This window comes from Giraffa tippelskirchi, chromosome 13, assembly GCF_054371585.1.
Source record: "Giraffa tippelskirchi isolate mGirTip1 chromosome 13, T2T-mGirTip1v1.2.pri, whole genome shotgun sequence".
Lineage (NCBI taxonomy): Eukaryota > Metazoa > Chordata > Mammalia > Artiodactyla > Giraffidae > Giraffa > Giraffa tippelskirchi.
The window spans coordinates 113,496,983-113,569,071 of NC_137287.1; the positions used below are offsets into that span (position 1 = coordinate 113,496,983).

The following is a 72,089-nucleotide window of genomic DNA, read 5'->3' on the forward strand; positions in this document are numbered from 1 at the left end:
CAGAGATCTGTCTGAATGCAAAAGCCTATGTTCATGGAGCTATACCGCCTCATGTGTCAAAGGATATAAAGTGGATTTAGCCTTTCTTTGCTTTAAAAGTTTGATAACTTTGTATGGGACACAGTGAATAAAGCTGATTTTTATAGCAAAGACTTCCTTCTAAGATGAACTTTTAAAAGTCACAGTGGCCAGTAGACTCCAGAGCTGGAATCTGCTTCACTCTGTGGCTGGCAGCATGCTTACTTGGAATCCCCTATGTCATACAGGCTTAGAGATGCAGGGATCAGAGCCAAGTATCATGACCTCAGACAGGGATGCGGGGCCCACAATTTCTGCCACCCCTGTGACATCCCTCTCTAAACCCCTACTTCCTCACCTGCAAAATGGGGGTTTAATGCCATCCTGGCAGTCCATTCTGAGAATTAAATAGCATGATGAACACACAAAATCTTAGCACAGGGTCTGGTATATAAACGCTGTTCACTCATGTTTGTTTCTGAATCTGAATGGGTCCAACACACTCCATTTGGAGATGAAGACACAGAGACCCAGAGAGGGGCAGGGACTTGCCAAGATCACATAGCAAGTCTGGCTAGAAGTTCTGCTATCTCTAAGCCTAAGGCTTCCTCCCCTTCATCTTTTGTCCTCCATCCTGAATCTGGGGCAAGGTGGCTCTGTCTCCACTGGGCCATGCTATGGGCCATATGGATGCCTCTCTGGGAGGGTGGTACATGCACAGACCTCCTGCCGCTGACTTGCAGCTGAGGAAGACACGCTGGCACAGGGGAACAGAGGGCAGGAGACCTCTATTAGCAAGAATCTCTCTGTCTTCTTTCTTCTGGGTAGGGGTTCTGACTGCCTGCTGTCATGGACTAGCTTTACATGGCCCATTCAACCTGAGCTGAGGGTAGGTACCTGGATGAGGCAAGGGAGACAGGAGCAGGGTGTATCCCATTGGGTGGTAGGGGGAGAGAGTGGCAAGCTGGCATCTCCTGGAGGCCAGGGCCACTCAGCAGACACTAAACAGGCCACTTCACCCCCAAAACCCCCTACATCCCATGAGATACACAGCCCCTGGCTTACACATCACTTTCATCATTTTTCCAAACCAGCTTGTCCATGGGTCTAAGCCCAAGGGGAGTCCTAACCCTCAACCCCTGTTTCATGGGGCGCTGCTCAATTGGGGTTCATGATATCCACACCTTCCCGTTCCATCTGCACCGCCCTTTCCTCCACCCTCCCGGCTCAGACCTAATCTCATTCCTGATTAAACTTTCCCTTCCATTTATAATAGTGCACAGGGATGTGAGTTTTGGAGCCCGTATAAATATGTGCTTTAGAATTAAACTAGTTCAGCGATTCTTGACAACGATTTCTCAAAAATTAAGCCCAGACAATTTGTTTGACTGGAGCAGAGCATCTGAAACACTGCGTGATGGAAAGGCGGTGAACGTTGCCCGGAGCCCAGAGGCTCCGTGAGCATCCATCCAGTCCTCCTCGGCCGCGAAGCTCCGCGGGAACATGCTGCCCCCTGGCCGCGCTCGGGGTTAGTGCTGCCGGGAACTTGGGATTTCACACACCATCCAGGAAACAAAACGTCCCAGACTCTTGAGCACCTACTATGCCCCAGCCCCGCCCGGGCGCACGTCCCTTCACTCTGAGCCGACTCTGGAGCGCCAATAGGTGGAAGTAAATCTGTGAATAAGGAAAAGAGGTGGGATTGATTTTTTGTGTGTCTGGGAGAGCAGGCTCTGGCCACAAGAGATTAATGAGGAATGCAGTACTGAAGCATGGTACAGCACAGAGAAATCCGAAAGACATGACCCTAAGCGAAAGCAGCCAGACACAAAAGCTCATATAGGTGTGATCCCATTTATATGAAATGTCCAGAACAGGTAAATCCCTAGAGACAGAAAGCAGATTAGCGGTTGTCAGGGGCTGGGGGAAGGGGGAGAATAGGAAGTGACTAGTAATGGGGTTTCCCTTTGGGATAAGAAAATGTTTTGGAACCAAGTAGTGGTGATAGTTATACCACACTATGAGTGAACATAATGCCATGGAATTATACTCCTGAAAATGGTTTAAATGAAGGACTTTCCTGGCAGTCCAGCGGCTAAGACTCTGCACTTCCACTGCAGGGGGTGTGGGTTCCTTTCCTGGTGGGGAAACTAACAGCATGGGGAAACACATGGCACGGGGTGTGGCCAAAAACATTAAGATAAATAAATGGAGAAAGTAGCATAGACATGTATATCCTACCATGTGAAAAGTTGACAGCTGGTGACAAGTTGCTGTGTAATAACACAGGGAGCCCGACCAGTGATCTGTGATGACCTAGAGGGGTGGGATGGCAGGAGGGGAGGGAGGCTCAAGAGGGAAGTGATATCTGTATAACTATGGCTGATGTGCATTGTACCTCAGAAATCATCACCACACTGTAAAGCAATTTTCCTCCAATTAAAAAATAAAGTAAAAAAATATGGTTTAAATGATACACTTTGTGTTATGTGTATTTTACCACAATAAAGAAATAGATCACCATGTCTGTGTCTCCACTGTTGCCCTGCAAATAGATGCATCAGTACCATCTTTCTAGATCCCATATGTCTATGTTAATACACAATACTTGTCTCTTTCTGACTTACTTCACTGTGTATAATAGGCTCTAGGTTCGTCCACTGCATTAGGTCTGACTCAAATGCATTTTTTTTTTATAGCCGAGTAATAATCCATTTTATATATGCACCACAATTTCTGTATCCATTCATCTGCTGATGGACATCTAGGTTGCTTCCATGTCCTAGCTATTGACGCAGTGGGGGAAGGAAAGAGTGGAACAAATTGAAAGAACAGCATGGAAACATATACATCACCATAAGTAAAATAGTGAGAATTTGCTGTGTGACACAAGGAGCTCAACCCAGTGCTCTGTGACAACCTAGAGGGGAGAGATGGGGTGGGAGGTGGGAGGGGGCTCAGGAGGGAGGGGACATATGTATACCTGTGGCTGATTCATGTTGATGTGAGGCAGAGGCCAATACAATATTGTAAAGCAATTATCCTCCAATTAAAAAAGAAGAAATAGATCACAAAGGAACTTCAGCTCTCATATTGTGCCCTGAGTCCCCGCCCATGCCCCACCTTGAAGTTCTCCTGGACATTTCTGAGCAGCCCCAGAGGGTGTTTTTTGCTGCCCAGCGGTGTCTGCCAATTCTCTCTTCCAGCACCAGGCTGACTGCAATTGGGCCATCTGCACCTGACCAGCAGACCCTCAGCTCCACCTGCCTCTGTGGCGCCTCTGATGTCAGGAGGGAGCTGATGTCTGCACAGAGGGCATCAGCTCCTCTCCTTGTAGGAGATATCGGCACAAAATCTGCAGACTCCAGGCACCTTGGCCTGCAGGCTTTCCTGGTGGACCTTGTACAACGACCTTTCCAGAAAGCTTAGGAATGGCCCATGAGTGGGGCCGGGGTCCTGCTCAGTGACAGACACTGTGCTGCACTCAGAAGCTCCTCTCTGGCTTGGTCCCCCATCTCCAAGCCAGACTTGAGGATCTGGAACACATCTCCCCAGGGACTCCTAGAAGGCTTGTGAAGATAGGACCCTGGCAGCCTCCCCCACCCCATCTTCTGGAATCCTAGGAGCTGGCTCCATGTGTTCAGCTCAAGTCTATCATTTAATCCTCATGCCTATATGAAGCATGGGCTTCCCTGGTGGCTCAGAGAGTAAAGAATCCGCCTGCAACTTGGGAGCTCTGGGTTCGAGCCCTGGGTTGGGAAGATCCCCTGGAGAAGGAAATGGCTACCCACTCCAGTATTCTTGCCTGGAAAATTCCCATGGACAGAGGAGCCTGGCGGGCTACAGTCCATACAGCCTCAAAGAGTCGGACACGACTGAGCAACTAAGCACAGCACACAGCACATATGAAGCATAGATTACTCTTTCCATTTCACTGCTGGTGAAAGTGAAAATGAAGTCACTCAGCCATGTCCACTCTTTGCAACCCCATGGACTGTAGCTTGCCAGGCTCCTCCGTCCATGGGATTTTCCAGGCAAGAGTACTGGAGTGGGTTGCCATTTCCTTCTCCAGAGGATCTTCCCAACCCAGAGATCGAACCTGAGTCTCCCGCATTATAGGCAGACGCTTTATTGTCTGAGCCACTAGGGTGAAACTGAGGCTCAAAAAAAAAGAGCAGTGCTGACCTGTCCAACTTGTGCCTTGGGCCCTGGCTGCCTCTAGGGGCTGGGCTCCCATAACATGGCAGGGGTCAGAGTCGGAGAACCCTGAGAGAAACATCAAGGGCCTCTCCCAGAGCCTGAGAGCTCTGAGAGGAGGGCAGGCGGTGTGCAGATTCATCTTTAGAGCCCAAAGCCAAACGCAGAGCCTCTGAGATGCAGTGAGCATTGGCTCAAATTAACTAGGTCCTGGCCCTACTGAAGCTGAGATGACAGAACTGGCCTGGAAAATGACAACTGACCTGAATATGTGCTCAGAACTTGAGATAAATGCTGGAGGTTGGGCATCTTACCTGCTTCATTTCTCCTCTTTTATTAGGCTTTGATATTGTAACACACACACATTCTCTAAGCCTTCCAGGTGCTCATTAGAGAACACTTGTTCACCTCAACAGTCCCCTACATGCTCCCCACCCACCTCGACCTGGAACAAACTGTTCTAAAAGGGGCTAGAGAATTGCTCACAATCCTGGGATCCTGCCTCAAACTATTACAATTATTTTTCGCCCACACTCACTGAATGACAGAATCAGGTTTCAGGAAGGTCTTGCCAGGTAGGGGTGGTGGGCCAAGCCTAACAATGGAATTCAGAAAGGAAAACTACGAATCCCACACTCAGTTCAAACACTGTTCATGGATCAAAGGAAGAGGTGTGACATTAAAGTGGATTCACGGTGTGACTTGCACGTGTTTAATTTTATGCTGGGCCAGAAGAACACAAGTTTAGTGCGAGGACAAGGGAGTTGAGAGGGCCGGTCTCCCACAGATTGTGCACAGCCTGTGGAGGTCCTGTGAATAGCGTTCTCCAACCCCTTCTAAGAGAGGCAAACTGGAAGCTTTCTAGACGGATCAGTCCCTTACTCTCTGCTCAAACAACTCTGGATTTCCTTTCATTCACACTCAACTTCTGGCATCATGGCATTGTGAAATGAAAATATCTCCTGCCATATCAATAAACAAGAAATGTCACAGCCGTCAGCGATTTCTGGCCTTCAAATGTGAACAAGAGCTCCCAAAATTGGGATCAGTGTACGCTGCCACCTCCAATGGTGATTGCTGAGGAGCTGGGGGAATGCAAGAAGCAAGGTGAACAAGGAAACAGGTGGTGCATATGAAAGGAATGAATTCAGTGAGCCCAGAGGCTTGCATCTTCCCATGCATAGAATGCTAAATTCCTTAACTTGATACCTGATCCTTCAAGTTCAGACTGCCTGCTCCCTTTGTTGCAAACTTGTATATAGCCTGACTTCCCCTCCTGCCTCCTTGGAGCAGTTTTCTCAGAGCTACTGAGATGCTATTTCCCAAGCTCAGAGTCCTAAAAATTCCCACCGAATAGAATAACTCTCTACTTTCAGGTTGTGACTATATGTTTTAGTCAACAGCATCTTCAGACTCCCAAGAGAGAAACAATAGAAGGATCCTGGCCTAGGCCGCCTCCTTACCTGCCACACCTGTGTAACCAAGTTCCATCCACTCTACCTCCTGAGCACTTCTACTGCCCTTTTTCCCAGCCTAATTATATCTTACCTCAACATGTCCAGTAGCCTCCTACCTTCGCCCTGCCTCATCGTCCCTTCTTCATACTGTTCTTCACATCTTGTCCCATGGCCCTGAAAGTCACCTCTGGCCCTAACCCAGTGCAGGATATAGTCCAAACAACCCAGTGTAACCCTCTCCTGACAGCCCTCCCAACCTCCTGTCTCTCCCTCTCTGCCTCACTGTGTCCTAATCTCATGCTGGAGAATCCATCTTTCTTCTTCGGCTTTGAAGGTGCCATTCCCTTTGACAGAAACACCACTGATCTCCTGTTTCCCAGCTGTAGAACTCCAACTCACCCTTCTAGTCCAGAGCTCAGCCATCCCTTTCTCTGGGAAACACAAGCAGAGTGGTCCCTCTGTCTTCCAGGCTCTTGGAGCTCCTGTGTCACCCCTGTCACTCTACCCCAGACCTGTGATATGTCTGTCTCCTCCTCTGGACTGTGAGATCCTTTGGGACAGGCTCTTGGTCCTATCCATCTTATATTCCCCTGAGCCAGCACTGAGGCTCGTGCACTGTATTCATCAGTATGTCCTTAGAATGAAGAGATGCATGGATGGAAGCATAGTGGACACATGGATACATGGGAAGGTGCATGATGCATGAATAGATGATTAATTACTATGTCTGTAATCAGCTTCAGTGTGGCTTCAGACCACCTCTGTCCACCTTCTGCTTAATGAACACAAGCTCTAGAATGGACATGAGTTGAGGGTACGAATTTGCCATTCCCTTGGTTGGTCTCTGTCCCCTTGGGACTTTCCATGTGTAGGCATCTCTCTGCATGGATGAGGATTCTAGGGTTGGAAGAAGCATGTTTCTTCATCCAGTGCCCTTGTACCAGTAACCTCTTCCAGCCCTGGAGGAAGAGCATCTGGCTGGATTCACCCAGAGGTCTTACAATGGTCCACACTGAGAGACCTTCCTAAGAGGTTGTAGCAGGTTGGGTTCCCCAGGAAGCAGACTCTGAGACAGAGAGTAGCAAATGCCCTGGATTACTCCCCAGGAAGGCATCAGGACTGGACAGAGAAGCCGGATACAATAAAAGCCTCAACTGACTTCTAAGATGGTCCTTCAGAGAAGTCCTAAGTTATAGTTCCATTCACACTTGTCAATATAGGCTGCCCTGGGCAGAGAACATGACCTACAGGGAGGTGACTGTCTTCAGCCGATGCAGTTCTGCAGAGGACCAACAGCCCAGGTTGACAGCCTGCAGCACCCGCAGCAGCCAGGGCATGAGCCCTTCAGTTCTGAGTGAGGATCTTGACAGCGCAGAGCATCCCCAACCATCCACGTGGCTTTTTTCATGTTCTGAGAAGCCCTGTTAACATCACGTCTACTCACTTCTCAGGGTCCTCACCACGGTGTTAAATCTCCTGTCCCAGGGGAATGCTCCCAACTCAAAAACCTCAGTGGTACAGCTCTGCATTTCTCTTCCTTGACCCAGTGCTCTCAGAACTCAGTTCCACATGCGCTTACCGGGCTCCCTGGGGCACATGCGTACTAGGTGTTGCAGTGTCTTTGGGGGCATATAGATCTTCCTTGACTTTTGATGGGGTTATATCCAGAAAAACTCATCATAAGTTGAAAATGCATTTAATATACGTAACCTACCGAGCATTCTAGCTTAGCCTAGCCCTCTTTACACAGACTCAGAACACTTACATTAGCCTGTGTGCTCAATTGCTCAGTCGTATCCGACTCTTTGTGGCCCCGTAGACTGTAGTCTGCCAGGCTTCTCTTCCCAGGCAAGAATACCGGAATGGGTTGCCATTCCCTTTTCCAGGGCATCTTCCTGACTCAGGGGTCAAACCCATGTCTCTTGCATCTCCTGAACTGGCAGGCGGATTCTTTACCATTAGTTCCACCTGGGAAGCCCTACATTAGCCCTACATTAGTTGGGCAAAATCATCTAACACAAGGCTATTTTATGATAGAGTAATGCATTGAATATTGTACTGAAAGAGAAGATCGGAATGGTTGACAGGGAACTGTGACCACTGTGGCTGCCCAGCATCAGGAGAGGGGATCAGACATCATATCACTAGGGATGGGAAGGATCAAAATTCAGATTTTGAAGGACAGTTTCTACTGAATGTGTATCACTTTCACACCATTGTAAAGTCAAAAAAAAATAGTCTTATGGTAAGTCAGGGACTGTCTGCGTTCTGTTTCCTCCATCATCAGGCACAGCACATCCCCACTGGGTTAAGTTGAGACTTAACCCTATTTGTGGCCCCTGGCCATGAGGGGAGGCAGATTCTGAGAGGAGCACAAGAAGCTATGTAGGAAGGAGGGTTCTACTTCATCTTCAGACAGGATAGGGGAAGGGGGGCAATGCCAGTAGTCACTTTTGCAGACTTGGATAGTTTAAGGGAATTGGAGAATTCAAGATTTTAGGGTGCATCAACTCAAATGTTCCTGTCCCATGTATCACGGTACCAATATTTCCCAGTCAAGGACTCAGATGGGACCAAGATGGAAGTCTAGCTTCTGCTGCTCTCATGATGAGGGCCTGGGCGTGGGCCTTGGCTTTCTCTGCCAGCAGGTTTAGGAGATGAGAGTTCCTCTCCTTGTTATCAAGAAAGGCCTCTGGTTTTCATGTTTTGCTTTTATTTGCTTATTAATCACTCAAAGTTATTCCTTATCTGTTTCCAATGTGACCACTGAGCTTAGCAGCAGCTGTCTAATTCCCCTGATATGTTGGATGCCCTTTCCCCCCATTTCTCAAATTTCTGATACTTTGCATCACCTGGTGCTTTCCCTTCTTTAAAATACCATCCCAGCTCACCACTGGTGAAAGTTTTCACTCTGTCACTGCTACCTCACATCAGGGACTCTGAGCCTCACCTACTATGATCCTCACTGCCAACTGGACAGCAGGTGATTCAACTTCAAGATCGCATCTTTACACTTGCTTTCTCAGACCGCTCCTTATACTAAATGTCCCAGTTGAAGTGTCTCAAGGAGTGGACTCTGAGATGGAGATGAGGGCACAGGCTCTCATTTTCATGCTCTGCCTCCAGACCCTGGGTAGATTAGTCAAGATCATATTATTCATTTTCAGTTCAGTCGCTCAGTCGTGTCCGACTCTTTGCGAACCCATGAATCGCAGCACGTCAGGCCTCCCTGTCCATCACCAACTCCCTGAGTTTACCCAAACCCATGGCCATCGAGTCGGTGATGCCATCCAACCATCTCATCCTCTGTCGTCCCCTTCTCCTCCTGCCCCCAGTCCTTCCCAGCATTAGTGTCTTTTCCAATGAGTCAACTCTTCGCATGAGGTGGCCATAGTATTGGAGTTTCAGCTTCAACATCAGTCCTTCCAATGAGCAACCAGGACTGATCTCCTTTAGGATGGATTGGTTGAATCTTCTTGCAGCCCAAGGGACTCTCAAGAGTCTTCTCCAACACCACAGTGCAAAAGCATCAATTCTTCGGCGCTCAGCTTTGTTCACCATCCAACTCTCACATCCATACATGACTACTGGAAAAACCATAGCCTTGACTAGACGGACTTTTGTTGGCAAAGTAATGTCTCTGCTTTTAAATATGCTGTCTAGGTTAGCCATAACCTTCCTTCCAAGGAGTAAGCATCTTTTAATTTCATGGCTGCAATCACCATCAGCAGTGATTTTGGAGCCCAAAAAAATAAAGTCTGACACTGTTCCCACTGTTTCCCCATCTATTTCCCATGAAGTGATGGGACCAGATGCCATGATCTTAGTTTTCTGAACGTTGAGCTTCAAGCCAACTTTTTCACTCTCCTCTTTCACTTTCATCAAGAGGCTCTTTAGTTCTTCTTCGCTTTCTGCCATAAGGGTGGTGTCATCTGCGTATCTGAGGTTATTGATATTTCTCCTGGCAATCTTGAGTCCAGCTTGTGTTTCTTCCAGCCCAGTGTTTCTCATGATGTACTCTGCATATAAGTTAAATAAGCAGCTGACAATATACAGCCTTGATGTACTCCTTTTCCTATTTGGAACCAGTCTGTTGTTCCATGTCCAGTTCTAACTGTTGCTTCCTGACCTGCATACAGGTTTCTCAAGAGATAGGTCAGATGGTCTGGTATTCTCATCTCTTTAAGAATTTTCCACATATTATTAGCTACTGTCAAATATTTATACATGTAGCTCAAACCCACTAAAATTTTATTTTTCTTAATGCAAAGAGTACATCATGAGAAACCATGGGCTGGAAGAAGCACAAGCTGGAATCAAGATTGCCAGGAGAAATATCAATAACCTCAGATATGCAGATGACACCACGCTTATTTATGGTAGAAAGTGAAGAAGAACTAAAGAGCCCATTGACGAAAATGAAAGAGGAGAGTGAAAAAGTTGGCTTAAAACTCAACATTCAGAAAACTAAGATCATGGCATCTGGTCCCATCATTTCATGGGAAAAAGATGGGGAAACAGTGGCTGACTTTATTTTTCTGGGCTCCAAAATCACTGCTGATGGTGATTGCAGCCATGAAATTAAAAGATGCTTACTCCTTGGAAGGAAAGTTATGATCAACCTAGATAGCATATTAAAAAGCAGAGACATTACTTTGCCAACAAAGGTCTGTCTAGTCAAGGCTATGGTTTTCCCAGTGGTCATGCATGGATGTGAGAGTTGGACTATAAAGAAAGCTGAGTGCCAAAGAATTGATGCTTTTGAACTGTAGTGTTGGAGAAGACTCTTGAGAGTTCCTTGGACTGCAAGGAGATCCAACCAGTCCATCCTAAAGGAGATCAGTCCTGGGTGTTCGTTGGAAGGACTGATGTTGAAGCTGAAACTCCAATACTTTGGCCACCTGATGCGAAGAACTGACTCATCTGAAAAGACCCTGATGCTAGGAAAGATTGAGGGCAGCAGGAGAAGGGGACAACAGCAGATGAAATGATTGGATGGCATCATCGACTCAATGGACATGGGTTTGGATGGACTCCGGGAGTTGGTGATGGACAGGGAGGCCTGGCGTGCTGTGGTTCATGGGGTCACAAAGAGTCGGACACGACTGAGTGACTGAACTGAACTGAAAGATAAAAGAGGTATTTTGGATCAGTAGATGGCTTTCCTCCAAGTGGTGATTTAAGGATCCAGGCTTCTTTTCTCCTATGGATAGAAATCTGTATCATGTAGCTTCCAAAATCATCATGCTCCCCTGCAAGGCATAAATGGAAGGAGCATGGAGGACACAGATGGGAGGTTTTAATGGGCCTGGCCTGGAAGTGGTACCCATCACTCCATTCACATTCCATCAGCTAGAATAAGTTGTGTGGTCACACTGACTGCAAAAGAGCTTGGGAAAAATGATCTAGAGATGTGCCCAGAAAGAAAAGGGAACTGGCTGGGCCAACAGCCAGCCACTGTCTGTAAAATTCAAGAAGCTGAAACTTTCCATTCTGATATGTAACTAGAGTAACATTAGGAATCTCACTCTGGTCTGAACTCAGTCAAAGATGCTAAAGACATGTAAAGTGATATGAAATCATTCTAAAATTCTTGGTTTTAAATGCCAACTTCCCTCTTTTCAGTCTAGACCTTCTGGATCCCCTATCCTTCTCTAAGCTTCCCACTAAAGCCTCTCCTACTGCACCTATCACAAACCCAGGAGCATCACCTACAAATAGCACATGTAAGATTTAGCACAACAGCTCAGGAGGAAGACATGATGAAATTCTGACTCATGACCCAAGCAGCATGTTTTATCTCTAAGACAAAACCACAACAGCTTATTTCTTTACTTCTTCAGTCTCTTACAAGAGCTGTGACAGTTTCTTATAATTTTTTTTTAAGATGCAAACACTCCAAGGATCAGCAGTGGACAAGTTAATGAGAAATACAATTGTTGCTGTTAGAAGTAAAGAGCTGATCGTGGTGAAATGTGAAGAAATTATTGCATTTATCTGGGGCTTGTCAGTTTAAGTACAGGAAGTTAATGTTGGGGAAACACAAATGGTCTTTGAACCAAGAGCATAATGCAGCTGCTTCTTCCTGCTACTTTTTGTAACTGTTATTATATTAAATGCATAGGAGTTCAAATGCCCCTAAGATAACACATTGAGGATACCTTCTGGGAATAAGGCATACTACTTGCATTTTGAGATGTCAATTATGAGCCTACATATTTAAACCCTTTCCTCTGAGCTAACAATGAAAATGAACAAAGAAATCTAGAAATTTGAAAAGGGGAAGAATCCATCTCCATGTTAGAAAACAATGATGGTACTCTTAACAGTGGGCTTCCCAGGTGGCACTAGTGATAAAGAATCCAACTGCCAATGCAGGAGACGTAAGAGACACAGGTTTGATCCCTGGGTCAGGAAGATCCCCTGAAGGAGGAAATGGCAACCCACTCCAGTATTCTTGCCTGGAAAATCCTATGCTTAGAGGAGTCTGGCGGGCTACAGTCCATGGGGCTGCAGATTTGGGCACGACTGAGCAGAACACAGCAGAATAGGCAGCACCAGATCAAAGAAAATACTGGTCCACTCACAGTGCAAAATAAGGAAAGGAAAAAAATCCATCCAGAAAGTAGGCAGAGTAGGTCTCTGGTAGAACCAGCATCCCTTCTTTTACCCCGGACCAAAAAAATAAAGAAAATAACAAGAGTGTTGAGAGCTAAGATGTTAGGCAAGAGGCAAATTTTAATCCTATAAGGGGAGTGGGGACAGGAACAAGAGTACAAGAAGTGCAGAGCACAGGTGTTGTCAAAGTCCTGGCAGTGTCATTTCAGCATTTAATTTCTCTGCACGCCAGCCTGACTGACTTCCAACACCAGCACCAACAGTGTTCAGTCTGAGGACGCTCTGTGACCACCAGAACCAGCTCTGTCCACATAAGGTGAACCAGAAGGATCAAGTTCCTAGAAGCAGGGTGTACAAATCCCTCAGCTTCCTCACCTCATGGGCAGGATAACTCTGAGGCGCATGCTCTCTGCTGGTTCCCAGAGTTCCCTGGTGGGAATGCGCTGCAGGTGACTGGAGGTAACCAGCTTGGTTTTGTACTTTGTACCAGCTGCCTTTTCTTCCCTAACTCACTCCTTCACTCTCTACAACAGGTGTGTCCTGAAATTACCTTTCAAGTAAATTACTTGCCCTTAAATTTTTATCTCAGGATCTAGGGAAACCCACACAGGGCAGGAAGTTAACCCCAGACTTCCTGGTGTGTTTGGGGGGGGAATCAAATCTAGTGGGATTATTGCCTCAGTGGGGTCCTAGAGCCGTCAGCAGAGTCCATGTGGGATGAAGGCTGTTGTCTTAGCTAATGTCAAACTCATATGAACACAGGAAAGGATCCACTGCGGGGGCGGTACCCCTTTAAATGCCTCCACCACCCCATCATACACACACATATACACACAAGCCGGACTCTACTTCTCTCTCTCTTTGGGGAACATTTGAGCAGAGATGCTTACAATATCCGACAGAACCCATCTCAGTCTTTGACAAACGTGAATCTCTCAAAGAATAAGAAAATAAAGAAAAATCACCTACCATAAGAAAACAACAGCCCAATTCTGCAGATGTTTTTCCTACATCTACAGTTAAAACCTTTAGGAAATCTCTCCTCAATAAATGCAATAAGATCCAAAACACATGGCAGAATGTTAACACTAGGGGAATCTAGATGAAAGGGATGTGGAAACACTGTAATATCTTTGCACCTTTTCTATCAACCTAAAGTAAAACATAAAAAAAAAAGACAAGACTAAACAAAACAAACATGGCATCTATGAATGAAAAACTCGAAATCAGAAAATACTTTCAGTGGTAAAACAAACATGGTGATTAACATATCTAAATATAGTGGAGGCCAAACAATGGGTTTATATACTGCCAAAATCCAGATTAGTCATTTGGAAGATCAGCGTGAGTGAGTGACTGCCTCAAACTGAGAGGAAAGGGAGGAAAAGATGAATATGATGAGATAAGAGAGGAGAAATGGAGAATGAATCCTGAAGGCAGTAAGCTCCCATTTGGAATTCTAGAAGAAGCAAACAGGACAGATGGAGAAGCAATAATGAAGGAAATAACAGAAGGAAAATTCCCTCAAATGTAAGCAATGGACCAGCTCCCGAAGATGGCAAGTGAGTAAGTGCTGGCAGGAAAACCTGCAGTGAGTGGTGCCATGGACAAGCGCCCAAGCCCAGCCCCCAGACCACGCCTGAGGCCCTTGGCATTTGCCCAGGAGGACATGGCAGAGAAGAAATGCAAACAGCACTGACTTGTCTGCAGATGACACACAACAATCCAAGCTATGGAGAAGCCCAAGATTCTTGGCATTGTTCCTGGTGACCTGAGCGTCTGCATAATTCCAGGACATCTGAGGAGCACAGAGAGGAATCCTAGCGAGCAGGTCTGCATAGCTCCAGGAAATGAATGAAGCTAAGGCAGCCTTGGAGGGGATTTTTCTTAAGGGCAGGGATGGGGGTTAGAATTAGATCCAATGCTATGTTTTCTCATACCCTCCCAGTTTCCTTGCCTTCCAATGCCTGCCCCCTGCCCCTGCCATCCCATCACTCTCCTTATCCAGGCTGGAAAGCTTGAATGACTTCAGACTCATCCTGTTATCCCGTAAGTTTATTTGGTCTCCAGATGATGAATTTTTATGATTGGCATCTTCGTGTGTGTGTGTGTGTGTGTGTCCTTTCCTCTCTATCCTCACAGCCTCAACCCAAGCCCAAGCCCTTGGGTTTTAACAATATCCCACCCACATGGTCTTCATGCTTCCATACTAAGATACTCAATAGTTCAACACTTGGGCCAAACCAGTAGGGAGTGGTGGGTACTATAATAAACTGGAGAGTAAGTGCTCTGTCTAAAGGGAACAGTCACCACTCACCTCTAGCCCCTTGTTTCTCATGGGAACATGGATTCAGAGAGGCTAGATCTTCCAATTTTTAAAGAAAGATCAGAAATTCAGACCTTTTTGGTGCTAGGTCCTGGTTTTTAAAAGTTGGCGATTAATTTAATTTTAAACACTCAGGTTTTATAGTCCTGTTTGGTCTGTGATGTAGCTGTAACACTTAGTTCTCAAAAATATTCTTGAAAGTTAAATGTGGTACTGATGTTTACAGAAAAGCAGACCTTCAATCTGAAAATACTGCATTAAAGAATCTTGTCTAATCTTCATAAAACATAGTAGATAGTCATTTGTGCTTAGAGATGAGGAAACTGAGATCCAAGAGGAAAAGGTACTTGCCTAAAGTCACACAGCCAGTATCAGTGCTGTAATTGAGATCCAGTTCTCCCCAGCTACACTTTGCCACTCAGGAAAGTGGAGCTTCTGAGTTCTGGTCCCAACTCTGTCCCCATCAACCTGTGGATTCTTGGACATTCTCAGACATGTTCTTTCCTCATAAACCTACCCTGAGCCTTTTCCAAGCTCCCTGTTTGGTTTCCCTTCATCTTTCACCACTAGCACAACCTCTTCTCTTCCCCTGAACTCTGAAATGGGCTCCTATTTGGTCTCCCTGCCTCCAGCACCTCTGCTTTCATTAGTGTCTCTAGAATCCTGCCAAATATTATGCCCTAAAAGTCTTGTAAGACTTTCAAGAGAGGTAAAGGTCATACTCCAAGGCCTCATACTCAGGTTTCCTTCCTAAGCCATGACTGCCCCAAAGTTTCTGCAGCCAAGTTCTTCAAGTTCTCACTCATCCCTAAAAGCACTGTTTTCACACCTCTTCGCCTTTAACTGGGCTGTTCTCTCACCTACATACTTTTGCTTTGGAGAACTCCTACTCACCTTTAAAGACCTGGCTTACATGATCCACTGAGAACATCCCCAAGACTTTCGGTGTCGGCCGTAGTTTCCTGGTGGCCTCCTGGTCGTTTCAATGCTTCTAACAAAGCGGCATGCCTCCCCTTGTGTCATAGTCACTTATTCATCTGTCTGCATCCTCAACTACATGGCTCTCTGTCTTCTTCCATATGACTGTCCCATGTCTAAGAAAGTCCTGTCTTGCAACATGGATTTTAAAATATAACTTGTAAATGTACAGTTACAGCTTTACCCTTAGCAGGCACAGAGAAGAGAGGAATAGAATATATTTTACAAATTATTTAATTCAACAATCCTACAAGTCTGTAACTATCTCCCTTTTAACAAAGAAGAAACTGACCCTCAGAGAAGTAAATACGCCCAAGATGTTTTAGCCAGTAATTGGCAGAGCCAGAATTTAAATCCGTATCTGTGAGCTTCTAAAATTCTCACTGATATCATATTTCCCTTCCATGGCAGCCCTTTGAATATTTTCCGGGAGTCTTCTTTTCATCTGGCTCAGCAATCTCAGGTCTTTAAGCTGCTCCTGATATGTTACAGAGTCATGATTCATCATCACCTTGAAGATGGTGAAAAAGTTCACCATGGTTCATGCTGTTGATTTGATTCCCACACCTCACCTTCTCCTCTGTTTTGCCCAAGGCCCGGACAGTGTGGCTTCCTGGGGACAAATAAAGCTGGTTTCAATGGAGATTTGAAGAAGGAATGCAGATAGCTCCATTTACCCTTGTCTTCTTCACTAACAAGAAGCATTAAATACATATAAGATAAGATAAAGTTTACCAGTTTAGCCACTTTTAAATGTACAGTCCCAGCATTAAAAGCATTAACTTTGTTGTGCAACACCACCTCTATCCATTTCCAGAATTTTTTCATCTTTCCCAAAAGGAACTCTGTATGCATTAAAAACAAAATTCCAATCCCTCCCTCCTCCTTAGCCCCTGTCAACCACCATTTCACTTTCTGTCTATGAATTTGACTCCTCTAGGTACCTTGTGTAAACAGAATCATACAATATTTTATATGATTTTGTATCTGGCTTATTTCACATAGCATAAAAGTCTTCAAGGTTCATATATGTTATAGCATGTGTCAGAATTTCTTCCCTTTTTAAGGCTGAAAAATATTCCACTGTAATGTCACGTTTTGTTTATCTATTCATCCATAGATGGACACTTGGGTTGTTTCCACATCTTTTCTATTGGAATGGTGGTATGAACACTGTTGTACAAATATCTGTTCCTGTGCCTACTTTCAAAGATTTTGGATATAAATAATCCCAGAAGTAAAATTGCTGGATCATATGGTAAGTTTGTTTAATTGTTTGAGGAACTATCATACTGTTTTCCTAAATCAAACATTTTTAAACAGTGAATTCTATCATATGTGGATTATATCTCAATTTTTTTAACTTTAAGCAGTTTAGAGGAAGCAGTCTGAAATGTCCTATAAGACAACTAGTCTGGGCTCTTTAAATCCCATTCCTAGGCATATATCCAGAGAAAAACATAATTTGAAAAGATATATGCACTCCAATGTCCATTGCAGCACTATTTATAATAGCCAAGACATGGACGCAACCTAAATGCCCATCAACAGAGAAATGGATAAAGAAGATGTGGTACATATATACAATGGAGTATTACTCAGTCATAAAAAAGAATGAAATAATGCTATTTGCAGCAACATGGGTGGACCTAAATATTACCATACTAAGTGAAGTCAGAGAAAGACAAATATGATGTATCACTTATAAACAGAATCTTTGAAAAATGATACAAATGAACTTATTTACAAAATAGAAACAGATTCACAGACTGAAAATAAATTTATGTTTACCAAAGGGGAAATGTGGCCAAGGGCATAATTTAAGAGTTTGGGATTAACATACACACAATACTGTACATAAAACAATCAACAAAGACCTACTGAACAGCACAGGGAATGCTATTCAATATTCTGAATAACCTCTATGTGAAAAGAATAGATATATGTATATACATATATCAATCACTTTTCTGTAAACCTGAAAACAACACAGCATTGTAAATCAACTAGACTCCAATATAAAATAAAAATTAAATTTTAAAAAACTTTATAGTCATGAAAAATCAAAAAGTATAGGGAGAAGCTTGTAGATTAAAAAATAATAAAGTGAACCAACAACAACAAAAGTACATGAGAGAGAATGTCCTAGACACTGCAGGTTAGGTCACTGAATCCCCATCCCCACCCTTTCTTTCCTATCTTCGCATTGTAAAGGCTAGAAAGGATGGTGGGGGGAGGTATTCAATCTTATAGAACCTCTTGCAGCTCAGGGTGGACTTGTGACACACTCCTGGCCAGTAAAATGTGCTGGAAACCTACTGAGAATTTCTGGGAAGGCTTCCCCTTTCCTAGCTCCCCCTTCTTTCTGCCTACAAATGTAGAGATAAAACTGGAAATGGAGAAGCCATCTTGTAGCCGTGAGTGTAACGAGCTCAACAACAAAGCACCGCCACACCAGAGACGGAGGAGTGAGCCTGGCGGGGGCTCCCGCCGGTGTCTCTGACCCGCCACACCAAAGCCCCGGGTGTTCTATCTTGGCACTTCTTGTCACATGAGATTTTTTTTTTTTTAAAAAAAGAATTCTTTAAGCAAGTGATAGATTTTTCTGTTATTTGCAGCCAAAAGCATTCCCATGGATTATAGGAAGACTTCCAGAAAGATAGCAAATTGCTTAACTTCCCTATTCCTCAGTTTCTTCATCTGTAAAATAAGAGTAATCATGGGAATTTGATGAAGTAACATCATAGGGTTGATGTGAGGACTGAGGTAGTTACTACTTATAAGGCATTTAGACCAGAGCTTACATATAGGATCCCAATGCATGTTAGCTGTTATTATTTCTGCAACTATTACTATTACTGATGCTTGTAAGTAATAGTACTTACAAACTGATTTCAGAATGAAACAATATTCACAAAACTCCCTTCTCTGAATCCCATCAAATTGATCAAAAGGAACCCAGAGTAGAGACAGAGACTCCAGTGACAAACCTAGGCAACACCTATGAATCCATACTGCAGATGCTGGCTCATGAGATGTGGATCAAACCAAAGGGACACACTGAGAGGAAAAGTGTGGACTCTGAAATCAACTGAATTCAACTTCTGCATCTGCAACAGATTGAAATTTTAGGTAGGTCACAACCTCTATGAGCCTCCATTTCCTTGTCTGTAAAATAAGGATGATAATAATAGTCCCTAATTCAAAGAGTTGTTGTGAAGATCAAATGAATTATATAAAGTGTTTAACCCAGAGACTGGCTTATAGTAAGTGCACCATGTTATCCTCCACTGCTGATGTTCTTATTTTTGTTTCTATTATCTCCAGGATCTTGGGAGACGTTTGATAAATACTTGTTGGAATCATGGTGGGTGGACAGACAGATGGACGGATCAGTGGTTCAATAGATGGATGAACAAAGTCTCTTGGAGGTCCAGGAGTAGGTCTTTACAATTCCCTGTTGGTCTTGGATGAGTTAACAACCTCAGGACACACACAGCCCCATTCATTAAAGAATCTGCCCGGCTCCCTCCTCTGCTTCCACAGAGTAAAAAACAAACAAAAAAAACATGCTCTTAATTCACAGCCTCAGTGTACACAGTCCTACCGACCACTGAAAATCACCTCTTAACAAAACTCTAAAAGAAAAATACATCTTGCTGCTGCCACAGGAATTATAGGTTGTCAGCAGCCCAGCATTAATGCATATCCCTACACTTCATTTTTAATAGAAAGGTTGCTGGGCCCTTTGATCATGGGGACCATGCCATCTTTGAATCTCCATACTGTTGTCTTAAAGGGAAGGTGGTCACCTGTAAGGCCCTACCTCCAAACAAGCAGGCCAGCTTCAACCAGGCCATGCTATAAAACATAATTAGTTGTTACTTTCAAATGTGGGTGTGGAGAGTGAGGGGCAGCGAAACCCACACCAACCTCGGGCACAAAGATAAACCTCAGCTTGATTCATTGAAAGGTAATTACAAGGACTGTTAGAAGCTGGAGCTGGCTTTACTTTCTACTCGAGAAAGCTGTAGGAACCTGAGAATTCCACATATTCGAAAATAATCACTGAATTCCCACTGTGAACTTATGGGTCAATCACTCACTGCTCCCAAATAAGGATGTCTGAAAAGTACTTTGCTTCTTTCAGATGGAACCAAAAAATGAGATATTGCCTTTTGAATGATTTTTAAATGGGAGGGGGAAGAACACCTGTGTTTATGAAGAGTCAGCTATGCACTGCTCTAGACATTTTACGTATATGTCTTCAATTCAATCACACATCTGTGAGGCTGGCCATATAGTTTCCCCTTTTATGGATGGGAAGACTCAGGCTTAGGAATTGGATCATTTGCTTAGAGTACAAATGTGAGACTATTTATATGACTCCAAAACTTTGGCCACCTGATGTGAAGAACTGATTCATTGGAAAAGACCCTGATACTGGGAAAGATTGAAGGCAGGAGGAGAAGGAGATGACAGAGAATGGTTGGATGGCATCACTGACTTGATGGACATGAGTCTGAGCAAGCTCTGGGAGTTGGTGATGGACAGGGAAGCCTGGCATGCTGCAGTTCATGGGGTCACAAAGAGCTGGACACGACTGACCGACTGAAATGAACTGAACTGAACTGAAAGCTCATGTGAGTTCCCAGAAGCCCCCACTGGTCATCTTAGTAGTCAGTGTATCTTGTGGCTGATGCTGTTTCCTGCCTGCCACAGACCTGCCCAGTTGCCCACAATGATGTCAACACTCTGGCCCAGCCAAATAGATGCTTGTGCTGAGCTGGCCTGGGTCTGGTGCCCACACACCAAACAGAGTCCCAAGGGTGAGAAAGCTGCTCTAAACCAGCCATCTATATAGTGTCCATGACTGAGCCCTTGAACCCTGCTCCAGGGTTCCACCCTCGTTCCCTGTTGGGACTGACAGTGTAGCTGTGGGTGGACACCAGGACCTAATTCCTACCACCAGACGCCCGGGGCTGCCCCACCCTTCTCCAGATACCTGGCTCATGCCCACATCACCTTTCTTCTCTTTCCCCTGAAACGATATTTACTGAGTGTGTTGTATGAGCCAGGCTCAGTGCATGTTCTGAGGGTCCAGAGGTAAACAAGATAACCACAGCCCTCGTGGAGCTGATAGTCTGGCAAAAAAGACAGACACTAATCAATCAGAGATCAAACATGATTGATTTCCAGAATCACACATTCAACACACCCAGTGGTCCAGCAGGAGCACTGTTGACAGTATCCAGCACTGTGGATAATCTTACGGATTCTTGTCTCATGGATTATTTCAGTTTACCCTCCACAAGGGTCTATGAGTTGAGTATCAATTTTATCCCAGCTTACAGATGAAGAAACAGAGTCCCAGAGAGGCTGAGCAAGCCCAAGGGCTCGCAGTTGACAAGCGGAGGACTCACGGTTTGAACCCAAGCAGTGTGATTCTAGACCTCACCCTTAGGGCTGTTCAACAATGCATCCTCCTAGGACAGACTTGGATAGCCAATCACTTAAATTACTTTGAAAACAAATTTAAAAAAATGATTCAGAGAGAGGCCAGCGTACTCACACTGGCCAGACATCACCTTTTAAAACAGCTTGTTTCCACCACTCGACAGGTGTCCAGGTGACCCTGAGCACAAAGCAGGACTCATGTCTTTGCCAGGAGGGAGAGCTGTGGCTGAAGACAGAGGACAAGCCCTCCCAGCAGCCCTTGGCAGCCCTGATCCGTCTGGCCTGCTGGCGTCCCTAGCGAGAGGCCACAGCTGACTGCCCTCTCCTCCCAGGCCACAAGAAGGGCCAGCCACTGTGTACAGACAGCGAGCAGTTGATTTTGGATCTCTTCCTCTCTCCCCAGATTGCAGAAACCCATCAATTACGCACACACATGCAGCCCATTCGAAGGATGGCTATTACCTTCTGTGCTTATGGCAGAGTTGAGCATCTCCATCCAAACACAGATGGAAGACAAGGGCGTGGGGTTAATTGAGCAAGCGGCACCAGCTCCTATGCAAGGGTTGGCTTAAAATGGCTAGTTTCGCAGATGCACAGGCCCCTTGATCGCCAGTCTCCTGTGATTAAACCAGGTCACTAATGTGCTTTTGAACAACACACGTGAACTTACTTATTCAGGTTCATCTTGTCTCCCACAAAGTGGTCACCTTGGAATTCCCCACTCACCTTTCTCCATTCTGTAATCCTGTGTTGAATATCAACCAGAAACAAAGCATGGTGCTAGGGCTTGGGCTGGGATGTGGGTTACAGTTCAGTGCAATTTGTTTCATCTCAATCAACATTTTCTGAGCACCTACTGGGTATAAGGCCCCATGGTAGACAACTGGTAAAAAGATACGTCCTTTTGTTCAAAATGTGGCAAACAAAAGTATGTCCTTCAGGATGGCAGGGTGTGAGGGGCGCAGGAGGCTGGGGACGGGTAGAGCACAAGTCAGGGGACAACACAAGACAGAGGGTGCTACATACTGGGAGAAATGGTAGTGAGTGTTAAGCTCAGAAAGGCAAGACATGTCACAATGTTATTTTCTCTAAATCTATCCTAGGTCTCAGCTTTTCAAGCTGGCAGGAAGTTTATACTCAGTGTTTCTTGTCCCAATGGTCTTACAAAGAGCCCACTTTGCAGATATCCAGGGGTTGTAGGTCCACACTGGTAGCCTTTGTGAGGGTTGTTCCTTAGCCCTCAGGTTCCTTGGTGGCAGATGGCAATACTGCCTCCATGCCAAGTTGGGCTCAGGAAACTGCTCGACTGGGATCCCCAATACCAGGGACCCAGCCTCCTTCAAAGCCCTTCATAGTCATCCTCTCTGATTCCTACCATCTTCAGGAATTCCCTTCTCTCAACAGAACCCCAAACAACATGTGCTTCCTGATCTTTGGGAACGTGCTCTCCCTCCCCTATTCTGGTCACTTGGTTCCACTTTATCCCTCAAAGTCCTCTCTCTCTCCTCATTTTGATTTACCCTTCCTGCACCCAGGAAGCCCAGGTTCTCAGAACACCAAGAAAGAGACTCCTGTTTAGGCAGCTTCTCCTTTCCATCCTACAGTATAAGCCCCGCTCAGCAAGGGAAGACAAAACCCCTCTCCACTTAGCATAGGGAACATGGGAGCACACAAAAATTAATGCATTAAGTTATCTCATCTGTCAAAGGCAGACTCAGATGTAGAAGTACTTAGAAAATTTTACTTGCAGAGTGTAAAGGAGTCAGGCTTCAGAAGGACCAGCTCCCAAACACAAAACACAGCAGTTATTTCAGGGAAAACAAGTGCTAAGTCTCCAAACTTGCCGGGTTTACATTTATCTGCTCATGGAGTGAAAAAAAAACTTTCTCACACAATTTTCAAAATTGCAAAGGTATCTTCAGAGATAATCATAACAATAATCAATGATAAACTTGTCTTTGTTAGGGAGGTTCAGGATTAAGGAAAGTTATCCAAGGATTTATTATTTGGGGGACCCTGATGTTTGGGGTTTTGTCTCAGGGTTATGAACCTGTAGCTGTGCTGGTTCAGAGTCTATTTTTTCAGCAGATGTGGTATATGAAGTGATTGATCATATGGGAAGCCAGCAAAGTGGCCACTGGGGTTTCTACACACCACATGATCAATAAAGAAAATGCAACAGGAATCCAAACTGTTAATAGTTGATCAGAAGAAATTATGACTCAGTAAGAGACAAAGCATGGGCAGCCTGGCATGTGGATGGGGGAGGACACAGCTGTGTCCTAGGGTCACGTTTACCCAGGCAGGTGGCTCACCTTGGAGCAATGATGCCAGGTGAGGTGGATGAGCTGATTGAAGGTCAGGCCGAGGTCTATGGGTGGGTTTCTCTGGCACCTTGCCTGTCCAGACTGTGCCAAGAACAACAACTCTATGCCAGTGGCCTCAGAATTCTTGAAATATTCACAGGACACTGAAATCACTTAATCCAGCCTCTTCCAACTCAGATGGGGAAACTGAGGCCAGAGAGCTAGGGTGTGTCTCTATAATATCTTCAGTGATAGTATGTTCCGCCTTCAGGTCAGGGGATTGGGGGCAGGGAGTGGATTTTTGAAAAGAATAAAAAGATTCAGAATCAGGGATGGTTTGTCAGGCAAGGACTGACAGAGGCAATGCCACCTCCTATTAACATTTTTGTAAAAGTAATTTTAAAGGATAAAGACAAGAATAAGAACAAATTTCTTACTCCGTTAGCTGCCACTGAAGGCCATTCCCAGGAGAATCCAAACACTCTGAACAGATGATTGGAATATGGACACAGACTCTCAGTGAGGCCAATACCTCTCATAGCCGTTATACAGCAGAGGTCTTTCTTTGTTCTTATGTATTATCGCTCATTTTATTTAAATGTAATAATGCACATTCACTGTCAAATATCTAAACAATAAAGAAGGAAATAGAGTAAAAAGTGTGAATTCCCTTTAATAGCTACCTCTAATCTCACTCTCCTCCCCTAATCTTAACAATTTAGCAAATACCTTTCCAGATGTTTGTACTTATTCACGAATTTGTATGCATATAAACTCATTTAGAGACGAGTTTTCCTACTCAAAGGCATTACACAATATATCCTTTGGTTTTGTCCTTATTTGCACTGAGCTTGGTATCACAAAGATCTTCTCACATCATACAGCTTGACCTCCTTATTTTAAACAACTGCAAATTATATTGTGTGGATACTCCATAACTGATGTAAGTGTTCCTTATTAATGCACATTTAGAACATTTTCAAGTTTCTTATTAATGTAAATAATGCCACGAATATCTTTGTACATATATGTATATATTTTATAAAATAGATTCCGGGAAGTAAAATGCTGATTCGGTGAACTATGTATATTTTGTACTCTTGGCATCAGCTCAACATGGGAGATTCATTTTGTACCTCCCTCACTAAACAAGATATTAATGACTTTTAAATGTTTGTCCATTTGATTGTAGAAGATAGAAAGACATTTTAATTTGTACTTTCTTAATTACAAGGAAGGTTGAATAGCTTTTTACGTGGACCTGGGGTTGTGTCAGTTCACAGTCTCTGAGAAGCAGATGCCAAGATGGGATTAGACAAGCAAGACTCCTCCAGGAGAAATACCTCTGGAGGATAAAAGGCAGAAGGAGCAAGAGGCAGGAGAGCCTTTGGACCAAGCGCAGGTCTGACACTTTTGTGACAGAGGAGGGGAAGGAAGAATTAGGTAGGAGTATTCTCAGACACAGCACAGTTCTGGGAAAGCCGCCATCAGGCTACTGGGGAGTTTCTGAGGGTCCTGATTCAAAGACCCCAGTGTACGTGGTTGCTGGCTGCGAACAGCCTGGGGGAAGCTTGGCCTGGAGTGACCATGGAACAAAAGATACTTTAGATTGAGGCTCTCAATCACTTCTCCCCACAAGAGGTTCTTTTGAAAGGAGATCTGAGCAACATTGCTGTCATCTTTCCTCTCCTAGAAGGTACCTGGCCACACTCTTTGCCTATTTTTCTTTCTTTTTAATAATTTTATTTATTTTTGGCCATGCCAGGTCTTCGTTGCTGCATGGACTTTTCTCTAGTTGTGACAAGCAAGGGCTACTCTCTAGTTGCGGTGTGCACGCTTCTCACTGAGGTGGCCTCTCTTGAGGAGCACGGGCTCTCAGGTGCGGGCTTCAGTAGTTGTGGCTCCCAGGCTCTAGAGCACAGGCTCAATAGTTATGGTGCACGGGCCTGGTTGCTCCAAGGCATGTGAGAACTTCCCAGATCAGGGATCAAACCTGTGTCTCCTGCATTGGTAGGCGGATTCTTTACCACTGAGCCACCAGGGAAGCCCTGCCTGCTTTGCTATTTCATATTTGTCTTTTGTTATTGATCTCCAGAAACTCTTCTTATATCTAGTGTAGCAGCTCTTTGTTGCATATGCTGTCAGTATGTTCTATCAGTCTTTGCTTTCTTTTAACATTGGCTCTGTGTTTCACTGTATACGTTTAAACTTAATTTTTTTTCTACAGTAAATCTGTACATTTTTTTTCCTGTAAGTCTTCTGTGTCTTACTCAAGAATGTTATCTTCCTTATTAGAGAAATGCAAATCAAAACTACAATGAGGTACCACCTCACACTGGTCAGAATGGCCATCATTAAAAAGTCCACAAATAACAAATGCCAGAAAGCATGTGGGGAAATGGGAACCTTCCTACACAGTTGGTGGGAATGTGAGTCGGTGCAACCACTATGAAAAACAGTAAGGAGTTTCCTCAGAAAACTAAAAATAGAATTTTATGATCCAGCAATCCCACTCCTGGGCATGTACCCAGACAAAGCAATAATTCAAAACAATATTTGTACTTTTATGTTCATTGCAGCATTATTCATAGTAGCCAAGACATGGAAACAACCTAAATGTCCATCAACATATGAATGGATAAAGATGTGGTACATATATACAATGGAATACTGCTCACCCACAAAAAAGAAAATAATGCCATTTGCAGCAACATGGATGCAACTAGAGATCATTACACTATGTAACGTAAGTCAGAAAGAGAAAGACAAACATATGAATTTGTTATGTGTGAAGTTCTAAAATATGGCACAAATGAACCTATCTACAAAACAAAAATAGATGCACAGATGTAGAGATCAGACTTGTGTTTGACAAGGAGGGTGGGGGTAGAGAAGGGATGGATGGGAAGTCGGGGCTGGTAAATATAAACTATTATATGTAGAATGGATAAACAACATGGTCCTACTCTATAGCACAGGAAATTATATCAAATATCCTGGGATAAACCAGAATGGAAAAGAATATTAAAAAAGAATGTATATATGTGTGTAACTGAGTCACTTTGCTGTACAGCAGGAATTAACAGTGTAAATAAACTTGACTTCAATTTAAAAAAAAAAGAATGTTGTCTTCTTTTAATAGAAAGAAAAAAAGTGGGGGGAGGGTCCCATCACTTTATCTCATACCTTCCCTGGCTGCACAACACATTACGACATAAATTTAGTATAAATGATTATATTATGCACCAGCCAGGGCTGGATTGAGTTTGCCTCTCATCATTTCCAGCTTTTTGCCAGCTAATTATTACAAAATATGTTTCCTTTTGAAATTAGTGGCTGGGCTCTATTTGTTCATGATCTCTCCCCTCACTCCCAAATACACACAATATCATCAATTAATTTTATGCAACAGAAAAAAAATCTTTGCGATAGAAGACATAGGAAGCTTCAGCATTTGAGAGAAGGAGATGTTGTTTCTGTGGTCAAGGAGACTCCAGCTAACAGCAAGCTGTGGGTGGAAGGCAGAGAGGCCCATGTGGAGCCCCTGATCAGGGGACCCCACTTTCATGCTCAGAGAGCTGGAGAAACCATTCTGAGGATGGTGACCCTCCCCACACATACGTGGATCAGCTCTGCAGCTCCTTTCGGCTTTCTCCATAGTAGCTCTCATAAGACCTAATTGTCTCATTTATGGCCTGGGAACAGGAGTTTCTCAGCACTTTTAAGGCTCCCTATTAGGCAAATAGCTGTGGCTATCTGCTGACCACTAATCCATTTGGAGAGGGATTTGGGAAGAAGGGTCCACATTGAAGGGCATGCGCCAGCCATTGCTGAGTAAGACCTTCTACTGCCCCCAAATTCACCTTATTCTGGCTTATCCTCCAATGTCACTACTGTCAGCTCCTTCCAGGGGCTTGCAGGGGACAGCTCAGCCTGTCCCTGGATGCTCTCTGCCACACCCATCCACCCTTGGCTGCTCTTAAACACAAGACCACAGCAATTAGCCCCAGACAATTATCAGTGATCCAGGACTGTCTTGAGCTCACATTTTTATGTCACGATGAATTTGGATTCTGAGGTTGATCTCCTTGTTGTGAGGGTTTTATGAGGGAAAGATTAAATCGTCCTCTGAAGTGTGCTTCATTAGGTCCCAAATCCTTGAAGAGTCATTAAAGCACCTTCTCACTGAAATGCTCTCAATCTCAGCTTGACGGATATCATCAGGAATAATCTCTCCATTATTTGGGAGTTAAACTGCCTGGGAAGCTCTGCCATACATGATTTTGCCGAGGTCCTTTGAGCCTGCCCCTTCTGCAGCTGGTGACCCCAAAAATCCATGAGTGTAACAACACCAGAGGCTGATCTTCTCCTGTTTTTCCCAGGAAACCACATTCTCTATCTCTCCCCTAAAGGAGTGGATTTGCCTTGAGTCAACTACACCTCTCACCAGGAGCCCACCACTACAGATCTCATCTGTGAGCTGTGTAGGGGTCAGTCCATGGTCAGGGCACAGCCTGGAGCAGGATCAGGGCTTAGTCCAAGGCTAGGGTCAGGACTCAGCCAAGGATGAGGATCAGGGCTCAGCCTGGAAGTAGGGTCAGGGCACAGCCTGGGACCAGTATTAGAGTTCAGTCATAGCCAAGGTCAGGCCCCAGTCTAGGATGAGGATCAAGGCTCTATTATTAGAATCAAGGCTAAGTCTGGAAGCAGTGTCAAAGCTGTGCCTGGGTATAGAGTCAGGATCCAGTTTAAAACCAGAATGAGAGCTCAGTCTGTAGCCAGGGTCAGGGCCTAGTCTGTGACCTGGTTACCAGCTCAATGGCCAGGGCATCAACCCCACCTCAGCTCAGGGCATAGGATTTGGCACCTTGCTTGAGCACTCCGGGTCTCAAATATCATCTGGACTTGTTCCTAGCCAGGTTGTGCCTGAGAGACTCAAGTTGCCTCAGTTGAGAAGCAGCAGGCGGGAGTGTCTGCAGGTGAGGGTCTGGATCAGTGGTGTGGTGAGGAAAAGCTGGGGCATAACCGTGAGAGGTTTGGACCGGTGGCAGGAGAAGCCAGTGTCACCAGGACTTCAGTCTCAGAAATCCAAGGCAAAGGGATCCCACATTATTCCAACCCCTTCCCAGAAAAACTTACCACTTGCTCAGCTTTCTGATTTTGGCAGCAAAAAGAGTCAGAACCTTTGGGGGAGGATCCAAGCCTATGCCAAATTTCCCTCTCATCATGGCTGAGGGAGGGAGACAAGTGAGGTCATTCTGCTTATAATAAAGCATGCTGAACATGCTGGGTGACCTTCAGCAAATCACTCTTCCTCTCTGGGCTTCAGGAGACTCATCCACTAAAGGAGGATCTGGAATGGCTCATCTGCCAGGTCCCTTAAGTTCAGCCAACTGTGAGAAAAACCAGCAGTTAGAAGAAAGAGTGATGAAGATGTTCCAGGCAAGAGAGAGAGGGCTTTGCAGATCCAAGCCCCTGGACCAAGTTTGGTGGATTGGGGACACTGGGTGAGAGAGGACACGTGGGAGAGAAGGGCAGAAAGATAGGTAGTGCCTGCAAGGCCTGGGTGCAAAGGAAAGGAGTCTGGTTTTTATCCTGCAGGCAACAAAGAGCCTTAAAGGGTTTTTAACAGGAGAGTGAACACCATCGGGTTTGCAAAGGAGGATGATCTGTCTTCTGTATGGGCAGGATGGATCAGAGGAGACAAAAGTGGAGACAGGGAAAAGGCTATGCAGTTGTTCAGGCAAGATATGCTGGATTATGGAAGTGGGCAGAGAAAACAGTGGGAGAGAAACAAATCTGAGAGTGATTTAGTGGGTAGAATCTATAGGACTTGATGACGGGCAGACATGAGGGTCAAGGAGGCGTCAAGGGGGACTGGTGAAATCCAAGGCTCTGGCTTGTACAACAGCTGGATGGTAGTGAAACCCACTGGGATGGGAAGAGCAGAAGAGAAGGACTGCAGGGGAAGATGATGGTGAACTCCAATCTGGACCTGTTGAGTCTAAGATGTCCATGGGACTTCCAAGTGGACGAGTCTAAGAATGAACTGAGAATATGGGCCAGGAGTTCAGATGAGCAAACTGGGCTGAGGATATAAATTAGGGCAACGTGAGCCATCACTGATCAAGTACAAGTAGAGAAACGAAGGGGACCCAGGATGGACCTTTGGGACACCTCAGTAATTTAAGGAACCAACAGAGAAGATAAGTCAGCAAAGAAGCCTGAGAAAGAGTAACCAGACTGGTGGGGGGGCGGGAAGACAAACTTGAAGAGATGGTGATATATTGGGAACTGGAGAGAGAAAGGTATTGAATGTGGCCCAGAGACAGTGTATGAGAACTCAAAGGATTCAGTGACCATGGAAGTCATTGGTAACTTCAGAGAGACCAGTTTCTGGGACCCTTCTGGGGGCAGGAGCCAGACTGAAATGAGTAGAGGAATGAACTATGGGAGTGGAGACAATTCTTTGGAACTGTTTTCTCAAAGGGGTAAGGTAGGATCAGAGATGGAGGAAGGCATGGGGTTGAGGCAGAAAGGTGTATTCTAAGCAGAAAATGACTTGGCCTTGTGTAAATGCTGGTGGGAGGGATCCCATGGAGGGAGAAATTAAAGACACAGGAAAGAGAGGAAGGGGGGAAAGAATGGGTCACTAGGTGTAGGCTATTTACCACCATACAAGGCTCGTCCCATATATTTTTAATATTTAATCCTCTCAACCTGCCTGTGGTTTCGCATAGCCACACTTATTGCCTTCACAAGCATATCCCAGAGTCAAGAAATTATTTTAATTATGCTTAGAGTTGTTTATCGACTCTCTTTCCCTGGCTCTCTCGAGGGAGTTTCTGCTCTCCAACACTTCTATCTTATCTTGCTTGATTCTTTATCATGGCACTTAACACTACCTGATTTGTTACTTGCTTTCTTCCGTCTTCCACATCAGCAAAAATGGAAACCCAGGGGAGATGGGACTAAGTCTGACTTGTTCTCCAGTCCACCCCAGCACCCAGAATTATCCCCAGCTCACAGCAGGCACACAACAAAAGAGTGTGGAATGAGTGAGCAGAATGAATGAATAACCTAAGAAAAGGTTCTAAGAACTACGTAGTACTGTTCAAAGTGAGGGACAGAGAGAAGAGCCTAATGCTGACCAATTTTGTATCATCTACTGCATAAATAGCTTCATCTAGTCAACTTCACGGCACCTTTTGGAGGCATGAAGTATAGGCCCCTTTTCAGAAATGAAGAGAATGAGCTGCAGAGATATTTGAAATAGTGTCAGAAATGGCACCACTAATATGTGGTGGCATCAGAATTGAAGGCCAGGATATTTTTATGTTGTTCCCTGTTTTTGTTGTGGACTGGCTTGTTTTTCTCAAAAACCTGGGTTTATATTTCCTGCCTCCCCTGGCCTCTGGGGATGACCACAGATTCTTCTCTGCACCCGTCCTCAGGATTGCGGACCCAGGAGGAGGGGCTGACAGGGTCCGCCGTGTGTTCCAGAACCATTCCCTGGCTGCAGGCAAGGCAGAAGGACCCGGTGCCTTCCCCCAGCTGGTGGTGGCCTTCCCCCAGCTGGTGGTGGCCGGGGCTGAGTTGAGGACAATCAGGAGAGAGATTTGAGAGAGAACATGGGCCTGATAGGTGTTAGGATGTGGAACAGAGAAAAAGCAGGATGTCTAGGACGGTCTCCCAGGTTTCAGGCCCAAGGAGTGGGTGGATAGTGCTGCCAGTGGCCAAGACCCAGAGACCCAGAGAAGGAGCAAGTGTGGGAAGGGAGGCGGCTTCCATCTTGAATGGCTGAGTGGGTGGGGTCCATGGACACCTAGGTGTGGTGTCCAGTGTGAAGCTCAGGGGAGCAGCCGAAACCAGGTGTGGTCAATGAAGCCCTTGTGGTGCCCTCTTGCCAAGGGCAGCATGGTGAGAGGGAGGGGGTGGAGCAGCCCCAGCATTCCCAGGGGTGGGCAGAGAGGGTCTGCGAACAACGTTCAGAGGAGCAAGCAGTTGGTTAAGATCGGGGAACATCCCTTCTGAACTGTGCAGTTGTAGAGACAAAAGACAAGACAAATGAGCTTTTCCATGTGTTCGCTCAACAGAATATTTTACAGCCTCCCTGGATAAACAACCTGTCATCTACCACCCAACCCTCTATCAACTGAAGCAGCTTGGGGAAAAGATAAGGCTGCTGGTGCCCAATTACTACACAAGCTAAACAAACCCAGAGAGTTGTAGGCAAAGAGGGACTCATTGGCTGTCTGGGGAGGAGAGCCATTTCCCTGCTCCCTGGGAAGGGATGGAAGACAAGCACTGACATTTACTGAGCTCCTACTATGTGCCAGGCACTTGGCACAGGTCATCTTATTTAATACAGTGTAAAGGTATTGTCCCCTTCTTGCAAATGAGGAAACAGAGGCTCAAGGAGGTCAAGTTAAAGGATCCACACACCCACTGCACTTTACTGTCTCCGTGGACAAGGTCCACCTTTGTTTCCTCTGTTTCTCTGATCCTGCAGAGTTAAGTCGAAATACCATGGTCATGATTTTGGAGCTATGTTAAATGTTTTTTTCATAAGACATCCATTTGTAGGAAAGAAAACTGTTGGGCTCAGCCACAAGGCAACAACTACAAAGAAAATTGCTATTAAGAGCATAGATTTGGGACTTCCCTGGTAGTCCAGTGGTTAAGAATCCACCTTCCAATGCAGGGGACATGGGCTCAATCCTGGGTTGGAGAACTAAGACCTCACATTCAACAGGGCAACTAAACCTGCACCATAATAACAGAAACCCATACACCGTGATGAAGATCCTGCATGCAGCAACTAAGACCCAAAGTAGCCAGATAAATAAATACATATTTTTAAAAAAAGAGCATAGACTTGAGCTCCCAGTATCACAGTATATTCAGAACAGACTGACAGAGATGGCAGTTCCAAGAGAACCCGTCTGTCTCTTTCTTCCTGCCCTGCCCCAGGCGTGTCTGTCCAAAGTGGAATTAGGTCGGGGGAATGGAGGCGAGGAGATGTCAGCAGTCTGCTGACTCAGGGGACAAGTAGCTACTTCCTCCTACTCCCTCCTCCTGAGCTTATAGATGGGAAATGAAGCCAGAAAAGACCAGTGACCAGGCTGTGACTAGATTAGATCCCAAGTCCCTTGCCTCCTAGCCCACAGTGCCCTTTCCAAGATGACACACAGCTTCATACGAGCAAACAAGGACTTCCCTAGTGGTCCAATGGCTAAGGTTCCGCACTCCCAATACAGGGGGCCCATGTTGGATCCCTGGGCAGAGAACTAGATCCCACATGCATGCTGCAACTAAGAGCTCACATACAGCAACTAAGTATCCCACATCCTGCCATGAAGATCAAAGATCCTGAGTGCCACAACTGACTCAAGGCAGCCCAATATATAAATAAAATAAATATCTAATTTAAAAATTAGATAACCAGCAAGGACCTACTATATATAGCACAGGGGACTCTGCTCAATATTCTATAATAACCCAAATGGGAGAAGAATTTGAAAAAGATTAGATACCTGTATTATGTAAAATAAAAGAAAATCTGAAAAAAAAATTAATCTCTTCACTGATAAGCTGTGCGAATTTAGTCAAGTTGCTTAACCTCTCTGAGCTTCGATTTCCTGATGCTCTCAGGAAAAATCCTGAATGGATAATATCTGTGATGAATAGCACCATAACATTCATACATACACACACACACACACACACAAACACCTTGCAACAAATTATGTAGCCCCCTATAAATATTACTTATTATCATTATCCCTAGTTTATAACTCCTTTGAGAATGGGGATCATACTTTCTCTGTGTTTTCATCCATCCTTCCTAATGCCTCACACATTGGAAACAGTCTATAAATGCCTTAAGAGATAAACAAGCTATTGGCTATCACACTAGTGATCATTTAAAGAGGCAGTAAAATATTACCAAGACTGCCCGTTTAAACCTTCTCTTTCTCCCTCCATTTTGATCCCTGGTTTGATTTTCTCTGTTCTGAGAGATCTGCCCTGACCTACATGCAGAAATTAGTCTGTTTACAGAGAGGAGCCTACCTCCTGATGCCACAGCCCAGATGACCACTGAAGCATCAGAAAGTCCTGGTAAAACATTAGGATCTTGAGAATTTGTTTTGTTTTCAAGGGTCTAATCCAGTGCATCTTTGTTCAGAGAGTTCGATTGATGCTGCTCTTCAAACATTGCTGTCCTTCATACTCTTAAAACGGGGCTTCCTCTCAGAGCCATCTGGTGTCCCAGGTCCCTGCAACTACCACCTTTTTCAGCACAGGCAGGAGCAATCACTCCCACATCAAGGCTCAAATACTGCCTTGGGATTACTTGTTAGTTTTAAGAAACACACAGGCACCTTGCCAAATAAACTATCATAATATGTAATTAAAAATGCCCTGAAGGTTGGGCTGTTAGCTATTTTGGGGGGAGGAAGAAGCAAATAGAACTAAGTCAATCCCCACCCCAGGAATACATCTCAGGCAACTTTTCAGGCTTGAACCTGCTGAGTGAGGCTGCTGCTAAGTCGCTTCAGTCATGTCCGACTCTGTGCGACCCCATAGACGGCAGCCCACCAGGCTACCCCCTCCCTGGGATTCTCCAGGCAAGAACACTGGAGTGGGCTGCCATTTCCTTCTCCAGCACACAAAAGTGAAAAGTGAAAGTGAAGTCACTGCTCAGTCGTGTCCGACTCTTAGCGACCCCATGGACTGCAGCCTACCAGGCTCCTCTGTCCATGGGAGTTTCCAGGCAAGAGTACTGGAGTGGGTTGCCATCGCCTTCTCCGAGTGAGGCTAGGTCTAGGAAATTCACCTCTGAGCCTCCAGGAGTCATCGCTCAGCCTTCACCGTCATTGCTCACTGCAGTTATGTTGTACTGGTTTGCTACCATGGTGTTCAGGACATTTGGGGGTTGGAGGACACACCTGGAGAGCATAACATAGGAATGGCATTCCTCATAGGAATGACAAAGATCACCTTATCTTGTGCAGCAGTGGTATCAGCAAAAACTGAACATTCCCGTGGGAAACCTGGGGGCCCTGGAAGCCTGTGCACCTCTTTGAGAACGTCTTGTCATGTCTCATGTTTTGTGTAACAGCTTCTCTCCCTGAAATTTAAATCTTGAATGGAGAGACAAAGAAATTGCAAAAATATGGGGTCCATCCCATTCCCAACCTATTCTGCTTCCCACCCTCAGGAGCTGCCTTGATTCTTATACCTTTTTCTCCAGCCTCCATCCATCTGCAGGGCTCCAACGGTCTCCCTTCTGTGAGAAGTAGAGAGAGCTGATTTCTGAATCTCATAATCCAACCCTTGGGGAAGGTGTAGATGGTATAAATATCCAGAAAAGAGGATGATGCCTGGAATACATTTGCTCCAAATGATGTGGGACTGAACTGTTTCCCCTTGCCCTCTGCAGGAGATATGCACTGATACATGCTCATGTACAGGCTCTCTGGCCCAGATCCTTAAGGGGCAGGATGGAAGTTGCTAGTGAAGCTTCAAGTTCAAGGATCCTTGCCTGCTAAAAGCATCTTCAGTCCTACTCTCACCTGTTCACACAGTGAGCAAGAAAAGTGCCTCTAGGAAGTAGAACCACTTGCCAAGAGCAGTTCATGGTCTTTAGCTATCCCTGAAGGAGTAAAGTCTATCCTGTACCATTGAGATGTGAATTTCTGGATTTGGAACAATTATTCTTGCCTAAAGTTCTTGCTACCCTCCTCAAGAGGCATCGCAAAATCCATTTAACTGTGTTTAATTTAACGTATGCGGAAGCAGATCTAAATGCCCCAGCTCCATACTCCCCAGGCCCTGGTAGAGAGCCCACAGCTTCCTTAGTGAATGCTGGGTCAGAGTCCAGCCCATCCCCCAGCTGAGAGCCCAGGGGTTCCCCAGGAGGCCCAGGAGTTCCCAAGGCATTCTGTATGACACTTCCCCCTAGGGCACTGTATCAGTCACGGTGGGATAACTGATGGAAGAAACAACTCCCAAATCTCAGGGGCATAACACAATGTTTATCCTTCATATCACAGCATAACCCAGGTCATTTGGAGTTGTGGAAATTTCTACTCTCTGCAGTCATTCAGGGACCCAAGACCTTTCATCTTGTGACTCCACACTTGTCTTGGTGCTTGGTTGTTGTTCAGTAACTAAGTTGTGTCCAACTCTTTGGGACCCCATGGACTGCAGCACGCCAGGCCTCCCTGTCCTTCACCATCTCCTGGAGCTTGCTCAAACTCATGTCCATTGAGTCAGTGATGCCATCCAACCATCTCATCCTCTGTTGCCCCCTTCTCCTCCTGCCTTCAATCTTTCCCATCATCAGGGTCTTTTCCAATGAGTCGGCTCTTCACATCAGGTGGCCAAAGTATTGGAGCTTCAGCTTCAACATCAGTCCTTCCAATGAATATTCAGGGTTGATTTCCTTTAGGATGGACTGGTTTGATCTCCTTGCAATCCAAGGGACTCTCAAGAGTCTTCTCCAATACCACATTTCAAAAGCATCAATTCTCCAGCACTCAGCCTTCTTTATGGTCCAACTCTCACATCTATACATGACTACTGGAAAAAACATAGCTTTGACTATTCGGACCTTTGCTGGTGCTTGGAGTTCTCTCCATTTACCCAGTGGATGGTGAATGAGAGAGTGTGTTGAGAATTGCACAACCCTGGTGGTTCAGACAATAAAGAAGCTGCCTGTAACACAGGAGACCCAGGTTCTACCTCTGGTTTGGGAAGATCCCCTGGAGAAGGGAATGGCAACTCACTCTAGTATTCTTGCCTGGAGAATTCCATGGACAGAGGAGCCTAGTGGGCTACAGTCCATGGGGTTGGGAAGAAATGGACATGACCAAGTGACTAACATAACATGCTGGAATCAGTCTACATTGTTTCTGCCCACATTCTGTTGGTCAGAACTCAGACACATGGTCTCACCTAACTGCAAAGGAGTCTAGGAAATGTGGTCTAGCTGAAAGCCCAGGAAGGAAAGGAATGGGACTTGGTAAACAGAGGAATGCCACTGATCCTTAATGTTTGTGTTGTCACAGAGTAGGGTCTGCCTCCCCTGGGCTATGAGCTCCTTTGGAGCAGGAAATAAATTCATATTTGCCTCTCTGAATCATGAGCTCCAGGCTGCAAACCCAAGCTGAGCGGTCCAGAGGGTGGCTTACCAGAGGTGGACATCACAGCTTAGCACGCCACCCACTAGGGTGCCAGGAACATGGCAAAGACAGGTGGATCACAACAAAGACCACTAGATAGGAGCCTTACAACCACAGCAGACCCTGAAGGCTTAGGGCAGAGATGAGAAGACAGCCTAGAAGAACCCTAAGCCAAGGACACAACCTTCAGTGGCAGCAGAGAAGGTCACCAACCAAGCTTGGACTGTCACACTCATCAATATATTACCCTTCACCACAAAAGAGGTCAGGCCTTAATATGCCTACTTTACTGATGTGGGAATAGAGGGGTTTCTCATACCAAGTCAGCCAGCTCTAGAACACAAGTCTCCTTCCTAAGGAACTACATGAAGCTATCAGACTCTTCTTTATGTTACTAATCCATCTAATCCATGAACATTCAAGGGCACTTTACTGTGGGGACCTCTGGGGATCTGGGCCTCTACCTCTCTGGACATGCTCTGTGCTGTACCCTGCTCCATGTACCAGGATGACCACTTATGCCTTGCGATGAGTTACATCCTCCAGGCATGTTTGAAGGATCTGTCTCTAGTTTTCAAAATATTTAAAAAATTTACCTAATGGAGAGTCCTGGATTTTATTTTTAAAAAGTCAAGAGGTCCAGCCACCATGGGTCCAACTCCCACAAGGTGACACTCCAAGTTGAATAACTGCTGTGCCATTAACAGGACATATGTTCTCCATGTTCCCACAACCCACACTTTCTGATTTTTCTTCTTTCCAAACTGTGTTACTCTTTTATCCCTCCCACTGGCTCTTGCAGGCATTTGAGTTTATAATCTCAACCCTGTGCATTTATGAGCCTTTAATCACTTATTCCCTCCATCATTCATTCAGTCCATCAGCAGGTGTTGGCTGAGTGGTTGTTCTAAGCCAGGTTTGTGTTGCACAGTGGGCATGAAAACAAGATACGTCCCTGCCCTCAGAGAACTCATAGTCTGGAGAGAAAGACACCTACAGAAACACAGCATTGCAGGGAATTCCCTGGCGGTTCAGCGCTTATGACTTGGCACTTTCACTGGGGGGCCTGAGCTCAGTCCTTGGTTGGGAAATTAAGATCCTACAAGCCTTGCAGCAAGCACAGCCAGAGGGGGAAAAACAACAACAACAACAACATTGTAACTGGGGGATGTTCTATGGATCCCAGATGTTTAAGTTTGTACCTCAGTGCCTGACCCACACCCTCTTGAGGACTCACCAGTCCCAGCAAGGGGATGGCTTCCTACTGTAAGCACCTGCGACTCCCTGCTTAGTGTCCTCTGCATGGAGGCTAGAAATACTGAAGAACAGTTGTCCCCAGGAACAGTATTCAAACCGCTGACCTGAGTTGGTGGATGAACACCTCAGCTCCCTCCCCCTCAGGCGGGATGACGGTGATGCGGGTTCTATGCTGCCTGCCAGAAGTTCCCCAGGAGCTAGTGCATTAACCTGCTCTTTAAGGCACTCTATATTTTCCCTTCCCTGCAGACACTTCCTCAGATCATTTCCCAGGGAAATCACAGGCATTTACACCCTTATCTGCTTCTGGGGGAGCCTACTTCTGAGACACGTGCCCATAAACAAACGGGGTGCACAGCCTCTACTGCCCTTCAGAATTCATTTACCTCAAAAGGAAACTGACTGTCATTCAGCCTGGATAGGTCAGCAGATAAGCCCAAGCAACTCATTAGCCTTCCTTTAAAGATAATCATTGTAGTAATCAGGCTAAAAGAAATAAGGAAATCTAGTAAGTATCAATATTTTAAACATACTAATATAAAAGAATAAATTAAATAATAAACAGTAATTAAAATGCTGCATAAGCAGGTGGTTGGGGCTGCTGGTTTTTCTCTTTTTGTGATCTTGTTACACATTAAATCAGCTCATTCATTTCCTCTGTAGAGGAACTGACAGCTGCTGTGAACTTCCTTTCCACTACCCCCTTCACTGGCTCCTTTTGAAAGAAGGAAGGCCTGTGAAAATAATGGAGGTGATCAGGACTCAGGAGGGACTGATGTTTGTGAATCATTCCAGAAACTTTCTGTGCGTTATTTCATCAGTTCCTCTCAAAGGCCCGTGAGGGAGACCAGCTCCTCTTCACTCTCCAGGTGCAGCAGGGACTCCGGAGTGTCAGGAGACCTGTCAGGGACCACAAGACCCAAACCCATGTGACTCAAAACCCACCCTGTGGCTTTCTCCTCCAGCTCTGTGTGTATTGACTGGGATGAGGAGGGAGGGAAAAACAGTAGACCTAACCTGAGGTTAGGTGCTGAGCTGAGGTGCTGGCAATGGCCATTCAACCTGCAGGTCACTGTTTCCTTCTGGTCTGGAAGGCTTCCAGAGAAGAATAAAGGCAGAGAGTCGGTATGGGATAGAAAAACCAGAATCTGGAACAGAAGACGCAAATGGAAATCCTTTATCCTCCCTCCCTTTCTTTCTTTTATTTTCCAATCATGAGCAAGGGCTCAAAGGAGCCCAGAAATATCTGACAGCTTATTTAAGAGGTGTTAACTCTTTTCAAAGAATCTGATAAAGGCCCATGCACTAATGGTTTGGACAGACAGAGAAAACAAAATCTCTGTGTCATCTGATTACATGGTCGTAGGTAGGTAAGGCTAAAAATATAGTGCCTCCCTGCTTCTTGGACGAGACAAGGACTAGGTGGCAACAACACAGGGCCTGGCACTAAGTAATGGCTCAGAAATGGCTCATTGCTCACTTCTTCTCACCCTTTCCCAGTTCTGGCAAATAAAAGGTTCACCAGCTTGATTTTTCAATACTAATGTATGCCTTCCAGCATCCTATACTGCCTGCTTCCATCAAGAAGCTAAACCAATATTTCCAACTCATCAACACTTAAACACGAGGCCAATTTGCCCAATACATTGTCTATTTATTTTCCAGGCTGCAATCTTTATGATGCCTATTCCTGAGGCAGTTAATTTGCTCTTGAATACATATCTTTGTGTATTGGTTACCCATTTCATTAGCGGCGATATTGAGACCGGCTGGGACGTGTGGAGGATTTTTCACTGAGTGAAAGAAGGTTTTTAATAAGCCCCATCATCGCTGGCTTTATGGTTCCATTTGATGAGCGACAAATGTATTCATTTGGCAGCTGCATTCCTTAATCAGGTATTCACTGGGTAACAGCACATATAAATATGGAGAAACACAGAATTTAGGGAGCTGAGTGGAGTCATTTTCCACAGGGATTGGAGCATTGTCTGTATTCACCATCAGTTTTCAAGCAAGAGCCTCTCCTTGCTGGATTTGAAATTCTGTACATAAGCATGCGGGGCCCAGCTATGACTCACTGCCCTCTCTCAAGAGCATCCTCCTCCACCAAGGGGCCAGACCCTCCAGAGCACTCTTGTCCCCTCTTCTACATCAAACAAGTCTCCAGTCATTTGGTTCCTTTGATCGATGGTACTTTTAAACCTTTCCTGTGACTCCCACTCCATTTGCCCTCAAAATTCCCCTAGAGGAAAAACTGACCAAAGTACATTAGCTCTACTTTCAACAGCTTTATGGGGTAAAGCTGACAAATAAAAATTGTGTATATGTATACCTTACATGCACAACTTTTGTATATATGCATACCTTACATATACACAATTTTTATTTGTCAGTGTATATGTAAGTAGGCTTTCCTCATAGCTCAGTTGGTAAAGAATCCGCCTGCAATGCAGGAGACCCTGGTTCGATTCGTGGGTTGGGAAGATCCGCTGGAGAAGGGATACACTACCCACTCCAGTATTCCTGGGCTTCCCTTGTGGCTCAGCTGGTAAAGAATCCACCTGCAATTCAGGAGACCTGGGTTCAATCCCTGGGTTGGGAAGATCCCCTGGAGAAGGGAAAGGCTACCCACTCCAGTATTCTGGCCTGGAGAATTCCATGGACTATACAGTTTATAGGGTCGCAAAGAGTCGGACACAACTGAGCGACTTTCATTTTCACTGAGGTATACATACAAACATATATGTTGTGCAAGGTTCACCAAACTCAAGCTAATTAACATCTCCATTGTCTCACAAAGTTACCATTTTTTTCTTTTTTGGCCTGTGTGACTTGAACACTTAATATCTACCCTCTTAACAATATGTACCCTCAGGTGTACAATACACTATTGTTAACTACAGTCATATTGCTGTACATTAAATCTCCAGAATCTAATCATCTTGCATAAATGAAACTTCATACCCTTTCACCAACAACTCCCCATTTTCCCCTCCGCCTGCCCTTGGCAACCACCATTCCACTCTTTGCTTCTGAGTTTGGCTATTTTAGATTACACACTTAAGTGAAATTGTTACCAAAACCCAAGTCCTTGTGCTTGATGCACAGTGAGTCCAAACAATACCAAAACGTCAGAGTCGGGAGCAAAGAAAGATTTACTGCAGGGCCACGTAAGGAGATGAGTGGCTCATGCCTTAAAAATCCCAGACTCCCTCTTAGCAAAGCCCTTTTCTATGAACAATGAGGAAGGGGCGTGAGTAGTTGTTGCAAACTTCTTGGTGTCAGAGCCTTTGTTCTTGAGGTCAGGCCATGGAGCTAAGTCTTTCCTGTAAACCTCCACTAAAACCAATGTTATTCTCTGTTCTGACAAGAATGGGCAAGTTCTCAAGGCACAACTTTACTCCTCCAAGGTCCTGGTCCTGGCAAAGAGGAGGCAGATCTTAGTTGGTGGATCCCTTGAGGCCAGGTCCCCAGACCCAGTTGTCATCGCTGAAAGAGCCAGGCACCCAGGACCCAGGCTCTCAGGCCACCCAATCGGCAGGGGCAGGTCCCACAGACTGTGTCCCATGCAGACAGCCACTGCCATTAGGTTGCAGAGGCAGGGTTGGGGAGAGGTTCACCTCAGCCTCAAGGACCAGGCTGGCCAGCGGGTGGTCTTGGTGAGGGCTCTGGACCCCTCAGCCTGTTCCCCCGGACCCCCAGCTCATCTGCTCGCCCAAAGCTGGGAGAAGGCCGGGATCCACCTCTTACCTCACTCTCTGCTGGACGCCCACCACTCTGACAACTGTTGGCTGAACGGACCTACTAACGGTTGCTCACTGACTGCTGGTCACTTGTGGGAGGGGCCCACTGTGGCACCAGCCAATGGCTGAGCAGGACCACTAACAGTTGCTCACCGACTGCTGGTCGCTTGTGGGAGGGGCCCGCTGTGGCACCAGCCAATGGTAAAGCAGGATGACTAATAGTCCTGGGTTAACGTTGCCTGGGAACAGGATGTGGGAGGTGGCATGGAGTGCAGGCGAGGGTAATTGTGCACAGCAATAACCGCTTGCTGAAAGCTTCGCTCTGCCGCACTCTATTACAAAATCATACAGTATTTCTCTTTTTATCTCCAGCTTATGTCACCTAGCATAGTGTCCTCCAAGTTGAGCCATTTGTCATAAATGATAGGACTTTCTCCTTTTTTAAAGCTGAATAATATTCCATGCCCCGTCTTCTTTATTCATTCATCCTTCCACAAACATTTAGGTTGCTTCCATGTCTTGGCTATTGTGAATAATAAAGCAATGAATCTGGGAGTGCAGATATGTCTTCAAGATCCTGATTCCAGCTCCTTTGGAAACAGACTCAGCAGTAAGATTGCTGGATCTTATGATAGTTCTATTTTTAATTTTTACAAAAAAATTTTGTAGAAACTTCATACTGTTTTCTGTAGTGGCTACACTAATTTACATCCCCACCAACAATAAGCAAGGCTTCTCTTTTTTCCACGTGCTTACCAACGCTTGTTATTTTTTGATAATAGCTATTCAAATAGATGTTTCTAGGAATTTCTTTGGTTTTTCTTGGACCTGAGACAGAAGCCATTCCCCTGTAGATAGTGAGATTGGGTTTCTCAGAAGGTTGAAGACTAGAATGCATGTGTGTGTGTGTGTGTGTGTGTGTGTGTGTGTGTGTGTGTGTGTGTGTGTGTGTGTGTGTGTGTGTGTGTGTGTGTGTGTGTGTGTGTGTGTGTGTGTGTGTGTGTGTGTGTGTGGTGTATGAATGTGTGTATGTTAAGTGCCCCCATTGAGAAGATTAGAATAATACATCTAGCTAGACTGTCATGGCAGGAACCATGTTTGTTGACTGCTGTATCCATGGAACCCAGAGCAGTGTCTGGCATATCAGGATTCTTAGCATATGTTAGGAAAGGATTAATCAATCAAGGGCCTGTTCTCTGTTCAGCTACTTCTATGCTATAAGTGGAAACTCCCAGATACACCAACAGAAGGTGGCTTAACAATAAGCAGAAGACCTCCTCTCCCAACTCAGGCCAACAGTGGCCTTTCCTAGACAAAGCCCCCATGCTGAGAACCCCAAGGGAAAACAGGGGCAAAGAAGGAAGAATGGCAAAGGAGAAAGTGAGCAGATGGGGGAAACCTACCCCAGCTGTCGGCATCCATGAACAAGGAAAACCAATCTCGGTTTGGAAAGGATCATGTTTGTAAGGACTTGGCCAGGATTATAATGAAAAGAGGAAATGCACTAAATGTTGTGGAAATAACACACATTTTTTCCCGCTCATATCTGGAACTGCCTGAACCTCTCGTTTTAGTCATGGTGTCAAAACAGACCCTGGATCAGAAACAGGCAGGCCAGGACCTCTAATGTCAATACATAGGCAGCTGGGACGTTCAAGGCCATGGCCACAGGAACATGGTAGGTTCAGGTGTGGATAGTCTTGTCCAAAAGATAGGACACCAACAGCAGGGTCCAGGCAACAGGAGGTGAGATGTCATAGAAGTCCTGGGATTCTTATGTGTGGTCCTTGCATACGGGAGCAGGCACGTAGGAATCAGGGGTATCTGGGCAGTGATAGACTGACAGCTCTTCCCACCAAGGAGACTTTCCTGACTCCTTTTCCAGGAGCAAGGCCCCTCAGCAGCCTCCCACCTCCCCCCTCTACTTACCACACACCACCCTTTACAACCGACAGCTTTCTTGGCTACCTCAACCACTGAGCTCTCCTTATTGGCAGGAACCACATCTCACAGGAGGTGCAAAATGCTATGAAAAGGGAAGAGCCTGCCATTCAGGTTGACTGGGGAGGGGAAAAAAAATCACTCTGGAATCGAAAGACAGACTAGAGCTTTGCCACCCAAAGTTTTGCTGTTTTGAGTACCAGCAGCTTTGGCACCGCCTGGAGCTCTGTTACAAATGCCGTGTCTTGGGCTCCACTCAGACCTCCTGAATCAGAGCCTGCATGTTCACAATAACCCCAAGTGATTCATAAGATCATTATAATTTGAGAAGCAGTGGACTAGAGAATTGAACTTGGATCTCTGGGACTCTAAATTCATAGTTCTTTGAACTCCCACATTTCCATGGTGATTTGAAAGTCATACAGCACTCTGATAAATTTTCTCTTAATGCTTCCCCAGGCTGAATTGAGTAAGGGAGAAAGAGAATATTGTAAAAAACAAACAGAAAGAATGAAAGAAACAAACAAAAAGCCTAGAACTCACTAACAGAGTGCCTACTCTAAACCAATCACAATGCTATAAGCCGTCACAAAATACATTCTCTTAAGTCACTAAAGCAAGCACTAAAGTTAGGGGAATAATGGGCACTATTTTCCAGATGGAGTCAGATTAAGAATGATTCACAAACTTTACCAAATTCACTCAATTTGGACTTGCTCACTTGTGAGAAACAGAGAGGCCATCCTGGTCTAATTCAATCAGAGGTCCTTATGCAGAAAATAGGTGACTCAGTTCCTCTCACTGCTTGGAGCCTTAAGTAGTGGGATTTTAGTCCATCATATATCTAAGCTAACTTGTCTTCACTCAGGGCGCCATGGGAATGGGTTGGCTGTCCATCAGTGCTTTCTGATTCTTGCAGAGTCCAACAGTTGGGAAAAAAAGAAAGAAAGAAAATAGGTGACTCAGAATCCTAGGATAGGAAATTCAACAAGACCAAATGTTACACAGCCTTAAAGGGGACAGCAGTCGAGAGCCAAGGTACCTGTCTTTGTTTCTTGGGAATCCAACTTGCCCTTGAGATGGGAATTCTTGTGCAAGTGATTATTGAGGGAGGCTTCTAGGAGGAAGGTGAGAGGAAAGCAGGACAGGGAAGTGGAGAGAAGAAGTCTAAGCAGGAATGTCATCTCCGATGGAGACCAGCTCCAGCCTGATCCCACAGGGAGCTCCAGGGTATGAATGGCACAGAGTTGGCCTCATCTTGAGTCAGGATGCCAGCCTTCTGTACTTCATGTGAGTCAGTCCTCGGCAGCTGGTTGCTGGGGACAGAGGAATTAACCAACCTGGCTGGGAAGCCCTCAGGTGGAGGGTTTCTCTGGGGAAGGAACAGCTTTAAGGTGTTAGCAGCCAATGTGCACAGAAGCTGAAAGTATAAGGACACCAGTGAAGGGGAGGGTCAGCAACAGCGTGTGTGCCTCTTGTCTTTCCTTCTTGGAAACAACCTCTGCTCTAGCGTGAGGCATCACTGTCTGCCTCTGTTTTCTGCTCCATTCTCCCCACCGCTGAAAGCAGTCCTCCAGTGGCCCGCATGCATCTTCTGTGTGTGTGTGTTCAGTCCCTCAGTCATGTCTGACTCTTTGCAACCCCATGGGCCGTAGCCTGCCAGGCTCTACTGTCCATGGAATTTTCCAGGTAAGAATGCTGGAGCAGGTTGCCATTTCCCCTCCAGGGGATCTTCCCTACCCAGGGATGGAACCTGCATCTCTTGCACCTCCTGCACTGGTAGGCAGATTCTTTACCACTGTGCCATCTTCTACTGCCTTCTAATTCAGACTTGCACCTGACCCAAAAAGACCATTCCAGTTCAACAATGCCTCTGGACCAGAAGGTTTCAGCTCACATCCTCACTGCTCAAGCCTCTTAGCCAAATGCCAGAGAGTGAAGTCTGATCTGCCATCCAAATCATGGATCCCAGGCAACAGGTGGAGCACCCTTGAGTCACATGTCCACCTCAGTCCAATCACCTGAGGCCTGGAATGATATAGTGGAACACAACCAGGAGAACTAGGGGGTGGGCTTATTCTTCTTAGAAAAACTATTTGTTTGGCAGGCAGTGATGGAAATTTCCAGTTCTGCTCACTAGCTGAAATACAAATTCACATTTCTCTGATGTCAAAGTTTATATTCCTGCCACATTGCTTCCCCTTCATAATGTGGTTGTTCAGAACAACTCTGCCTGAGTTAAAACCCCAGCTCAGCCACTTGCTAATCATGAAATCCTAGTCAAATTAACCTCTCTTTGCCTCCATTTGATCATATAAGAGGTGAAAACAGCACCTGCCTCATAGGATTGTTACAAAAATTAAATGAGTTAATATGTGCAAAGTGCTTAGAATAATGCCGGGTGCATAGTAAGCATAATAGAAGTGGATGCCAAATAAATGAATATAATAAGGGAATTTCTCAGACTCTCAGCAAGAGAGAGAAGGAGTTAAACTAGCCTGACCCGACAGGGCATAAGCTGGCCAGCACCCCAGAGACTGTTGGCACATTGAGCTGTCTGGGATGAAGCCCTGGGAGACAGACAGGAATGTCACCATTGTGGCTCAGGCAAGAAAGACTTTTCTGACCCCTTTCCAGGAAACCAGTGCCATGGCAACTCGAGATGGCCTGGGGCAGTGTGACATATAAAAGCTTGCAAGGATCGTGCTGATAATAACATTTCTAGTATTCTGCTATGGATGCTACAGGTGCCTGTTATGGATTGAAATGTGTTTCCCCCCAACCTCCCCCTCCCACACCCACATATGGAAATTCATATGTAGAAGTCCCAACCCCACTACTTCAGAATGTGACCTTATTTGGAGACAGAGTCTTTACAGAGGTAATCTGGTTAATGATGAAGACTTAAGGGTGTGTCCGATCCCAAAGTGACTGGTGTCTTTATAAGAAGGAGAGATTTAGACACAGACACATAGTCTTCCTAAAGGGAAGATGATGTGAAGAGACACAGGTAAACAATGGCCATCTACGAGCCAAAGAGGGAGATCCTTCCCTCAGTCTTCAGAAGGCACCTACCTTGACAACACCTTGATCTCAGACTTCCAGCCTCCAGAACTTTGAGACAATGTTTGTGTTGTTCAAGCCACCCAGTGTAAGGCTTATGTATGGCTAGCACCTAAGCCAGTGTTTTTCAGTCTGCACCAGGCACCATGCTAGACACTTCATGTGGGTGCTTAGTTGCTCAGTCGTGTCTGACTGTTTGTGACCCCATGGACTGTAGTCCACCAGCCTCCTCTGTCCATGGGGATTCTCCAGGCAAGAATACTGGAGTGGGTTGCCATGCCCTCTTCCAGGGGATCTTCCCAACCCAGGGATCAAACCAGGGTCTCTTGCATTGCAGGCAGATTCTTTATAGTCTGAGCGACCAGGAAAGCCCAAGAATACTGACAGGGGTAGCCTATCCATTCTCTAGGGGATCTTTTTGACCCAGGGATCGAACTGGGGTCTCTTGCATCGCAGGTGGATTCTTTACCAGCCGAGCTTCCAGGGAATCCCACTTCATGGACCCTAGTTAATTAATCCAATCCATCCTGTAGGACTTTTCTGGTGGCTCAGATGGTAAAGAGTCTGCCTGCAATGCAGGAGACCCAGGTTTTACCCCTGGGTCTGGAAGATCCCCTGTAGAAGGGAACAGTAAGCCACTCCAGTGTTTTTGCCTGGAGAATTCCACGGACAGAGGAGCCTGGCGGGCTACAGTGCATGGGGTTGCATAGAGTCGGACAGGCCTAAGCTACTAACATTTTCACCCATTCTGTAGGGTAGAGGTTGTACAGTCCCAGTTTACAGACAAGAAATTGAAGCTCAGAGGAGGTGAGTGCTCTGTCTGCAATCACACAGTAAGTAAAAGGAAGGGCTGGACCTTGAACTCCTGTCAGCCTGAACAGTGCTGGGCACACAGGACACACTCGTCTAGTCCTTGGGGAGCCTTGAGGCATCATCACTAGACCAAAGGCCAGGGTGACATTCAATCCAACAAAGCTTTGAGTGGGAGTCAGAACTGTCTTTCCTCAAAAAATTAAAAATAGAACTACCCTATGGTCTAGCAATCACACTTCTGGGTCCATATCTGAACAAAATGAAAGCACTATGTCAAAGAGATATCTGCACCCAGATGTTCATTGCTGCATTACTCCCAAAAGCCAAGACACGGAAACAACATTAAGTGCCCACTGATAGATGAATGGATAAAGAAGATGTGGCACATATGCACAGCAAAATACTATTCAGCCGTATGAAAGGAAATCCTGCTGTTTGTAACATGGATGGACCTTGAGGGCATTACGTGTCAGGCAGAGAAAGACAGATACTACAAGATTTCACTTACATGTGGAATCTAAAAAAGGGGGGGAGTGGAACCCAAACTCATAAAAAGAGAGATCAGATTTGCGGTCACCAGAGGAGAGAGGTGGGGTTGGGGGAACTGAATGAAGGTGGTCAAAAGGTGAACATTTCTACTTGTAAAATAAATGAACTCTGGGAATATAGCATACAGAGTGATGGCTGTAGTTAATGCTGCTGTATGGTATATTTGAAAATTGCGAAGACAGTAAGTCCTAAAAGTTCTTATCACAAGAAAAAAATCCATTTTTTTTGTATCAGTGTGAGACGATGGATGTTAAGTTATTGTGGTTATCATTTTGTAATATATGTAACAGTCAAGTCATGCTGTACTCCTTAAATGTATGCAGTGCTGTATGACGATACATACATTTATCTCTCATTAAAACTGAAAGAAAAAAAGACTATCTCTCCCCTGGGGAAGATCAGTTAAGAAGTCAGACTCTAGGGTGAAGCAGGTCCTGCCTGAACCCCTCCCTGTCTCAGTCTCCAAGAGGTAGAAGGACCTGGAATTGAAGACTCTTTAAAGCCCTTCCTGTTTCCTGGTTCCTGCCCCAGCCTCCAGCATCCTTTTCTGAACAGCCCCTCTCTCCCCATCTCAGCGCAAGAGCCCCTCATTCCTGGAAGAACAAGAGAACTGCTCTTAATTATCCCCCTGGAGGAGAGGCCATGTTTGAGGCTGGCTCGTATTCCTGGTAGAAAATGTCCTGCCTCTCACCAAAATAAGCTCACTGACAACTCCCTCTGGGGCTTTATATCTGAGACGTAGAAAAGACAGTGTCATCCCTTTGTGTGAGAGATGAGAGATCCACCAACAAAAGAAGTCCAGTAGAGGGAAATCAGAGAAGAAAGGAGAGACAGCTGCAGTCACACTACACACACGGCTCTCTCTCCTAAATTAAATCTTCTTTTAATGAATATACGGTGAACTTTTCTGATAATAGGAGGAAATAAACGTTAATTTGTAGAAAATTGGGAAAACACAAAAAAAAAGCACAAAGAAGAAAATTTAAATCATCCCCAACCCCAGCTCTTAAAGAACACTGCTATTTATACAGGAGGAAAAAAAAAGAGTTATAGGTATACATTTTTGTTGTTGTTTAGTCGCCAAGTCGTGTCCAACTCTTTTGTGACCCCATGGACCATGGCCAGGTTCCTCTGTCCATGGGATTTTCCAGATGAGAATACTGGAGTGCGTTGCCATGTCCTTCTCCAAGGGATCATCCTGACCCAGGGACTGAACTGGAGTCTCCAGCATTGGCAAGTGTCTTCTTTACTACTGAGCCACCTGGGAAGCCCAGAGGTTCTCACAGATGTGTAAAATTGATTCTGTTTTTTTCCTACTTTACAAATAGATGTCTAAAATTGATTCTGTTATTTTTTTCCTACTTTTTCCACTTAATATGTAGTAGGATTTGTTCTGCGCCAAGTCAGAGTTCTGTTTGTTTTCTGGTACTCACTCTCCCAGGCTTCCCTGGTGGCTCAGACAGTAAAGAACCTGCCTGAGATGTGGGACACCTGGGCTCAATCCTGGGTTTGGAAGATTCCCTGGAGGAGGGAATGGCAACCCACTCTAGTATTCTTGCCTGGAGAATCCCCACGGACAGAGGAGCCTGGCGGGCTACAGTCCACGGGTTCACAAAGAGTAACTTAGCTGGTAAAGAATCCGCCTGCAATGCAAGAGACCGCGGTTTGATTCCTGGATGGGAAAGATCCTCTGGAGAAGGAATAGGCTACCCATTCCAGTATTCTTGGGTTTCCCTGGCAGCTCAGATGGTAAAGAATCAGCCTGCAATGGGGGAGACCTGGGTTCGATACTAGGTTGGGAAGATTCCCCTGGAGAAGGGAACGGTTATCCACTCCAGTATCCTGGCCTGGAGAATTCCATGGACAGAGGAGTCTGGCAGGCTGCAGTCCATGGGGTCACAAAGAGTCGGTCACAACTGAGCAACGTTCACTTTCATTCACTCTCCCATTCCCCCTTTGGTTACAGAATCCACCAAAACCTTGTAAGATTGTTCACGATATTTTTAAAACTACATTTCCCAACAACCTAAATGTCCACTGACAGATGAATGGAAAAAGAAGATGTAATATATCTGTTATATATATATGTATATATATACACATACATATATATACAATGGAATACTCAGTCAGTTCAGTCACTCAGTCATATCCGACTCTCTGCAATCCCATGAACCGCAGCACGCCAGGCCTCCCAGTCCATCGCCAACTCCCAGAGTCCACCCAAACCCATGTCCATTGAGTCGGTGATGCCATTCAACCATCTCATCCTCTTTCGTCCCCTTCTCCTCCTGCCCTCAATCTTTCCCAGCATCAGGGTCTTTTCAGATGAGTCAGTTCTTCGCATCAGGTGGCCAAAGTATTGGAGCTTCAGCTTCAACATCAGTCCTTCCAATGAACACCCAGGACTGATCTCCTTTAGGATGGACTGGTTGGATCTCCTTGCAGTCCAAGGGACTCTCAAGAGTCTTCTCCAACACCACAGTTCAAAAGCATCAATTCTTCAGCACTCAGCTTTCTTTATAGTCCAACTCTCACATCCATACATGACTACTGGAAAAACCATAGCCTTGACTAGATGGACCTTTGTTGGCAAAGTAATGTCTCTGCTTTTTAATATGCTGTCTAGGTTGGTCATAACTTTCCTTTCAAGGAGTAAGCGTCTTTTAATTTCATGGCTGCAATCACCATCTGCAGTGATTTTGGAGCCCAGAAAAATAAAGTCAGCCACTGTTTCCACTGTTTCCCCATCTATTTGCCATGAAGTGATGGGACCAGATGCCATGATATTAGCTTTCTCAATGTTGAGCTTTAAGTCAACTTTTTCACTCTCCTCTTTCACTTTCATCAAGAGATACTACTCATCCATAAAAAAGAATGAAATAATGCCATTTGCAGCAACACAGATGGACTTAGAGATGGTCATACTAAGTGAAGTAAGTCAGACAGAGACAAATAATATATGATATCAATTATATGTGGAATCTTAAAAAATGATACAAATGAACTTAAAACAGAAATAGACTCACATGTATAGAAAACAGTTACCAAAGGGAAAAGGTGTGGGAGGGATAAATTAGGAGTTTTGGATTAGCAGATACAAACTACTGTATATAAAATAAACAAAAAGGACCTACTGTATAGCACAGGGAACTATATTTGATATCTTACAATAACCTATAATGGAAAAGAATCTGAAAAAGAATATAATTATATATATTGAGTTGGCCAAAAAGTTTGCTTTATATATATATATATAAAACAGAAGCCCATGAACCACAACTGAAGAGTAGCCCCTGCTCACTGCAAGTAGAGAAAATCCTCACCCAGCAATGAAGACTCAGTGCCACCAAAAATAAATTAATTAATTTTTCAAAGTCAAGAATCCTTACACATAAACCTGTAGGTATATTACTGATTATTTCTTAGGAATGCTTATAGAAGCAGAACTTCTAGGTCAAATAATATAAAATTTTTAATGTTTTTTCTTTCATGATCTTTATGTGTTTGTTGTAGGAAGGTATCCAGCTTGAAATTCCACCTGAAAGTTCTCCTATACAAATTTTTATTTATATAGGTTTGTAAGATTCACCCGTATTTTTTATTTTTATTACCCTCTTCTTCCCATTTGGTTAGGAAGGAGTAAAATCATGCAAGCTCTGGAGTCAGATTTCCTAGGTTCATGTGTGTGTGTGTGTGTGTGTGTGTGTGTGTGTGTGTGTGTAACCTTGGGGAAATTACTTTATCTCTCTGTATTCCACTTCTTTGTTTTTTTTAAATAGGTTCTAACAGTGCCCACCTTATAAAGATATGAGAATTGAGTAAAACATTCAAAACCAAGCATATAGGAAGTGATCGCTAACCATTCACTGTTATTCTATTCTTTCTAGGATTGTTTATGACATTTGCACGTGTACTCAGTTGCTCAGTCACATTCAACTCTTTGCGACCCCATAGACTGTAGTCTTCTCTGCCCATGGAATTTCCCACAAAACACTTGTGGATGTTTTTACATTGTCTTCCAACATGAATGATCTCTTGCATAGGCATAGAATTTGAGGGTAATTTTCCATCAAAGCTTTGACTCTTTCTTTTCTTCTTCTCTATCGAATGTTGTAGAGAAATCTGCTATCATGTTGGTCTGATTTTTCTCCCTTTCTTTGAAAAATGTTTACCTTCAAGTATACTCATAGGATTGTTCCTTCATCCTTGAGATTTGAAATCTTCCCTGGCAGGGACTATGTGACGATTCCTTTTTCTTATTTGTTGTATGGGAAGACTTTCCCTCTGTAGATTCCCGTCTTTCTTCAGCTTAGTCAACTTTTCTGTAACTATACCTTCAGGTACTGTGTATGCCTTCAGGTACTGCTGCTTCTACGAGTACTGGTACTATTGTTTTCTTTTGCTGAGAACAATGTTCTATATTTGCTGAGAACAATGTTCTATATTTCAAATCTCCTGAATATTCTTCTCCCTCCCTCGGATCACTTTCAGCCCTTCTGTTCTGGGAGAACTTCCCAGTCATCGAGACTCATTTTTTTTTTAAATTTTTTGGCCATACCACTTGGCATGTGGGATCTGAGCTCCCTGACCAGGGATCGAACTCTAGTCCTTCTGAAAATCTCTTAAGTCTCTCCATTTCTCTCCGTCCCAACTACTCCCGTTCTAACAGGTCTTCCTGCTTAGTCCTGTACCGCTACAATTCGTTCCCCACTGAGCAGGAGAATAAAGAGCATCTCTCTTAAAACATCACTTAAGTCATTCTTCTCTCATCTTGTAACATCCTTTATTGATTTTCCATTGCATTTAGAGTAAAATACTGTCACCTCAAGGCCTCCAACAAACTGCATGGTTTGGCCCTGTGGTTCCTAAGAGCTATCCACCAACCTATCTGACTGTGGCCTGTTGGGGTTGACAGCATTCTAGGATGCGTCCAGAGCTAGGAGTGGTAGGGAAATGCTAAGAAGGTGGAGACTCGCTTGTGGAATATGCCGCAGGCACATCTACCAGGACAAGGATGAAAAGAGGCGAAGACACAGGAGGTGAAAACACTGTATGGAGGAAGAAGTGGTCACAGTTTTGAGGGGCCATTAGGTTCCAGGTTCTAAAAATCAGACCAGGAAAGTAATAAAGAGCATATTTGTTGAGCATCAACTACAGGCAAGCACTGTTCTATATATAGCCAATTTCATCTTCCCATCTTTATTAATTATCCCCTTTTTCAGTAAAGAAACTCTGAGAAGGTAAATGACTTGCCCAAGATCCCATGGCTAGTAAGACATGGGAACAAAGATAAAACTCAAATCTGCATGGCTTTAAAGTTTCTGGTCTTTATCTTTTGGCCTCCCTGAAAGGTAAATTCCAACATGGTGGCTGAGGAAGGAGCCGTGTGGAAGTGGAAGGCTTTCATAGGTGCCCCAGATGGAGATCAATTCTTTGATTTCAAGGAACCTTCAACCTTTTAGGCTAAGTTTGCTAAAGCAATACAAGCATATATTCCTAGCAGGAGGATAGCTTTTTCCCATGTTCCCTCCTATGAAACCACCGTGCTTGTTATCATATGTGTCCACCTAGCAGAAGGAGGCCTTTTGCCATCTGCTCTTCATGATCCTCTGAGATGGCAGAGCCAAGCAGCAAAAGGAGCCTGGACTGCCAAGTCACCACATGGAAGGTTATCCATCAAATGCCCAATTGCACTGTCTCATACACAAAAAGCCAAAAATTTTATTGTTGAAAAGGTCACCGAGATTTCAGACTTCTTTGTTACAGTAAACAGCATTGATTACACTGACTAATATTAATACAAGTAATAACACAAGTTTAAAAGCTAAGGCTCCAAGAACCAAGGTTCATATTTAACTGGTCCCATGTCAAATTCAGGGCTCCTTTCCCCTATGGCTTGCTACCCCTCGTGACCTGAAGCTAGTCCTGGCTCATGCTCCAACTCTTGATAGAACTCAGGGAAAGTCACTTCAGTGACCTCAGTTTTTCCATATGCAGAATGAGAGTTTTGTTCTGGATGGTGGCATGGGGTACTCACTCTTTGAAGGCAAGCCCTACTGCTGCCTGCAGTCCAAGTGCAGTATTTTTCAGTGACCTGATGCACAGTCACCACCCACAGTCCTTGAGTCAGCGAGTCATTCACTGCAAGAGGAGGGTCAAAACTTTTCTTTTCCCCAAAAGAGTCATCCCAGCTGGTTATATAATCATCTACATTTAGAATGCCTTTATGGTAACCATGGAAACCATGACATGTGTGCAGTTAAACTTTGTTCAAAATCTGCTGATGAGGATAAAGAAATGGTTCCTTATGCGGACCTGAGAGGACCAGGATAGTTCCTCTCCTTCTTCGGTGGGACTCAGATCGACTTCTGGCCAAGAGGAGTCAAGACCAGGAAGAGAAGGGCTTTCCATATGGGGGTGACCAATATCTGAGCTGAATTTTGCCAGTTTAAACTGAGATTTTCTAGGCACAGAAGAGAGGGGTAGGAGCTGTAGATGGGAGATAGAGCATGTGCAAAAGCCTGGAAGTGTGAAAGACCTAGCAAACAAGCAGATGGTTATTTTTCAAGCACAAGTGTGGTGAGGGGTACAGTGGAGAGGAGAAAGCTGGAGAGGCAGAGTGGAGGTAGGTCATCAAGGCATTTGTGTGCCAGGCTCAGGAGTTTAGATTCAATTCTGTAGAGTCACCAGGAGTGCAGGAGGGGCTTGCGGAGGAGGTGAAAGGGGAGATGCTCAGCTCTCCTACCTCGCCTCCAGACCTAAGGAGTCAGCACCTCCCAGGGTAGAACCCAGGGTTCTATACTTCTCAGAACATTTGCAACAGTATGGTGATCCCTGAAAAAATTAAAAGCAAAACTATCATATGACCCAGCAATCCCACTTCTGGGTATGTATCCAAAATTATTGAAAGCAAGGTCTCAAAGAGGTATTTGCACACACACACACATTCATAGCATCATTACTCACAACAGCCAAGAGACAGAAGCAACCCAAATATCCACTGATGGATGAATGGATAAAGAAAATGTGGTCTATACACACAATGGAATATTATTCAGCCTTAAAAAGAAAGTAAATTCTGACACATGTTACAACATGGATGAACCTTAAGGACATTATACTAAGCAAAATAAGCCAGTCACAAAAAGACGAATACTATATGATTCCACTTATATGAAGTACGTAGAATGGTCAAAACCATTGAGATAGAAAGAATGATGGTTACAAGGAGCCTGGGGAGGGGTAGTGGGGAGTTATTATTTAATGGACATAGAGTTTCAATTTTGGAAGATGAAAAAGTTCTGGAGATTTGTTGCTCAACAATGTGAATTTAATTAACATTAACAATGGTTAAGATAAGTTTTATGCTACGTGCATTTGTTGTTGTTATTTAGTCACAATGTTGTGTTTGACTCTTTTGCAACTTCATGGACTGTAGCCCACCAGGTTCCTCTCTCCATGGGATTTTCCAAGCAAGAATACTAGAGTGGGTTGCCATTTCCTTTTCCAGGGGATCTTCCCTACCCAGGGATCACACCCACATCTACCACATTGGCAAGTGGATTCTTTACCACTGAGCCACCAGGGAAGCCCAGTGTGCTTTTGTTGTTGTTGTTCAGTTGCTAAGTTGTGTACGACACTTTGTGACCCCCATGGACTACAGCATGCCAGGTTTCCCTGTTCTTCACTATCTCCTGGAGTTTGCTCAAGCTCATGTCCATTGAGTCAGTGATGCCATTCAACCATCTCATCCTCTGTAACCCACTTCCCCTGCCCTCAATCCAAAAGACCCAGCATCAGGGTCTTTTCCAGTGAAAAGACTAATTACTAATTACACATTTTTCCAGTGAGTTGGCTCTTCACATCAGATGGCCAAAGTATTGGAGTTTCAGCTTCAGCATCAGTCCTGCCAATGAATATTCAGGGTTGATCTCCTTTAGGATGGACTGGTTTGATCTCCTTGCTACCCAAGGGACTCTCAAGAGTCTTCTCCAACACCACAATTCAAAAACATCAATTCTTTGGCACTCAGCCCTTCTTTATGGGCTCACATCTCTACATGACTTCTGGAAACTTTCCAAGTGTATCTGAGTTCCCACGGCTGGGAGCCCTGGGGAGTCACTGATAGAGTTATGAATTATTCACAGTTAGGGGCATTATGAGGTCAAATTGACATTTCAGAATGAGCAACCTGGCTGAAAAATGGAAGAGTGGATCAGGTGGGATCAAAACTGAAGGTGGGAAACAAAGCGACCAGCTGGGAGATTGTTCCAACAGTCAGCCAAGAGGAAGTAGGGCTCTGAAGTCCTGAACAAAGGGGCTGGGAGTGGAGAGAGGAAGCTGAGAGATGCTTCATCTAATCAGGTTTCATGAGCCCCATTTTATAGGTGAGAAAATGAGACTCCAAGTGGTAACTACCTTGCAGCAGGTCCAGAGTAGGAAGGATCACACCTAGGTAAGTATGGTCCCAAGAGGTCAACCACACAAAGCTATTTCTCTTTATGTCCAGTGCTCAGCTCCTGTTCAAGAAGCATGCTAAAAGATACATGTGGACTTGAAGAAAGGGAGACTCACTAACTGAAGGAAATGGCTGAAGGGCCTCCAGGCCATCGCAGGGCCTTGGACCAGGCCTCACGGAGAGAGTATGACCATGCTGAACACTATTGCGAGCTTCAGGGACCAGAGCCACTCCTGCTTTGGGCCGGAGGAAACAGCAAACGCCAGCAAGGATTCAGCCTTCTCCCAGGCCCCAAGGACTTTTCACTATCTTCTTCCACCCCAGGCCCTCTGTACTGGCCTTTCCTCTACAGGGAAATTTCTCTTTTCTCTCACTTTCAGACACCAGTTTAACCCTTACTCATCCTTCGGATCTCAGCTTTAACCACAAAGAAGCATTACTTCACACACACATACCTGCACACACACACATGCACACACCTGTGCACACACACACCTGCACACGTTCACACATGCACACATATGCACACACCTGTCCGCACACATGCATACATGCACACACACCCCAGATCAACTTGGTGCTCCCTGTGATCCCTTCTCATAGTCCCTCTACTTCTGTGAACCCATTCTGTCCCCAGAGGAAACACACAGCACAGCCAGGCTGAGTAGCTAAGGGGAGTTGTTAAGAGGGATCATTTTACACAAAGCCTCATGCAGTCCTCTGGACTAGAAACAGCGGACACGGTGAACAGCCCAGCCAGAGGCCCAGTGGGGACGAAGCTGTACAGAACCTGAGACCTTGGTGGAGTGCTATGGCCTTCAGTAAGAACACAGTCTACGATCAGTGATCTGGGGGAATAAATACCCTGACTGCATTTTCTTCCCTCCTTCCGGTCTCCAGCCAGGCTCCCCATTGGTTCTGTCCTACCTGAAGGCAGAGAATAGAAGAGCGATTCAACGCAGTCCTCAGAGGTCATCCCCCAGGGCACGGAGGACAGTGGAGGAAAGAGGAAGGTGGACCGGGAGAGACAAACAGAAGGTGAAGAGCACTTGTCCCACCTTGTAATTAAAGGAATACAGAAGCCTGAGAAATTATTCAAAGCCTGTCTGTCTGATTCAACCTTGAACTCCATGAGGGCAGGAACAAGGTCATCATTTTATTTCTCGCAGCTAGCCTAGCACCTGCACACAAAGCATTCTTAAATAGTCACTGAGTGAATGAATGAAAAAAATGAATGAGCAGATGAATGAATAAACTCCTAAGCATGAGGAGCAGATACTCACAGAGGGAAGGCCTCGGGATCAATCAGGAACAGCCAGAAAGCTGAGGAACATTGTCATGAAGTATCAGACGTGACCTTCAGCACCTTGTCATCCAGCCTGGGGCTCAGCTCTGTCCAAGGGCAGGGCCTGTACTGGATGGTGTTGCCCTGACATACTAAATCCTCTCCACTGACTCAGAGCTGGACCTCCCTGCCCCAGACTCAGTGTGGGACCCCAGAGAACCCTATCCCTGCTACCCACAAACTCATCTGGAAGGTTCTGCCAACCACCCCTCCACCACCATACCTGACCCTTATAAAAGGTCACCTGCCTGATTGTCCGGGGGTCACCATACCTCCTCCATAGTGTGGTAGGATCATGGTCTGTCCCCTCACCTCTACCATCTACCCACCATTGGTCCTACAGCCATTTTACACCCCACCCCACCAAGCCACATTTAGCCCAGTCTCACTGTCTTCCCTCTTGGCTACTGCTAAAGTCTCAACATTCCAGATTATAATTTCTGCATAACATCCACCTAATCAAAGTGGCTGGTGAGGAGGGAGTATCCAGGATCTACAGACTTTGCTCCTGAGTTAAATTTCAACCCCCAAAGGTCTGGCTCTGCCTTTCTGTCACCTCCCTCTACATGGAGAAGGATACCAAGTTTGCTGTGTATGGATGTAAGAGTTCATCACACAAAGGTGCCCAGCCAGATGGAACAGTGTGGGTTGAAATCCAACCCATACTCCACTGACCAAACTGAGCACCTGGCATGAGCTGAGACTTCCCAAAGGAAGGAGTGTCTCTTCTAATTTGAACAAAGATGCTTATAGGCTAGGGGGCCACCCTAAAATAGGCTCTACATGAAATCTGGGCAAAAGAGTCCATACCCCACATAGATGGAGCCTGAAATATTCTCTTTATATCTCTGAATTTCATGAAGTTAGATGGCTTCAAGGCCAATCCTTCCCATGGAAATTCATTACCCAAAAAAGACCTTCTGGAGTAACAAAAGATATCATTGCAGTTACACTTATATCAAAAAAAAAAAAAAGCATGACAATCAATGTCTCATGCACAGACTGCATTTCAAATGCCCTTAATCAATGGCTGTGCTAATTACACATTTATTGCAATTAATTTCATTTCAATTATGCCTTAATTACTAACCTTGAGTGAGATTGGGCAGCTCAGAGAATTTGTGTCACCATAGAGTTAGGACCCAGAGATAACTTGCCGTCCTTCGATTGAAAGATGCTGCTCCATTAAAAGTTGGTTTATTGGATCAAGGCTTTTTTGGGGAGGAGGGGGCTGGTTTCTCCAGGGAGGCAATTCATAATGTGAGTCTGAAATTGAATGTAGGAAAGCAGGCAGCTGTGCTTACTAATTAACTGGAGCTGGTGTTTAATTTGCTTCTTATTGATGCCGATTCCTCACTGGTTCATTAGCTATGGTCAGACGATAAATGCCTTCAGAGTTTACTTTTACAATGTCCTCAGCTTCTAATTTAGTTCTACTTGTTCCCTATCTTTCCTTCAAAGGAGGGATCTTCCTTAGTACCTTCTCATGTCTAAAAGGTTCAGCTCTGCATTCCTGCAGCAGGGCTCAGGATAGAGGCACCTTGTGTTCATTGAGATGCCCATGGAGAATGCCATTTCAACAACACAGAATGGTGTTAGGAAAGAATTGCCCTGTGGAAAAGCAAGAGCAGTTTATATGGTTAACATAACTCAGGTTTTGAAATCCCTCAGTGAAAAGTGAAGTTGCTCAGTCGTGTCCAACTCTTTATGACCCCATCGACTGTAGCCTACCACGTTCCTCTGTCCACGGGATTTTCCAGGCAAGAATACTGGAGTGGGTTGCCATTTCCTTCTCCAGGAAATCTTTCCAACCAAGGGATTGAACCCAGGTCTCCCACATTGTAGGCAGACACTTTACCGTCTGAGCCACCATCCCTCAGACAAAGGTTCAAATCCCAGTTCTGATACTTTGTGGTGCTGTGGTCTTAGGCAAGCCATTTAATCTCCCTTAAGCCAAGTAAACGGAGAAGGCAATGGCACCCCACTCCAGTACTCTTGCCTGGAAAATCCCATGGAGGGCGGAGCCTGGTAGGCTGCAGTCTATGGGGTCGCTAAGAGTCGGACACGACTGAGCGACTTCACTTTCACTTTTCACTTTCATGCATTGGAGAAGGAAATGGCAACCCACTCCAGTGTTCTTGCCTGGAGAATCCCAGGGACGGGGGAGCCTAGTGGGCTGCCGTCTATGGGGTCGCGCAGAGTCGGACACGGCTGAAGCGACTAAGCAGTAGCAGCAGCAAGCCAAGTAAATGAAAAACTGAAGTGCCCAGACCTTGGTAGGAGCTCAAAAAGTATCAACTGCCTTCTACAATAAACCCTTCTCTAGGACTTACAGAAAGCATTCCTCTGGGAAGATTTATTTCTGAAAGGGATCTCTCTGCGAAAAAACTTTTTAATCAGCTCAGCAAAAAGGAACTGTAGAAATTGCTAGTCCATACCTTCATCCTAAAGATAGGGAAACTCAGGCCAAACAAGGAGAAGCCAGAGGTCACACTGTCAACTGGTGCCAGAATTAAATTAGAACTGGATCACCTGACTCCTAACTGTAGGACTTCCCTGCCACATCATGAAATGAAAGTGAAAGTGAAAGTTGCTCAATCGTGTCTGACTCTTTGTGACCCCATGGACTGTATAGTCCATGGAATTGTCTAGGCCAGAATACCAGAGTGGGTAGCCTTTCCCCTCTCCAGGGGATCTTCCCAGCCCAGGGATCGAACCCAGGTCTCCCACATTGCAGGCAGATTCTTTACCAGCTGAGCCACAAGGGAAGCCCAAGAATACTGGAGTGGGTAGCGTATCCCTTCTCCAGCAGATCTTCCCAACCCAGGAATCAAACCGGGGTCTCCTGCATTGCAGATGGATTCTTTACCGACTGAGCTATTAGGGAAGCCAGGACATCGTGAAATAATCTCTTTTAAAAAATCATATGTTAGGGACTTCCTTGGTGGTCCAGTGGCTAAGACTCTGTGCTCCCCATGCAGGCAGCCTAGGTTCAATCCCTAGTCAGGGAACTAGATCCCACATGCTGCAACTAAGAGTTCACATGCTGCAACATAAGATCCCATGTACCACAACTAAGACCTGGAGAAGCCAAAGAAATTAACACTTTTTTAAAAAGTCCTATGTTAGTATCTGCTAAAGACTGAAGATATACAATATCCCAGGTACATGCTCAAAGATAGACGTATAGAGGTGCTTATTGCAACATCATTTGTCATCAGAATAATAAAAAAATTAGTATCAGTAACTTCAATATCCCTCAGTAGAGAAACACAGAGGCAAATGGTGATAAATTCACAGGCTGGAATACTATATAGTAGTTAAGATGAACATACTTGGAACTTCCCTGGCTAATACTGATGCTAAGATTCCACACTCCCCATCCATGAGGCCCAGGTTCAATCCCAGGTCAAGGAACTAGATCCCACATGCCACAACTAAGAGATTCTGCATGCCTTAACTAAAGATTCCAAGGGCTACAACTAACACCCAGCACAGCCAAATAAGTAAATAAATAAATAATTAGATATTTTTTAAAAAGATGAATGTACTTGACCTGTATTATCAGCATGGATAAATTTCTAAAACATAATGTTTGAATTTTAAAAAGCAAGTTGCAGAATATTTACAGCATGATATCACTTATGTTAATTTTTAAAATTTACAAAAGCAAAAAGAGAGATTTTATGAGAGAATATGATTAAATGTTCACATATGTTATTTTTGGATGGTGGGTATTTGGCTTTATTTCCAAATTCTTTGTTCTGTTTGAAATATTCCATCATTACAATAAAAAAGTAAAACAGGTAAGTTTGATACAGGTTTTTCTGTCTATAGAAACCTCAGTGATCATCGTTTACTGAGAACAGAGACACTTAACTTTGAGATAGTTCCAGGTGAACACTCCATGGCACCAGGGATAAGGCAACCACACATCCCAGTCTGCCAGGCTTAAAACCGAGCTATAGGACATTCATGGACATTCAATAAATATTTATTAAATGAATTGATTAATTAAATAATTAAAATATAGTGGATACTCAAGTAATACACTTTCTCTCCTTTGCTTATAAAGGTTCACAGGAAAATCAATGTGACTGTGCAGAGTGAGGCATGCAGACTGATGACGAGTCTATTGCTGTCATCTGAATCCTAGACTCTTGGAGAAGGATGTTGGTGGCTGGGACTAGGGAGATGGAAGTGAAAATAGAGAAACATGGATAGATTTCAAAGGTAACTGCTGCTGCTGCTGCTGCTAAGTCACTTCAGTCATGTCCGACTCTGTGCAACCCCATAGACAGCAGCCCACCAGGCTCTGCCATCCTTGGGATTCTCCAGGCAAGAATACTGGAGTGGGTTGCCATTTCCTTCTCCAATGCATGAAAGTGAAAAGTGAAAGGGAAGCCACTCAGTCATGTCCGACTCTTCACGACCCTATGGACTGCAGCCTACCAGGCTCCTCCGTCCATGGGATTTCCAGGCAAGAGTACTGGAGTGGGTTGCCATTGCCTTCTCCGTCAAAGGTAACTAGGAAATGAAATTAGTAGTATGTGCTGATGGAATAGGTATGAGGATTGAGGAGGAAGATCACATCTAAGACACGGGCATCACTATTTCCTGGGAGAGGACCAGGTTAAAGAGAGACCTTGACTTCCATCTTGGACACAGTGCATTTAAGGAGCAACCCAACCTTCAAAGGGGAACATGTGCCTTTCACTTCTGCCTCCATAATATAGATTCCTGGGGCTCCATGTGAGGGCTCAGCTCTCCACCATGACAGTGTGTTCCAGAGGGCTCCCAGTTTTCATTCCCTGGGTTTTCAGGAAGGTTGCATGACTCAGATCTTAGTTTGCAGGCCTGTCAGACAGACTTTGAAGCATCATGTCAGCCTAAGCCCAGCAAAGCTGCACTGTCAACTTTTGCATTGTCAAACATGTAACAGTTAAAAAGATCCAGGTAAGAATCTGTCCCCAACCCCACCACAAGGCTTTCATTCCAACTAGATCCCAAAGGGGATCCAAGCTGAGAAACTGTTTGTCTCTGGTTGGTAGTGGGGGGACAGGAGCTGGTGCCAGTCACATAGAAATATAAAAAGGGTCTGGCCCTCGAATTTCTGAGGAAATGCTTTTGTCTGACAAGAGTATTGGCATACAGCCAACAGTCAACGTCTGCCTTCATAGTCCTAAAAAGAGAACACAAGGGAAACTCTTTCTGTGAGCGGAAGGTTTAACAGTGCCAGTAAAAATTATGCACAAAATGATGAACAAAATCAAAATCTTTGTGGGCCATGCTGGAAGTGCCTTTTTTAAAAAACATTAGTCTTGCTCTTGGGTCTCATTCAATTTTTTTGGTCCTGAAGAGTGAGGAAACTGTGGCTTTATTCAGAGAGACCTGTCGATGCTGGGTGGTGGTTGCAAATGGACTTCCCAAAGGCCATGCACAGTTGCTTTTATTAAAATTTTTTCATTTATTTTTCTTCCATCCTCACCCTGGCCTTGGGCCAGTGCTTTTGGGTAGAATAAATTTGAATGTCATTACTGATAATGGAATAAGCCAAGCCCACCTTTGAGCCATGTTGCACAATGTAACTATTCCAGATGGGAGGATTACAGGCCATAAACAGCTCCACTCCCACTTATCTATAAATCCATCAAGCACCAGTGCACCGAGTTCCCAGGCGGAGTTCTGTGCAACTCCAGGGTGCCTCCAATTATCTCAATGACTCTTGCAAACTTCTCAAAATTTTCTCAAAACAAATCAAATTTTCACTCAGATCCAATTAAAAATAAGTACATATCATGCAAGATTTCAAAGCAGGGCTTCTTAACCTGGGTTCTGCAGATCAGCAGATAGAATTCAGTGATCTATGAAGTCAGGCAGGAAAAAGTTACAACTTTTATTCACCAACCTCTGACTAAAATTTGGAATTTTCTTCCATTATGAATATACAAAACAAACCACAGTGGTATTAGAAGGAGGACCTGGTCTTTCACCTGTTAAACCCATGAATATTTTCATACTGCCTAACAACTGTGACATATTTCAAATATTTTGAAATATTTACATTTAGCACTACTTTGAAATTATATTTATTTAGTAAACTCTCCACTGTTGATAGTTAAAGTGTTAATAAAGTACACAGATCACAATTTCATAAATATTTTTCTTAACATTTGGATAACTATATTTCAAAATAATTGGTTTCCTTTGGAAGCTTATGTATTTGTTATGCATTTAAAAACTTTACACTTGAACAGAGGTCCATACAAGCAAAGGAAGGAAGAAATTAATAGGCCCCAGGAACCTATTAATGCACCATCTGTTCTGAACTTACCAGGGGGAAAGGTATTGGAGGATCAAAACAATAAGATTCCTTAGGACTTCCCTGGTGGTCCACTGGCTAAGACTCCATGTTTCCAGTGCAAGAAGCCTGGGTTCAAACCCTGGTCAGGAAACAAGATCACACATGTCACAACTAAGAGTTCATGTGCTGCAACTAAGACACACTGCAGCCAAATAAGTAAAAGTTTAAAAAAAAATTTTTAAAGGTTTTTTAAAAACAAGATCCCACCTCTCTTCCATCCTTCTTCCTAAGTCAACACTTCTCAAACTTTAATTTTGGGTAGTAAAAATTTATTCTTGCCCAAAGAGAGGCCTAGACTTTGTTCCCAGCACCTGTGAGGGTAACCTCTAAAACCTTGAAATCCCTAGATGATAGGAATGAGAATTTAGGGATAGTTTGTTATGCAGCAATAGCTGACTGATACATCTCTGGACACTAGCAGTTAGCTCCACTTGACTGAAATTCCTATGTCTCCATCTTCTTTAGGCCAATTCTGCCAGAATCAAGCTCATGTCAGGGGCAAACCCTGTCCAGTTCCCAACCCTCTCCTTCCACCTTCTCTGTTTCCATTTTGCTTCTTATTAACTGTGTGATCTTGAGAGGTGGATATTTAACTCTTCTGAGCCTCACTTCTTTAGGGTTCTTGGGAATTTTGGTTGTAAATGTTAACAAATTTTCTAGGGCAATTCTAGGTATCTGGAAGGTAAGATGTTCAATAAATGGTAATAAATCAACCATTCCAGACTTACTCCTGAGAAATTCCTCACTTCACTGAGATGTTAGAGAAAGAAAAATGTCTACGATAGATGGATGGAGGTTGTACACGGATTTGGGTGGATGACCAAATGGGTAGATGATGGATAAGGATGTCTATATGTTGGAAGGACAGATAAACAGGCGGGAGGATGGTTCATGATGGGTAAATGGAGCCCCTCATCCCTGGGGATGTTGAACTGCTTCACATTTGCTTCTTTTCCTCTCCCCTCTGGCTCCCACTCATTGCTCTCCTTCAAAATCAACTCCCGGGTTTATTTTGAGTGTCCTTTTGAACAAATCACAAATATCAAATTGGCTGGTGAGGACTTCTAGCATTCTAATTGTGAGGCATGCTTTTGAATGACTTAGGAGCTGAGGGGAGCTTGAAAAAAGCCCAAGATGCTGAGAGAAAATGAGAAATGTGACATTTTGAAAAGGAAATCAATTTTCTTTAACTAAAACCGTTGCCTCTGTAAACTATATTATAAATCCAATATATTCACATAATGCTATGATAAGTCCCTCACAAAAGAGAGAGGTGAGAGGAGAGGAAGAAAAAGGAAAAAAGGAGATGAAAAACCTTGCTGCTGCTGCTGCTGAGTCGCGTCAGTCATGTCCGACTCTGTGCGACCCCATAGACGGCAGCCCACCAGGCTCCGCCGTCCCTGGGATTCTCCAGGCAAGAACACCGGAGTGGGTTGCCATTTCCTTCTCCAATGCAGGAAAGTGAAAAGTGAAAGTGAAGTCGCTCAGTCGTGTCCGACTCTTAGCGACGCCATGGACTGCAGCCTACCAGGCTCCTCTGTCCATGGTATTTTCCAGGCAAGAGTACTGGAGTGGGGTGCCATTGCCTTCTCCGGAAAAACCTTGCAGAGATTGCCAAAGTCATTTTTCCCTTTAAAAATAAATTGCTTTGATTCTTGTGATATTTATTAAGGGTCAGACTACCTGGATTCAAATACAGGCTTTACCACTTCCAAGTGGAGTAATTTTGAGTAGATCACTTAACCTCTCCATGCCTCAATTCCTTCATCTACAAAATAAAGATGATAATAATATGTACTTCATCTGGGTAGTTGTTAGGATTACTGAGATAATACAGATAAAGCTCTTGGAAAACTTCCAGGCATGTGGTAGCTGCATGGTAAACATGAGCAAATATTATTACTATTACTCCCACACACATTTACTTGGTGAAGAACACAGAAGCAGGACATGGGTAACCTAGGAAATATGAATAGGCTTAGCACTACTCTGAAGACTCTCATCGTCCTTTACAGATTCACATGTTGGTATTCTCCACCCTGATAACCCCTGATGATACTGACACTAACTGCTGACAAGTTCAAGCGCAAACATCATGTCACCCCAGTATGGATGTGGACTATGTCGTCCATCCCAACACAGTGTTATATTGAAAGAAACAGTCCAGCACCCAAAAAGTAACTTAAAACTCTTCAAATATTTACTTATCCTCCAAGAGAATTTCAAACGAAAAAGTATATCCATTGTTAACATTCAACAAATATCTTTAAAACTTCCCTATCACTGTTGCTTTCAACATCCCATGCACATCATTTTCCTAAAACTCTCTCTCCCTTTCACTCACTTTTAACCTCCAGACCTTGAGGCTTTTCTATTTCTCACCCTCTCCATATGTTTGCACATTAGTTCTTCATTGGGTCAGTTCAGTTCAGTCGCTCAGTCATGTCCGACTCTTTGAGACCCCATGGACTGCAACATTCCCCATGGACTTCATTGGGTAAATCAGTTTAATCTTCTGACAGCTTTAGTGCTTCCTCTCCATTTCATACTTTACCTGTATTCTATACAACAAAGGTGAGCCCAGGAGCTGAATAAGTAGGCTAGAATTCTTCCTTGTGGAAACAGGGAGAAAGCTAAAAGTGCTCATTCATAATCATCCCTGAGACAACAAGTTCCCCAATATCCCCATGCCTTTGCTCAAGCTATTTCCTCTGTGTAGAATGCATTCTACTTTTTTGAATAGTTTTGGTTGGACTGGCATCTCTGTTCTGAGAGCTGAGTGAGGCTGGTTTGGGTATGGAGAGGTAGAGGGCTGGAAATGTGAGGTCTAGTTTAGGCAGTCTGACTCACCTCCAACCTGGTTTGGAAATGCAGAATGTGTTCTCCTACAGTCTGGGTGACCACTGGCCTCACATCTGATCCAAGGGACATAATGGCTAGGAAAGAGTTGGACTAGCTGACTCAAAAAAACTCAGATTATGTGGCATTCAGAGCAAAAGGGCCCCTTGTGGGGGAAAAAGCCAGCCAACGTTCATCCTAAATGGCCATAGCCACCAACTGCCACCCACGGGTCCCTATGAGGCAAAAACTCAGACTTAGAAGGTAGTTCAAAGAAGAACCCCCTAGACCATACCTTTGAAAAAACACCCTAAAACCTTATATTTTACACAACAGTTCACAGTTTTCACTGGACTTTTACCTATGCCCTCACAACCCTATGAGACTAACAGGAGTGGAATCCCAGCTCTCACCACGGTTCCATGTGACTTTGAGAATGTCGCTTCCCTTTCTCTGGGGTTCAGGTTTCTTACCTGCAAAAAGTATTCAATATTAACTAAGCTAAGTTATATAACAAGCCCAAAATGGATGCCTTTACACCATAGTCTAGTGCATGAGGCAGACAAAAATCAGATAATCACACCAATGAGAATGTAATGAAACACTGAGACAGATGTACTGGACAAGAGATACATGGTGATGTAACTGGACGCATGTGGGGGCCCAGGAAGACTTCTCTTAGGGTGTCTTTCTTGAGTTAAGATCTGAAAGATGACCGGGCATTTAGTGAATAAGTAATGAAGAGAAGGGGGACTTCCCCCCTCGTTCCCAATGCAGGGAGCCTGGGCTTGATCCCTGGTCAGGGAACTAGATCCCACACGCTGCAACTAAAGATCCTGCCTGCCACAACTAAGACCCGGTGCAGTCAGGTCTGGTGCCAAAAATATAAATAAGTATTTTTTAAAGAAGAAACGGTGGTATGAAGAGCAGTGTGGCAGAGAAAACAGCATAGACAAAGGCCCAGGGGCAGAAAACCCCAACATATTTGAGGGACTGAGAAAAAGTCCAAGAACCTCGAGTACTGTGACCAAGGGGCATCTCGGGATAAAAGGGATCTTCAGGTTCAACAGGAGCCAACCCCTGGAGGCTGCAAAATGGATTTATTTGTCCTTTAACACCAGAGCACAGTGATGTAAAAATTGTGGTATTTCACTTGGAAGTGGAAATTGATGCTCAGAGAGGCCAGGAGACCCATTTAGAGTTTCACAGCTGTTCAAGGAGGACCCAGAATCCTGATTCAAGCCCCAACTATCGTGTGACAACCCCCAATAGCCACAGGACAATTCAAGACTAAAAACAGTCTCCCCTAGCATGAAAAGAACCATTTCCTTCCTGGGGCACGCTTCTTGCCCCAGCAAGTGTGATGTATACAGATTGTGTAGCTTTGGCATGAGCTGGGCCAGGTTGAGGCAAACAGCTGGGGAAAGAAATTACAGAGACCCAGGAACTTCCTTTCCACCTCCACTGAGCCTTTGTATTACCCTGTGAATTTGAGCTGGCAGTTTCCCCCATTACCAGCCCTAAGTATCCCCATCTCTGAAATGAAGGCATTGAATCAGATAGTTTCTGAGGTCCCTTACAGTCACAGGAGTTTTAGGTGTGTTTTCTAGCTGAATAATGAAGGGGGAAAGTGAGTAGATTCCAAACCAGTCTTTATCTGGAGAACCGCAATTTGCCAAACAAGAAAATCAAAGGGAAATTGCAAAGATGATGAGGAATGGACCTTTTTTAGGAACAACAACCTAATCACAAGTCACTGCTGGAGAAGAAATGTCACAAAAACCTTGATTTGCAGCTTTAGGCAGCGACGTGTCGTAGGAGCCAGGCAATTAACAACGTGAGAAGCTTCGCGGAGGCACAGATGAATCACAAAAGGCAGCATCTATAGGCTGCAAAGAATGCCAGCACGTGACCAAAATCCTAGTCTGATTCACAAAGTCTTTATGGAGCTGCCCCACCAAGAAGTCTGTCTGCACCTTCCTGGTCCCCTCCTGTGATGGGGAGCTTCGTACCCATTCCCCAGCCATTCATGGCACATAGCAAGAGCTCATCACATATTTTTGAATGAATGAATGAATAGCTGCAGTGCTGCTCCAAGAACACTCCTGATACTTTCACCCAAAGATCCTAATGTTATCATCTGGAGCACCCTTGGTCTTGTGACTGCCCATCTTAGGAAGGGAACCCCAAAGCAGACACTGATTTTGGAGGTGCTTTTAGGAACCCCTAGTTGGTGAATGGGAACTGAGACAGGGAATGGAACAAAACTAATATGGGGGGTATTGAGCATGTTACCACTGTGGACAATCATAGCTTAATCCCTCAGGGAAACTTCTGGGAGATTATATAGAACTATGCTGGCCAATACAGCAGCTACTAGCTATGTGGAGCTATGGGATACTTTAAGTGCAGCTAGTCCAAATTGAGATGTGGAGTAAGTATGAAGTACACACTGGGTTTTTCAAAAAAAAGTATAATATGTCAGTAATAATTATGAATTGAAATGACAATATTTTGACACATTGGGTTAAAACAGAGCATTAAAATTGATTTCACTTGTTTGTTTTTACCTTAATTTAAAAGTACTTGTGTGGGGACTTCTTGGTGATCCAGTGGCTAACTCTCCATGCTCCCTATGCAGAGGGCTCAGGTTCAAACTCCGGTCAGGGAACTAGATCCCACAACGCACAACTAAACCTCCCATGTGCTGCAACTAAGACCTGGCACAGCCAAATAAATAAATACATATTTTTTAAAAATAAAAGTACCTATGTGGTTCCCATTTATGGCTCACATATTTATATTGTTCAGTGCTGCTATTGAGCATACTTTAGAGTTATCCCACCCAAGAGGTGAGGAAGCTGTGGCTCTATCCACCAGTTTCCATGCATCATTGGCTGAGTGTTGCTCCTGGGGGAGCATTTCAACCTGTCCAGTATTAATGCAAGCTTCAACAGCCAAAGAAAACTCTCAGACGGAGTTACGGAGAACTTGCCGTAGGAAGCCATCAGCAAGTTCAAGAGCCGAGTGTCAGGGATGTGAGAAGAACACCAACAGCATCTGCCCCATGGTTATCTGACAACCACGTGTGTCCTATCCCTGTGGCCCAACCTCTCCCCTCCAAACTGAACAGCACAACTTCTCTCTACATGTCCTTCTTAGAAAACATGCTCCCTGTCTCCTCAGCTTCTGAGTTGCCTTCTCCAACATATACCGTTTGGCCAGTGTCCTTTTCATACATTGTTGATTGAAATTGTCTATCATTCATTCACACAAGCCTCTTAACCTTCCTGTATCAGGGACTCCTTTGAGATTTTAGTAAATTTATGGAATCTCTTCCCTGGAAGCAAAAAAAAAAAAAAAAAAAACAACCATGCACCATACTCACAAACTTTTGCATTGCCTGTCCAAGGAGTTCTTAACCCCAATGTCCAGACATGGGCCTGTGGACCCAAGATTGAAAGCCCCAGTTCTGATGCTTGTCTGTTGGATTCCTGTTTTTCTCCACCACATAGATTCAAATCTTCTTTTCTGAGTTGTTTCAGTTTTCTCACCAGAAGAGGAAAGAAATTCCTAAAGCTGTAGGTGGAGGCAGGCACTCCCAGAGGAAGCTGCTTGCTACAGAGCCCTGAGCACTTAAAGTTAACCCCCTCCTCAACCCCCAGTGATTCTCTCATTCCTAGTAAACAGTCAGGACAGTGAAGATGAGCATCACAGGTGACCAGAATACTAAGGCAAGAGGCCCCTGCCCCAGGGCACAGAATGTGAAGACCAGAAAGAGCCAAGGACTTCAGCATATCTTATGCATACCAACAATTAAGAGTTTACACGTCATCTCATTTTGACCTTCAGCACAATTCAGTGAGGGAAACAGGATTGAGGTCTTCATTCCACAGATGGAGAAGGTGAGGCTATAGTGAAAAGGTGCTTGGCGAAGAGCACGTAGCTAACAAGTGGGGAAGCCAGGACTTGAACTAGTATCTTCTGACTCCCAGTCCTATGTCCCTTCATCTACATTAAGATGCTCTTTAAGACTGCTAGCTGTCCACCCAAACCCATTCTCCCTTTGTTCCCTAGTTGTGACTGGGACATGGCCCTTCAGCTAGGAAATGTATTCCCAGCTTCCTAGGAGGCTAAGGATAGCAATGTACCCATTCCAGTGATGGAATATGAGTGAACAGCACATGTCTATTTCTGTCTCACTTGCTTACCAAGAATTTATGGCGTTGATGGCCCTGGATTTGCATATCTTTCCCCTCCTACCCCGCTGGCTCAGTGGTAAAGAATCCACCTGTCAATGCAGGAGATGCAGGTTCAATCCTCCGCTGAAGAAGGAAATGGCAACCCACTCCAGTATTCTTGCCTGGAAAATCCCATGGACAGAGGAGTCTGGCGAGGCTACAGCCCACAGAATCACAAAGAGTCACACACAACTAAGCAGCCAAAAAAGACACCCCTCCTACTGATAATCAAAGTGACTTGGGAGCCACGTGAAGATGGCACAAGCGTTGTCAGCCTGGGATCCTGAATAACTGTGGAGCAGAGCTACCTCCTGACCTAGGATGTCACCTCTGACTACTGGGTGGGAGACAAGTTCTCTGTTCTTTGGCCACATTATTTGGGGTCTTTTGTTAAAATAGCCGTGCCTTTTATCTTAACTAATACACACTCCTGGGGAACATCAAGCCTGTGTTATACAGAGTCATTTCTCCCTCTTGCTCATTCATTCATTCATCTTGAAAGAAAGCATCTGAACTATGGGAATGCTGGCACACCAAGAGAGTCATCAGGGGGTCTTATTTTATCAGTGCCTCAAAGGATAAAAGAGGAGAAAGGCTTGTGGATTGCTAGCAGAGCTCCTAAGGAGCTGGATCTGATACACTGGATCAAAGGAAGGAGCAGAGAATGACCTCTGAGGTGGAGGATGGAGGTGCCCAGGCTTGACTCACCCACCTGGCCCAAGGGAATTTGGTCTGAGCAACTCAAAGGTCTAATTGAATTAAACTGAGACAGCAGTTCCATTCTCCAGAGAGTCCATGACAGACGCCAAGCATGGCTGGGAAGAAAGTCTATTTTAATCATCTCCTATTCACCTTGCTGGCGAAGGAGAGATTTCTGCTCTAGGGTTATGAGAATGGCCAAATAATCTCACACGTCACTGAATAGAT

At 44.8% G+C, this 72,089-nt stretch overlaps 2 long non-coding RNA genes and 1 other non-coding gene across 3 annotated transcripts; 2 read left to right on the forward strand and 1 right to left on the reverse strand.

Moving 5' to 3' along the window:
• Nucleotides 1-15,810: 15,810 nt before the first annotated feature.
• LOC145532296 (uncharacterized) lies at nucleotides 15,811-41,660 on the reverse strand. The gene is made up of 2 exons (XR_014073135.1): nucleotides 41,555-41,660; nucleotides 15,811-16,207 (listed from the first exon to the last, which is right to left on the reverse strand). It is a non-coding gene; the product is annotated as an uncharacterized LOC145532296 (long non-coding RNA).
• A 2,609-nt stretch (nucleotides 41,661-44,269) lies between these two features.
• Nucleotides 44,270-44,419, forward strand: LOC145533620 (small nucleolar RNA SNORA79). The gene has a single exon (XR_014074207.1). It is a non-coding gene; the product is annotated as a small nucleolar RNA SNORA79 (small nucleolar RNA).
• Nucleotides 44,420-56,109: 11,690 nt separating this feature from the next.
• On the forward strand, nucleotides 56,110-57,468 carry LOC145532295 (uncharacterized). Its single transcript, XR_014073134.1, has 2 exons — nucleotides 56,110-56,303; nucleotides 56,426-57,468. It is a non-coding gene; the product is annotated as an uncharacterized LOC145532295 (long non-coding RNA).
• Nucleotides 57,469-72,089: the final 14,621 nt, after the last annotated feature.